The sequence below is a fragment of the Staurois parvus genome, unplaced genomic scaffold, assembly GCF_062004578.1.
Source record: "Staurois parvus isolate SC_StPar_1 unplaced genomic scaffold, SC_StPar_1.0 ptg001133l, whole genome shotgun sequence".
Taxonomy (NCBI): Eukaryota; Metazoa; Chordata; class Amphibia; order Anura; family Ranidae; genus Staurois; species Staurois parvus.
In genome coordinates, this window is record NW_028318929.1 from 3897623 (window position 1) to 3969711 (window position 72089).

The following is a 72089-nucleotide window of genomic DNA, read 5'->3' on the forward strand; positions in this document are numbered from 1 at the left end:
CAAGATGGCCACAGCCAGAAATTCCAGGGGGGTGTTTTTCAAAGTAATTTCTCAACAAAAGAAAGCATGGATAAATGGTGGAGCTTGCTTTGAGTATTAAAAGTGAATTATTATTATTATACAGGATTTATGTAGCACCAACAGTTTGCGCAGCGCTTTACAAATTTAAATGAATTGTGTTTTCGGTTTCTGGTGCTCAGACTCAGTGCAACATTTTTGCCAATCAGGACAAAGTGGCTGCGTCTGGTAGCACATCCCCCCCAGCAAGGTATAATCACTAAACCATGCTCCCTTACCATCATTGGAGCTTTTATTCTGTTGAAATTGAGGGGGCTTCTTGTATGGAGATGGCCAAGTGATCTCTCATCTGACAGTGCTTGGACCTGATTGGCCAAAACCAAGGCTGGACCATTGTCATGGTGCAGGGAAGTGACGTGATCTTCCCATGTAAGCACTGTGATTATACGGTTAGCCTGACCCTGCCAGAGATTTCACAGCTCGTGTGACAACAGTCTAGGCACCAGCATGCTGAGGGGGCTCATTGCTGAGGCAGGTTAACTGAGCAGTTACCCTTTACACCCACACACTGTAGCCACCACCACGTTTTAACAAAAACAAGCACTGTTCATATCTGCTGGTGCAACTCTGACCTTTAAAAAGTGTCTAAGAAAAACTGCAGGAAATATTTGCAGTAATTATATTACAGAACAGATATACGCAATGGTAAAATTAAAGGGTTTGAAAGTAAAAAAATGATGCTTTCTTCTGGTCTTTAGTTCAATTTAGAGTATTTTCACTGGCCCTCAGAAACGTGGCTTTTGGTGTCAGAGCAGAGCTGCTAAGGGTTGGAGGGTTGCTGGAGTTTTTTTTCTTTATTGTACATCAGAGGACCTAGAACATCCTTATAATCATTACGATAGAGTTATGCTGCCACCTTCATGTGGTTGGATCCGTGGTACAATCACTCCCTGTTAAAAAGAGAAGTATGAGAATATTAACAAAAAACAAAACACCTACTCATCTAGGTGGCTGCAGCACTGATTCCAGCTGCAGCTGTCCCCACTGGCTCTACCCCGAGAACTGAGCGATCAAACACCGCTGATTCTCATGCTCAGTTCTCCACTCCACTCTGAGCAGAGTGTGGTGATTTGTCAGTCTCCAGCTCTGGCTTTAGCCCACTGTCGGCTGAAAACGGGTCAAAGGAGTGCAGAATGAACTGCAGTCCTGTGATCCATAGAAGTGTAGCAAAAATAGTTTTGGCTATTCTTCTCCTTTAAGCAAGGCTTCAGTTTTTTTTTTTTTGCTAATGTCTGAAGGTGATGGTCATAAAGGGCATGTTCCACCATTTGGTGATTGTTCTTTTTGCCAGGGGTGTGGGTGCTTCCTGGGTTATTTGACATCAGGCTTCGGTAGCTCATAGTTTGTACAGTTGCTACCTGGTCTTTGGTTCATAAGTTTGCACCATATGAATGTTAGAACTGCTGAGGACGCTACCTTTGGGCGACCTGTTTGCAGGCTGCTGTGTGTGGTTCGGGCCTGGTTTTGGTTTAGTTGTTTGGAGCCAGTGGGGCTTGTTGCCATGTTGCCCTCCCCTCATATTCAGTGCTTTGGGACACCCCATCATAATGATTACATGGATGCTCTGTGTCCAGTTATGTACAATAAAGAAAATGGGATTTCTTCTACATTCATTGACAGATCCAGCGGTTTCCTTAACCTTAATGAAGCAGGGTTTTATAGCCTCACCTACAGGAGTAGGACACTAGGCAGAAAAAAAGACGTGGCACCTCCTATGGGCAGTCCTCTCTGGATATAAAACCCCCTCCCTGCTATAGGTCTCCAGTCTTTCGCTTGGACTTGTGGTCCCACAACTTTTCTTTTTTTGTTCCGGGACTTTTGTGTTTCTGCAGAGATCTTCTATCAAAGAGGCGGGCTGGAAAATCTAGATCCAGTGGTCACCCCAGTCTGACCAGCGAGCGCATGCAGACCATCAGCGCTGTGCTTGGTCGGCCACTACTATGCCCTACGGACTGGGGGTGGCCAACGAGTCAAACGCCTCACTGGGATGCATATGATCAGGCACTTGTAGTCCGTCACAGTGTACCCCTGGCCAACAGCGCCCCCACTTTGGTGTAGAGGAGGATCTGTCATGGGAGCTTCACCCGCACGTTCCGTTGGATTGGTAAGTAGTGCCCCCCTTCCTGTCCAGGATGCGAGGTGCGGGTGTTCCCTGAGGTGGTTGGCACCCAACATATCTCCCCCCTTCTTGCACCAGCGCCCTAGTAAAGGCGTGGGCTTAGCCCATTTACCTCATTCCTGGCTGGAACTTGGTAGTGCGGGTTTCCTCTCCTTCGCTCTGGGGCTGGAGGGGACCTTGTCCTGCTGTGACGGGAGGTTCCCATTTTGTTTTGCAGGCCTGCCTTGATCACGGGGTGCGCTGCATGTGGCTGGGGATGGCTGGCAGCCATGTTATTGTTGTCATAGTGGCCATTTTCTTGGAGCTTTTCGGCCTGCCTCTAGTGCCGGACATGGCAGCCATTTTTCTGGAGATATTTTTTTTGTCTGGCAGCCATTTTTGGGGGGTCTAAGGGGCTATCAAGAGATGAAGGCTGGCTGGTAAAGGTCATTGGTGACCATTGTCCCCATAGCCCATGGTGGGGATTACCTCGGGCTTGTGGAGGCAGGGCTCTTCCCACACGCTGTGTGGGACACATGGGTACCTTGGCAGCTCCTGGTGGTGGTGAGTTTTTCCTGTGGATCTCTCTCCGTTCTCCCTACTGGGGTGGTCTTCTGTACTGGGAGCATCCGGGTCCCCTTGCGGCGGTGTCTAGCTGGGGGGACTGGTCCCATGGAAGCTCAGAAGTATGCTGCACCTCTGTGGCCCCCTCTGGAGTTGTCCCTAGACGCATTATCGGCTGCACAGCCCCAGGTTACTGCCCCCAAAAGTGGTGTGCATGGGGCAATTAGGTGGCTATTTAAGAAAAATAAAGTTGACCCTCTGAACTCCAACCAAGAGGGTCCAACACAGGAGAGAGCAGAACCATCAGCAGAGGACCGCCAACCAGTTGCACAGCCTGAAACTGCTGCCCCTAAAAGGGGTGTGTGTAGGGCAATTAGGTGGGGGGTTAGGTCAGTTACACACAGAATTTGGCCCTTGTATCAATCAAAAACCACGAAAGACGCTGATGGTAAGTATTATAATAAAGAAATATAATGCAAGCACTGTAAGGCAATGTAATGTTTGTCACCCACATATATACTATATGCACTGGGGTCACTGCATAGACTAGGGAAGTGTTAGGACCCCCGTCGGGTCCCCATTAGGGAGACTTACCCTCTCCATGTGTCCTGATCACCAATGTCACTAGGATGGAAAGTGATTGAAGATCAACCCGGACAGGAATAGAGGGGAAATTGTCTGATGGGGACATGGCTTCCGGTGACAACTGTCTAGGAGGGGACTGAGCTCACCTTGGAGAGATTTCTTCCCAAGTCTTGCTGTGTTTACAGAACTGATGATGAAGTGTCAGAACTTAAGCTCTAAGAAAATAATCAGTATATAATTTATGAAAACAGGAGGGGATCTGGAATTAAGGAGATTCTCTACTAATTTTCATAACTCAACCTGTGTGTGTGTAAAATATTCTCAGCCAAATGCAGCAAAGTTGATTGGGCGGTGCTTCACAGTACAGATGGACAATGATCCAAAACACACTGCAAAAGCAACACAGGAGCTTTAGAAGGAAAAGAAGTGGAATATTCTGCAATGGCCGACTCAATCACCTGATCTCAACCCAATTGAGCATGCATTTCACTTGCTGAAGGCAGAAAGTCCCACAAATAACAACTAAAGGCAGCTGCAGTTAGAGCCTGGCAAAGCATGAGAAAGGAAGAAACCCAATCTTTCGTAATGTCCATGGGTTCCGGACTTCAGGCAGTCATTGTCGGTAAATTATTCTTAACAGGATATTAAAAAAGAACATTTTACTTATGATTATATTCATTTGTCCAATTACATTTGAGCCCCTGAAAATGAAGGGACTGTGTATAAAAATGGTTGCAGTTCATAAAATTTGTACTTAATATTTTACGTTCAACCCCTTGAATTAAAGCTGAAAGTCTGCACTTCAAAGTAATTTGGATTGTTTTGTTTTAATTTATTCTGGTGGCATACAGAGCCAAAAGTATGAAAATTGTGCCTGTGTCCAAATATATATGGACCTAACTGTACATCTGACAAAGGTGTTCAATGTCTTTATGGTTGCTGACTATACAATGAAGTTGTTCTTTAACCACTTCAAGTCCGGACACTTTCACCCCCCCCCCCCAGGCCAATTTTCAGCTTTCAGTGCTATCACACTTTGAATGACAATTGCGTGGCCATGCAACACATATTAATTTTTTTTTTTGAGACGGATAAAACATTTTTTGGTGGGATTTTTATTTTTTGCTATATAAATGAAAAAGTAAAAAAAAAGTGTTTTTCTTATAAAATCTTGCAAATAAACAATCTGTCTTCATATATCTTGCCCAAAATTTATTCATCTATCTTTTTAGCAAAAAAAAAAACCCAAATTAGTTTATAACCAAAAATATATAATTTTTCAATTTTTTTTTTTTTACATTTTAATTTTTTTTTTGTTTTTTTTTAACTTACTGTCACCCTAGCAGTATAGTGTCACCATAGTGAGTTAAAAAGTGGAGTTAAAAAACCAGAGTTGGAAACAGGCGTCTACTAACCTGATATTGCCTGTTAATAACAATATTGTATCTGGGATAATGTGTGCTAGCAGAGTTGAAGGTTTTGTGCAGTGCACATGTATGCAACAAATGAAGCAACAGCTCCAGGATGGATACCGCTGCAACAGATGTGAGCGGGCTGCCCTTCTGGGTGCTCACATTAGAGATCTGGAGCAGGTAGCTTATGGGATTGATGTGGAGGGCGGAGGGGCAAGTCAGGATTATCAGGTAGGAAGATGGGTTACTGCAGCGAGGGAGTGGTAGGGACTCACAGAAAAGGAAGTCCAGCCCTGGGTTTGTGCAGTCAAACAGATTTGCCAAGTTGGAAGTGGCAAGCTCAGGGGTGACAGCCCTGCATGTCACTGCTATCCCTAACAGCCAAGAGAGCAGACCATCTGGGAGGGGTGGTGAGGGTAGTGCAGGAAGGCCTAGACAATTGGTGGTAGTATGGGATTCTATAATAAGGACTGATAGCAAACCATTTGGTTGAGGCGATCCTGGCGACAAATTATTCTGTCTCCCTGTCTTCGGCATGTGGTGGACCGGGTTGATAAATTACTGGGAGGGGCAGGGCATGACCCAGCTGTCTTGGTCCATGTTGGAACCAATGACAGAATACATGGAAGGTGGAGGCTCCTTAAGAATCAATTTAAAGAACTAGGCTGCTAGTTGAAGGGAAGGACCTCCAAGGTGATATTCTCTGAAATATTACCTGTGCCATGCGCAACTCAGGAAAGACAGGAAGATTAGAGAACTCAATACATGGCTAAAGACCTGGTGTGAGAGGGAAGGATTTGGGGTTCTAGGGCACTGGGCTGATTTACAACCTATATACTAGAGATGGTTTGCACCTAAATGGAAGGGGGTCTGCTGTCCTGGGGGCGGGGGGAGGCTGGAGGAGTATTTAAACTAGGGTCGAGGGGGGAGGGAGAATTAGATTATAATGGGGTAGACAGGTCAGTCCTTATTGGAGGGTGGAATGGGGAAAGATTGGGGAAGGGCTATGGCAGATGATAAAAAGGTTCCCATATTGCAAACAACCATTGCACAGATCAAAAGGGCTGGGACAATGATAATAATGGGGGATTTTAACTACCCGGAAATTGGAGTAATGGCACTGCAGGAACAGTTAAAGGGCAAACATTTTTAAACCTACTACAGGACAATTTTATGGTACAGTTCATAGAGGCTCCAACTAGGAATGATGCTCTGCTGGACCTGGTAATCTCAAACCATACAGAGCTTATTGCAAATGTCCATATAAAAGAACATCTGGGTAGCAGTGACCATAACATGATTTCATTTATTGTTAGCTGTAAACAGCAAGCACGTATGGGAAAAATAAAAAAGCTCAACTTTAAGAGAGCTAATTTTCCAAGGCTGAGAGCTGCTTTCCAAGACTTAGACTGGGAGGGAATATTGGCATTGATGAACACAACATAGAAATGGGAGTTCTTCAAAAAGACACTATGTGAATACACTGCAAAATATATTCCCATGGGCAACAAGTTTAAAAGGCTAAAAATCAAACCTACGTGGCTTATGGCCAAATTTAAAAAAGCTATAGATAATAAGAAAAGAGCTTTTATTCAGTACAAAAATGAAGGAACGCTATCATCGTTTAAACATTACAAAGAATATAACCGAATATGCAAAAAGGAAATAAAGGCCGCAAAAATTGAAAAACGAATGACAGATTGCAAAAGATAGCAGGACCAAACCCAAAAAATTCTTCAAATATATTAATAGTAAAAAGGTCCGGTCCGAGCATTTAGGCCCTTTACAAAATAATCTACACCGCGTTCCAAATTATTATGCAAATTCTATTTAAGTGTCACAAAGATTAAATATTTTGTTTTTCAGTTTAACTCATGGATGGCATTGTGTGTCAGGGCTCTTTTGATCACTGAAAACAATCTCGGACACCTGTGATAATTAGATTGGCCGGTGAGCCAAATTTAAGGAAAAACTACTAAAGGACGGTGTTCCACATTATTAAGCAGAACACCATTTTCAAGCAATATGGGGAAGAAAAAGGATCTCTCTGCTGCCGAAAAGAGTGAAATAGTTCAATGCCTTGGACGAGGTATGAAAACATTAGATATTTCACGAAAACGTAAGCATGATCATCGCACTATTAAGAGATTTGTGGCTGATTCAGAGCACAGACGGGTTTGTGCAGATAAAGGCACATTGAGGAAGATTTCTGCCAGATCCTTGCATCGGATCAAGAGAGCCAGCTGCTAAAATACCATTACATAGCAGCAAACAGATATTTGAAGCTGCTGGTGCCTCTGGAGTCCCATGGACATCAAGGTGTAGAGTCCTCCAGAGTCTTGCAACTGTGCATAAACCTTCTATTCGGCCACCAATAACCAATGCTCACAAGCAGAAACGGCTGCATTGGGCAGAAAAATACATGAAGACTAATTTTCAAACAGTCCTGTTCACTGAGTGCCGTGCAACCCTGGATGGTCCAGATGGATGGAGTAGTGGATGGTTGGTGGACGGCCACCCTGTTCCAACAAGGCTGCGATGTCAGCAAGGCGGTGCTGGAGTCATGTTTTGGGCCAGAATCATGGGAACAGAGCTGGTCGGCCCCTTTAGGGTCCCTGAAGGTGTAAAGATGACCTTTTGCAATGTATGTGGAGTTTATGACTGACCACTTTCTTCCCTGGTACAGAAGGAAGAACTATGCTTTCCGTAATAAAATCATCTTCATGCATGAAAATGCACCATCTCATGCTGCAAAGAATACCTCTGCATCAATGGCTGTTATGGGGATAAAAGGAGAGAGAGTCATGGTGTGGCCTCCATCCTCCCCTGACCTCAATTCTATTGATAACCTTTGGAGCATCCTCAAGCAAAAGATCTATGAGGGTGGGAGGCAGTTTACATTCAAACAGCAGCTCTGGGAGGCTATTCTGACATCTTGCAAACAAATTCAAGCATGTCCAAAAACTCACAAGTTCAATGGATGCAAGACTTGTGAAGCTGCTATCAAATAAGGGGTCCTATGTTACAATGTAACGTGACCTGTTAAAATGTTTAAAAAGTTAAAATGTTAAAGTTTGATTGAAATAGCTTTTGATTTCAGTAAATATCCTGCAAACACAACAAATGACAATTTTCAGTTCTTTACAACCTATAAAGTGTTTTGAAACTTACTGTGCATAATAATTTGGAACAGTGCATTGTAAGTTTTTTATGTTTAACAAAAATACTGTTATCATTAGGTTTGTTCAATAAAATTTGAATTGTACTCTTAATAGTTGATAACATGAGAATTATGCTGACTGTTTACATAAATTATTTAGGTAAATGAGAAAAATATAATTTGCATAATAATTTTGAACACGGTGTAGAGTGGGTGACTGGGGACAAAGAGAAGGCAAATTTATTAAATACCTTCTTCAGCTCTGTGTATACAAAGGAGCATGGGGGAGCTCTTGTCCATAATGGGCGTGGTATTGACACAGCTCCAGATGATCCACATTGGCTCACAACTGATATGATCCAAAAATATTTAGACAGTATAAAGGTGGATTGGCGTAAGGCCAATGTGGTGCTATTATTTAAAAAGGGGTCAAAATCTTTACCAAGTAATTATAGACCTGTTAGTTTAACTTCTATAGTTAGGAATATACTGGAGAGTTTAATAAAAGATCACATAGATGAGTTCTTGCTGGAAAAAAATATTTTAAGCAAAAGGCAGCATGGATTCATGAAAGACAGAAGTTGTCAAACAAATTGATTTCTTTTTGAGGCGAGCAAAACCTTGGACAGAGGGGTGGCGGTGGACGTGGTATACTTGGACAGAGGGGTGGCGGTGGACGTGGTATACTTGGACAGAGGGGTGGCGGTGGACGTGGTGTACTTGGACAGAGGGGTGGCGGTGGACGTGGTGTACTTGGACAGAGGGGTGGCGGTGGACGTGGTATACTTGGACAGAGGGGTGGCGGTGGACGTGGTATACTTGGATTTTGCAAAAGCGTTTGACACAGTTCCCCATACACGGCTAATGTGTAAGGTAAAGTCTACAGGCTTGGAAAAATCTGTATGTAAATGGATAGAAATCTGGCTAGAAGATCGTATTCAGAGAGTAGTGGTTAATGATTCATACTCATACATGATTTTTAATATATTTATAAACAATATAGGGTCTGAGATTAAATATCCCATTTCAGTCTTTGCAGATGACACCAAGCTGTGCAGTGTAATAACGTCCTTACAGGATGTCTCCAATTTACAAGCCGACCTCAATGCTCTGTGTAATTGGGCAACTATGTGGCAAATGAGGTTTAACCTCTCTAGCGGTCTGATTATGTCCATATTTCTGTGCTCAAAGCGGTATATTTTTTTGCATGGAAATATGTATTTTTTTTTATTGTAGACCTGTAATTTTTAGGAATAACTCACTGAAATCTGTCCGAACAAGAGTCTAGTAAACATCCCAGGTATGTTAAAATTTTAAACACAAAATCATAAATTATAATTTAATAAATAATCATAAAAAATAAATTTAATTAAATGATATCAAACCAAAAACACTGAAATTTGAAATAGAGCGCCAAGTTCGCACATCACTAAGCAAAGTCGCAAAATCGTTTTCAGTGTCTGATGATGAATTTCCCCACGAATCATCACTCAATTCTGCAAGTGGTTCTGATTTACTATTGCTGTTCTCTAGCTGGTCTAAAACCGCTTTTGACCTAAAGGGACGCTTTTTGGACGCCATGGATGTTTCGCAGTTTACAGGCAGAAAGAACAGTAAATATGCAGGCAGGGCACAGGACAAAGTACTCGGGACAAAATGTACGTGAAATGTTTTGATACAGTAATGTTTTACTATGTGATTTTAGTGAATGTCGAACGTCCTGACGTCGCAGGGGACGGAACACAGAAGACAGATGCCGGCATCCGCCGGAGGACATTACAGGGGACACTGCAGGAGGGACATTGCGGGAGCGCAGGACAAGGCAAGTGAAGAACAGATCCCGGAGCAGCGCTGCAAGGTATTCCCAAGTGTAGCTCGGGGTTACCGCTTGTGGTACTGAAACTTTACCCCGAGCTACACTCGGGAATACCGCCAGGGGGGTTAATATTGATAAATGTAAGATGATGCACTTGGGGGCTAAGAATATGCATGCATCTAAAGGAGACCTTTAGAGTTTCTCTCCTAGGCAGTACAGTAGTAATTACACAGGACTGATCTTTCAGCTGCAGCTGCTCATGTCACCGTCTCGGCTTCAGCTGAATGATCGGCACTGGATGGTTGCCATTTGACAATATACGAATATACGACATGGGAGCCCCGGAGGCATTGGGCCAGATCGCAGTGGCGACTCCTGCGACCTATATAGTTACGCCACTGTCTGTCACTGCTTATCGCCCCTAGGTCACCATTTAGCACCCTTATGTCACCGCTCATCGCTCCTATGTATCCCCTCATAGCCCCCATGTCACCTCTCATCATCCCTGTCACTGCTTATCACACCTATGCATCCCCTCATTGTCCCTATGGCACCCCTAATTGCCCCTATGTCACCGCTCATCGGCTTTATGTCACCTCTCATCACACATGTTGCCTCTCATCACCCATATGTCATCAATCATTGCCCCTATGTCACCTCTCATCGCCCCTATCTATCCCCCAATCGCCCCTATGACACCGCTCAACACTCCTATGTCACCTCTGATCACTCCTATGTCACTCTTATTGCCCCTATGTATTCCCTCGTTGCCCCATGTCACCTCTCAACACACCTATGCCACTTCTCATCACCCCTATGTCACCATTCATCACCCCATGTCACCTCTCATCACCTCTTTGCCACTGCTCATCACCCCTATGTCACCGCTCATCGCCCCTTTGAAACCTCTCATCGCCTCAATGTCACCGCTCATCACCCCATATCACCTCTCATCACCTCTGTGTATCCCCTCATCACCTTTGTCACTTCTTATTATTCCTGTCACCTCTCATCACCCCTGTGTCATATCTCATTACCATTATGTCACATCTCATCACCCCTATGTCACCTGTCACGACCCCAATGTATCCCCTCATCACCCCTCTGTTACCTCCCATCACCCCTTTGTCACTGCTCATCTCCCCAATCTATCCCCTCATCACTCCTATGTCACGTCTCATTGCCCCATGTCATCTCTCATCGCCCCTATGTATCCCTCCATCGCACCTATGCCACTTCCTATTGCACCTATGTCACCTCTCATCACCCTTGTCACTTCTCATCACCCCTATGTCACTGCTTCTCGCCTTATGTATCCTCTCGGTCATATGCAGTGCAATCATCTTCCATTCCTGCTGCTGGTACAGCCAGATCCACACGGTGCTATCTCTGCTCCCACTGACAAAGGGCATTCTGCAGAACAAACACAGGGGGCCAATAATAGCAATCAGAAGGAGAAGGGCAGTCAAGGATAGAGAGAGGAATAAGGGTCTCCGAGAACAGAAAGGGGCAGAGGAATGTTGCATCTCATCACCTTTCACCTCTCATCCCCCCAATGTAACAGCTCTTCACCCTAATGTCATCTCTCATCACTCCAATGTCACCTCTCATTGCTCCTATGTAGCCTTTCATCACCCCTAAATCACCACTCCTTACCTCTGTCACCTCTCATCACTTCTGTCACTCTTATCGCCCCTATGTATCCCCTCATTGCCCCTATGTCACCTCTCATCACCCCTATGCCACTGCTTTTCGCCCCTATGTAACCCCTCATCGCTTCTATGCCACCAGTCATCACCCCTATATGTAACCCCTCATCACCTCAATGCCACTTCTCATTACTCCTACGTCTCCTCTCATTTTCTCTATGCCACCACTCAACACTCCTATGTCACCCCTCATCACCCCTACATCATCGCTTATCACCCCTATGCCACTGCTCATCTCATGTCACCTCTTATCAGCTCTATGCCACCGCCAATCACCCCTGTGTCACAGCCTATTGCCCCTATGTAACCTTTTATCACCCCTATGTCATTGCCTATCGTCTCTATGCAACTTCTCATCACCCCTATGTCACCGCTTATCACCCCTACCTGTTCCTTTTGGTATGCACAAGCCTTTCGGGCTGCTAAGGTTTTCCCTTCCCCAAAGTATTTTTGTTTATGAGTATTGGAGTAGGCCAAAGCGTCTGTTTGTGTTTCCAAAACCCTTCACACTGTGCTATCCCTTTGAGGAGGCCCTGGTGAATAAGTGGACATCTCCGCCAGTGGTTGATTCAACCATCCCCAGGATTAACAAGACCATGTTGATTCCTGTGTAGGTACCCCCCTCATTTAAGGACCCTGCGGATCGCAGGGCGGGGGCAATGGCCAGTTCAATGTTCACCGTCACCGGATCGGCATTTAGGCCATTGTTGGCTATGGTCTTGGTCTCTATGACAAGGCTTGACTTCTAGTCAGTTGCCCCAAGCCTATGTGGACTTAAGATGCCGCCCTTCAAGCAGCTCCTCTTCTTTCCAAACTGTCCGTCTTGGCAATTGTGCTCCAGAAAGTCCTTTGGCTCAATTGTTGGTCGGCAGACCAGACCTTCAAGAAGGCTCTGGTGGACCTGCCCTTTCTAGGCGACCATATTTTTGGTGGTACCTTGGATGACATCATCAATAACTTTACTGGGAGCAAGTGTATCTTCCTCCCTCAGGCCAAAAAAGGGAAGGCACCTCAGAAGTTGGGGCCAACATTTACAGCACACAAACGCATTTTTGGCCTCTCCGGCTCCACAGACAAGGGCTCCAGGGCCTTTAAGGCCCCCGCAGGAAGCACCAAGCTTCCCTGGCCCCAGAAGTCCTCCAAGCTTACGGATAAGTCTCCCTCAGCATGAAAGTTTGCCCCCATCCGCTTCCAGGGTGGGGGTGCATATTCACATGCTTCCAAGCCCGTGGACCTCCCTCATTCATGACAAGTGGGTTCACAAAATCATTCAATCGGGATATAAGGTAGAGTTTCATTCCCTTCCACTGAACAGATTTTTCCCTTCCAATCTACAGCTTTCGCCAGGTGGGCTGCAAGCCCTGTATGGGGCTGTGCAGAAACTGCTGCTCTGTGCAGTGGTCATCACAGTACCCGATTCGGAGCATTTTCGCAGCTTCTGCTCAAACCTGTTCACTGTTCCAAAGGTGGATGGGATTTGCTCAGTCTTGGACCTCAAGGCCCTGAATGTCTTTGTGCAGTTTTACAAGTTCAAGATGGAATCTATTCGCTCAGTGGTGGCCTCCCTCCACCAGGGAGATTTCCTGGACACTCATGGACATCAGGGACGCTTACCTGCACATCCCTATTTGCGAGGGCATTAGCGCTTCCTTCGTTTTGCCGTCGAGGACACACATTATAAATTTGTGACATTGCCGTTTGGTCTGGCCTCTGCACCTTGGGTGTTTACCAAAGTCCTAGCCCCAGTCAGGTCCTAGACAACAGGGCATCAGTGATCGGCTACCTGGGTGATTTGCTCCTGCGTGCAAAAACTCACTCCTCAATATTAGACAGTGTGGAGATCACCATGCATTCTCTAAGTGACTTTGGGTGGATCCTGAACCTCAGGAAGTCAGTGCTGACTCCGTCCAGGCACCAGGAGTATCTGGGGATGATTCTCAATTCGGAGCAGGCCAAGGTGTTCCTTTCATCGTAGAAATTGTTGGAGCCACTGTCGGAGGTTTGGCAACTCTTGGCTTACAGGCAGCTCTCTCTGTGTCTTTGCATGCGGGTGTTAGGCTTGATGCTGGCTACCTTTGAAGTGGTTCTGTATGCCCTATTTCATAAGAGAACACTACATTGGGAAATCCTATTATAATGGAACAGGGATTCTGCCTCCTTGGACCTTCAGATTCACCTGGAATGGTCAATGAGGGCCTCCCTTCTTTGGTGGATCTGTATGCCAGCCTGTTGGGCTGGGAAGGAGTCCTGGGAGCAGATTCTGCTCAGGGTCAATGGACTCTGGGGGAAACTCTTACCCATCAATATCCTGGAGCTTTGGGCAATCAGGTTGTCACTTCACTGACGCATTAGATGGACTGTCTGTCGGGTCTGCCAATCAGAATTCAGGTGGACAACGCCACTGCGGTAGCATATTTCAATCATCAGAGAGGCACAAGAAGTGCAGCAGCAGTGCTGGAGGCATCTCACATTCTGCAATGGGCGGAGATGGATCAGGGCGAGTGGTCCCTACAACCGCAAGTGTTCCATAAGCTCTGCATTCGCACACGTGGATCTTCTGGCTTCTCACCTCGATTGGAAGGTTCCAGTTTGTGGCACGATCGTTGGTTCCCCTGACAGATGTGCTGGTGGCGCTATGGGATCAGTACACTCTCATCTACGCCTTCCCACCCTTTTGACTGATTCCTCATCTACTAAGCAGGATAGAGGCCGAAGGGATCCCAGTCATCCTCATTGCTCTGAACTGACCTCATCGTCCGTGGTACACCAACGTTGTGCGATTGGTAGTGGATACTCCCTGGAGGCTGCCTCTTCAGAAGGACCTTCTGTATCAAGAGCAGGTCTTCCACCCTGCTTTGCCATCGCTAGTGGCTTTTGACAACGTGGCTATTGAGAAGGACAGGGTTGTCTGGCTCAGATTCCGACTATGTTGAAGGCCCATAAGTCTACCTCCTGGAAGATTTATCATCACACCTGGAGAGCCTATATTAGTTGGTGTGAAACTTTGGGGTTCCATCCACATTCCTTTGTTGTGGTTTGGGTGTTGGCCTTCCTCCAACGTGGTGTGGATCAAAGGCTGGCATTGAGTACAAATCAAGGGTCAAGTCTCTGCTCTGGCTGTTTTCTTTCAGTGGCCCTTAGCTACGCATTCTTTAGTTCATACTATCATTCAGGGGGTTTGTCACGTGGTCCCTCCTGTGTGCTCCCCTTTGTCACCATGGGATTTGAATTTGGTGCTGTCAGCTCTTCAGAGGCCTACATCTGAGGCCATACGGGAAATCCCCTTGCTTATGCTTTCGAAAAGGTTGCTTTCCTTGTCGCTATCACTTCAACTCGGAGGGTGACGGAGTTGGCAGCTTTGTCCTGTAAGCTGCCTTATATGGTTTTACACAAGGACAAGGTGGTACTTTGGCCTTCCCTTTCCTTTCTGCTGAAGGTGGTGTCAGAATTTAATTTAAATGAGGATATTGTTCTTCCCTCACTGTGTCCTCGCCCGACGCACCCTAAAGAGGTGGCTCTGCATTCCCTGGAAGTGGTCTGCGTGATTCTTGTGTACTTGTCTATAAATGCTGCCTTTCGGAGGCCAGACTCTCTCTTCGTCCTCACAGATGGTCCAAAGAAGGGCCTGCCGGCATCTTCAGCCACTATTTCTCATTGGATTTGGCAGATGATTGTTCAGGCGTATGCTGTTAAAGGGCAGAAGCCTCCTTTCCTGGTTATGGCACACTCCACTAGGGTGGTTAGCGCCTTCTAGGTGCTCCGACATCAAGTGTCTGTTTCTCAGGTCTGCAAGGTGGCAACCTGGTCGTCTGTGCACACGTTTACAAAGTTGTATAATGTTGATGTGTTGGCATCCTCAGATGCTGTTTTTCGCCACAAAGTGTTGGAGGCAGCTGTTCAGGGCTCCTGGGCCTCCCCTTTTGGGGTCATTCGGAGTGTTGGTTTGTTGCCCTGGGGGTTCTTTTTACATTGTATGATTGCCCTCCCCTCATTGTGGCACTGCTTTTGGACATACCTGCTTCGTTAAGGTTAAAGAAGCTGCTGTGTCCGTCAATGAACGTAACAGAAATGTTTTGCTACTCACCGTAAAATCCATTTCTCTGAGTTCATTGACGGACACAGCGCCCACCCCTCTAGGGAGATCTCTCCTTTGAAACTGCTTATGCCGGACAGCATGTGATGCACAGAGGCTACAGAATTTCATGGACAGGAGCCGAACACCTGTGGACAATTATTACAGAGTGGGGATACTTCATGCTGACTTCTACTGGAGGTGAGTGTAGCCCAATCTATGCTTATATCTGCTAACAGAGCTGGAAAAGGGGGGGGGGGGGGGGGTAAGGCCTGAGCGATGCCCATGATCCATTCTGTGTTGGGGGTTCACTGGACCCGGATTTGAACATGGCATTTATTTCAGTGATCCCTAAGCTGGGTATGGACCCTGGAGCCACAGAAAATTGTAGACCGATTTCCCTGATCAATAACGTTCAGAAATTGCTAAGATCTTAGAAAACAGATTGGCTGCTTTCATTAACATATCCATAAGGATCAGGTGGGCTTTATTCCGGGCAGACAAAGCCCTGACCAGGTCCGACAGACTGTCAATTTAATCTCTCTGCTGCAGTCGAGCTGGGATGGGGGAGGAGACCTCAACAGGGTATGCTACTCTCTACTGATCTCCAAAAAGCCTTCGACTCAGTGTCATGGGACTCCCTCTTCTGGCTGTTGGAGGCCTGGAGATTTGCAACTCGCTTTCTTACTATCCTCCACGCCCTCTATACGACCCCTATAGCTAGGATCCTCTTGCAAGGCTATCATTCTGATCCTATTCAGATCAGAAGGGGTACCAGACAAGGGTGCCCTCTTTCCCCCCTTATATTTTCTCTTACGATCAAAACCTTGGTGAGTCCAATTAGATCTGACCCCACTATTCACGGGGTGGAGTGTGGTGGGAGCTCTCACAAATGTGCGCTATTTGCAGATGATTTATTGCTGTTCATTACCTCACCTTGATCTTCCTGCCTAATCTTACTAAGATCATCCAGGCCTCTGGAGTTGGGACAAATCTCAGATCTACAGGTTAATATAAAAAAAAAATGTGCAGCAATGAATATTAACCTGCGTTTACCTCTAGTGGCCAGACTGCAGGAGGCATGCCACTTTTCCTGGGAAGCGGACTTTGTCCCTTACCTGGGAATTCATCTGGCTCCCTCCCTATCTTCCCTGTGTAAGCTCAACTATCCTCCATTATTTAAAAAACTAGATTTGCAGGTTTGGGAGATTCATGATCTCTCCTGGTTGGGTAGGATCCACTGTATTTCCGCTCAATGTCAATATCTATAATCCCTTTCGGAATTGGCTAAATTCCAAGCCAAACTCATTCGCTCCTTCTAGAATGGTAAAGGAGACAGGCTGTCCAAACAGGTTCTCTTTGCTAATAAAAAGGCTGGGGGGCTGGGTCTCCTCGACTTGCTGCACTATTATCAAGCTGCGCAGGTAGCTGAACTTTCAGGGGTATGCTCCTGCTCTGAAAAACCAGACTGGATAGCTATGGAACGAAGTGCAACTAAATTGATTCTCCTGGATTTTCTTAAATGGCAGCCACAACAGCTACAGATGCCGATTTTAGCACCTACCCTGTCCAACTCCTTGTGTGTCTGTGACAGAGTGCGGAATAGTCCAAATTTGATTTCTCCCTTTAAACCATTATCCCATCTTTTCAATAATCCTACTTTTCCCCCAGGTCTTGAATCAGAAGCCTTCCAGAAGTGGCTAAATAAGGGCCTTTACCGAAATGTTCTCACTCCTAGGGGCCCTTTTACCTTACAACAGTGTTTTTCTAGATTAAAAATGCCTCCTTCTGAGACATTTCCCTTTTTTTCATATTGCTAATTTTTTGCGCTTTCTAGGCTCTACGGCTACTAATAATCTAGCAGTTACCGCCTATGAATCTTCGGGCACAGGAGAACATAGAGGAGGGATATCTACAATCTACAGGCTGCTGCTTGCTTCCACTGACCTAAATGAAGACCTGGGACTCGGATCTCGCCTCTGAGAAAGATACAGAGCATCGGCATTTTCCACCTAGCTTATAAAGGCATTCCTAATATCTCCCTTGTGGAAGCAAATATAAAAGGTAATGACTAGATGGTATACGGTACTTGCTTGGCTTTCGAGGCTATATCTGACTTCCTCACCTCTTTGCTTTAGGGGCTGTCAGTTGCTGGGTTTGATGTGTCACATTTGGTGGGAGTGTCCGAAACTGCGGGGCTTCTGGAATAGAGTATTTGCTCTGATCCATAAGGTCACTGGGATCCCGGTCCCACAGTCGCCCCATATTGCACTGTTGAATGAGCCAGTGGAAGACCTACCTTGACCAACGAGAAAGCCAATTTTTTTTATGTTCCTAGCATCTAAGCTCACGATAGCCCACTCTTCGAAAAAACCTTCAGTCTTTGTCATTGTAAGATCTCCTGGGAGGGCGGCACAGTGGCTTAGTGGTTAGCACTTCTGCCTTGCAGTAATTGGGTCATGGGTTCAATTCCCAACCATGGCACCTCCTACATGGAGTTTGCACGTTCTCCCTGTGTTCATGTGGGTTTCCTCCCATACTCCAAAGACATGCTGGTAGGTTAATTGGCTCCTGTCTAAATTGTCTTAGTTTCATCCCTCGGGATTTCCTGCATGGTAGGGGTTGGGGAAAGACCTGGCAACCTACCATGTAAAATAATTGTTAAGAGAATTCATGGAAAAAGTCACTTACGAGTGACGGTCAACTGGATAGATAGGTCTCCTGGATAATGTTGAAATAACTTTCGAGTGTGATAACTGATACTGTTAAATGATTTGAGGCAACATGGGAACCTTGGGCAAAATATGTTCATGTAGATCTAGAATGATTCCTTTTTGGAGTGTCAGCCAGGAGCCATACTCCTCCCCTTCCTCTGGCAATCCACCCCTTTCCTTTCATCTTCTCTCCTTTTCTTTTTTTTCTGTTTTCTCTCTTTTCTGTTAGGGCCTATTTAGGCTTAATGTTAGCTCTCTGGGGCCGAGCACTACTATGTTTTGGAGCTGCGACCTGGACTTTCAAGTCTTGATCGTAGCCAGACCCTTTCAGGTAATACTCCTCACATTGGGGGTTCCTGCCATGGTAATGTACAGTTTCTTTGACCCTCCAGCCAATGCTTTTTGTTATTGTGATCTTCTTTGTGAATGTGAGCCAGGGCCTCGACCCTGCACTTATTGTTATTCTTTTATTGCTTTTTGTTCTTACGAAACGATCAATTTCTTACCTTTATATTTGTGAAACCAATAAAAAGATTGAAAGTAAAACAAAAACTGTGTCTGTCTTCATTTCAGGCTGGAAAGCAACAACGTGATTATTTTAAAGCTGGTGATACTTTTCTATATCTCCTGTACATGACTGAGGGGCCTATTCTAAAGTCACTTACGTATATTAGAACTGTTCGTAGTCTGCATTGGGGGGATTGCAGGAGCACATTTGGGAGACAGTTATCACCCCAGAACAGGAAGTATTTGACCAAGGAAACAAGGACCTTTGTGGCATGATTCAAAAAACCGAAAACCATTTTTAAAAATGACATTAACATGTTAACGTTTATGTGAGATTTTAGTGATGTGGGTTTAGATCTACTTTAATAGACACTTACAAAACATTTTTACTGAAACAGCAAATATTTGACAATGTGTTCATTTGTATGCATACAGCACTCATTGGATCAGTTTCCAAATGTCTGCAAAAGCAAAGTGACTTTCCTTTCACCTGCTTCTCCACATTGTGGTCAAGAAACAAGAACACTATTAAAACACTGGCTGGTGGGGTGGGGGGGGATTTGACAGATGAACGTTGTCAAGCAGCAGTTTGATTCTGCAGCGTGCTGCTTGCACAGGCTATTTTAAACCTTGCTACAGCAAACGGGCAAGTTAAAACAAGAAACCCTCTATTATTATTGCTTATGGAGCCTGACTACACTACAAAAATAGTTGAAAAAGCTTCAACTGAGCTTTAACCACTTGCCCTCCTGAGGATTTACCCCCCTTCCTGACCAGGCAATTTTTTGAGTTACGGCGGTGCATTACTTTAACGGACAATTGCGCGGTCATGCAACACTGCACCCACGTGAAATTTACGTCCTTTTTTTTCCCCCACGAATAGAGCTATCGGTGGTATTTGATCGCCTGTGGTTTTTATTTTTTGCATTATAAAAAAAAAAAAGGACTGACACTTTTGAGAAAAAAAAAAACCCAAGATTTTGGACTGTTTGCTATTAAACCTGTCCAGTAAAAAAATTTTAAAAATTAAATTTCATCATACATGTATGCCAATGTATTCTGTGACATGTCTTTGCTAGAAAAAAATCCCAATTTGTGTAAATAAATTGGTTTATGTGAAAGTTATAGCGTTTACAAATGGCAGTATAGATACTGGAATTCTTTTTTCTACTAGTAATGGCGGCGATCAGCGACTTATAGCGGGACTGCGGCGGACATTCTGACACTGGGGTGAACTGACTTGGTGTCACTGACACCAATACAGTGATTAGTGCTAAAAAAAAAAAAAAAAGCACTGACACTGTACTAATGGCACTGGGCAGGAAGGGGTTAACAATGAGGGGCGATCAAAGGGTTAAATGTGTGCAGGGACTGTTTTACAAGGGAGCAGTATGTTGGTGTTTCACTGTAAAGCACACTACTCTGGACGGCTGTGCTGTTTACAGACATCCAGAACAGTGTGCCAGAGCCAACAGGGAGGAGGACTGTTTGTAAACAAACCAGTCCTCCTCCCATCGGAGATGCTCGGTAATCACGGGCCGGGACCCGGTGATTGACAGCCGCAGCCGCGAATGGCAGCGCAGGTAGGGCAGGATATATACCTGATTTTGCGCACCCCTGCCGCCCTGTAGAAGTATATCTGCTATAGGGCGACAGGGATGTGGTTAAAATAAAAACTAATAAAATAATTAAACACTAATACAGATAGTGCAAGCAACTGGATTTGGCTTTATGTAATCCCTTGTACAGTACACCTGATCTTGAAAGAGGAAGGGCCAGCTAGGTAAGCCAACCAGCTGTGTGACCACGCTTTAGCTTTAAAGGATAAGTTCACCTTTTGGAAAAAAAATAAATAAATACACATTTTTGCAGGAAAAATGTGCACTTATTTTTTTTTTCTAAGAAGCCTGCAGAGCATTGCCCCCGTATTCAGCAGATCGAAGGTGCAATCTCGAGCACCTGCAGACTGTCAGGATAGCGGTCTGCCCGTACCATTTAAGGGCAGGCAGTTGCCTGAGAGCAGGAAGATCAATGGACTACAAGAGCACTCACCAGCACCCTAGCAATTCATTGTGAACTACAAGCCGTCAGCCGCAACGGGTGACAGTACTTCTAGGCATTCATTCACGGAAACTGTGAATAAAGGTTGCGGCCAAGTGGGCGGAGCCCTGCATAGCTGCACTGGTTTCAAATTGTGACAGCGGGTGTGGGGAGAAGATCCCACAGTCACAGGAAGTGGGGAGAGGCTGCAGATGCTAGAACATGGTTTATGGTGCAAAGTGTAATATGTTCCAAAGGTGAACGTATGCTTTAATTGAACTTTTCATCAGGAAAAATAGGTTGACATCTCTATTACAAGTTTGCACCGTCCATCATGTGAAATGTTCAGGACAACAAAAAAATTCAATTGGTTTATCATTTTTTAAAAAAACTGCCTACTATTCACTATCCTACTCTACATGCACAAAATTGATTTTTTTAACCAGAAAAATGAATGCAACGGTCTTGCCTACCAGAGTCCTGCCCATACACTGTGCATAGGTGGATGCAGTTTTGGGGAGCACGACATCTATTGGAAGTAACCTGTCAGCTGCTGCAAGACTTTTGCAAGCCTACTAATAACATCACAGGAAACAATAAAAGCTGTTTAGCACATCAGGAACAAGGTTAAAGGAAAACAAAAATTGCTGTGACATGTTCTTGGCGGAGGTTTGAGGGTGCATTTGGGTAATGCCTGGATATAACTTTTAGTACTTCAGCACACCCCCTGCAACACGCAATGCAAAGATCATACCTCTGTGGTATGAGGGTGCACTGAGTGATACAGGGGTTATGCAAAAGGGTTCTGCTTTGGAATTAGTATATGGCACAGCTCGGGGGTGCAGGTTTTGAAGGTATGGATACTTTGTCAGTTTCACTCTAAATGTAAAGACCGGCCTCTTTTAGTTTTCAGAAATTAAAACTTGCAAAGCTGCTTAGAAGACACAGTGTACATTAGGATGCGCACAGTGACTGAAGTGCTGGCATGTACCGACAGCTTGCTGAATGCCTCCAAGGCGGATCTTTTATAAAATCATATATTCTGACTTCTCTCTCTGGTTGTCACAATGAGCGTACACTTTCAGGCTGTGCATTCACCAGTCAGGTACAGATGTTTGTTCTCAGTAGAAGGCCTGGCCCTGTCTTCTTGCCCCTTTGTCATCAGGCTACTTGATGCCGTTCCAGCACCAAGTCGACAGCGCAAGTTTATTGTGAAAGTGCCTGCACATACCAGTCTGGTAGAACAGGATCAGATGGATTCGATTCAATAGTGAATGTAATGTCTGAACCTGGCTCCCAAGAGAACACATAGACAACCCTGTGGAAAACATGGATCTAATTAGAAACCAGGAAAGAGAGACTGCTAAAAACATATCCGTTGCAGTGGCTCTTACCTTGGGTCATCCCTGGTGGCCACTTTCTTAATATGAGACAAGAAGGCATTGCAGAAGTTCATGCACACCGCAGGGTCCCAGCTCTGATTGTCACCCTGGCAAAAGACAAATCTATCATTTACACACAGAAAATCATATCAAGGGCATGTAAAGGGAACCAAGTTCTATCTTCCAATTACCCGCACTAGATGAGGGATGTCTGCCGTTCGATAATTCTGTAAGGATACAATTCTTCCCTGCGGATTTCGGAAACCAGCAACGATTAGGGGAATCCCAAGAAGAAAGGACTGACACCACCATTTCAGGAGCTTGTATCTAGTGGGTGGAAATTAGCACCTTTATCCATTGGATGACAACTTTAATCTGAACTCAAGGCAGATTTAAAAAGACACCAATGCAGATGTGTAACCATAAATATGTTATTTACAGTGGAACTTTAGTCAGAAAATGAAGTCCTGCTACATAACTTCAGGCTGGCCCCTTTTGCAGGTATAGCTTTGTAAAACATTAAAAATAAGTGCCTATACTGTTTAAAATCCAGGAATTCACTGTCTCGCCCTGCTCTGCACATGCTCAGTTGATCTCTATTTTTAGGCACTGCCATATTTGTAGAGGGTGATCTGCTAAGAGCCTAACGTTTACTGCTGTTCAGGGTCTCTGGTCTTCAGCAAAATGGCCGCCTCCAGCAAGAAGAAACAGGAGTAATGCTGGAGGCAATTTATAGCACACACTCATTTTGGTACCATAACTAATTATGTGGAATAAATGTTCCTTCCTAAAGAACATTATTTTTTATCAAGTTGTTATGGGTAAAGTTCTACTTTAACCACTTCCCATCTGGATCAATTTTTTTTTTTTTGCACAAATGTTAAAATGTGAATTGTTTGGCTAGTACACTACTTATAAGATTACGTTTTTTCTGAAGGTAGAAGCACTGTAGAATAAAAAGATGGCAGTTGCAATTTTTTATCTTGCATGATAGGGCAGCACAATGGCTAAATGGTTAGCACTTCTGCCTGGCAGCACTAGGGTCGTTGGTTCGAATCCCAGCCACGGCACCACCTGCCTGGAGTTTGCATGTTCTCCCTGTGTCTGCGTAGGTTTCCTCCTACACTCCAAAGACATGCTAGTAGGTTAATTGGATCCTGTCTAAAAATTGGCCCTAGTATGTGTACGTATGACTGTGAGAGTTAGGGACCTTCGATTGCACGCCCCTTGAAGGTTAGGGGCTGATGTGAATGTACAAGCACTGCGCAAATTGATGGCGCTATATAAGCACCTGAAATAAAATAATAATGAAGTACATAAATAAATATTTGAACAACTGTTTATCAAATCTGTATTTTAGGAACAAAAATACACTAAAAATAATTACTTTTAATTTAGTTTTCATTTTTATACAAAATAAGGATGAGGTTTTTCCTAGTAAATAGACTGCAAATATGTCAAACATTAAAAACTATGTGCGCTTGTGTAATGGCAAAAAATGATGGTACCCAAATCATCAAAACTTTAAATGTTTACAGCCCAAGTATAGACATCTTTTCTTTTACATGGTATATATGGTAGAATCGGCTTAGATTGGTAGTGAGAGTAGATTTAGGCTTAGTTAGGGTTTGAGTGGAATGCCATTTTAATGTATTTTTTAAATGCAAGGCCACCAGTTCAGACAGACACTTGCCTCAGAGAGATTAAAGTGTTAATAAAAAACCCAGGACCCTGAATTCACTGTATCTGGTCTCCCACAGTACACACAACATGGAAATGCAATTATTTTAGTAAATATAAACTGCTAAATACCTTTTCTCGTCAACAGTATATAGAAGTCTTGTGACTTCTATCAGTGTCTGGCAAAGCACTGGTTAAAGCTTGTAGGAGGCATTTTCATTCTGCTCTGGCTGTCCCATGAGGCTGCATGACTCCTGACCCTCTGCAGATCACATGCATCCTCCCAAAATAAAAAAATCTCTAGCAATGCTCACCAAACTGAGTATATGCAGAGTGCCTCCTAGGTCTCTGTACTATTAGCAGATGGATTGGGGACTGTGGAAGAAAGTAGCCTTTTCACACAGTGCGGATGAACCCCTTATGAGTAGAACAAGCATGCTTTACTGCATATACAGACTGATTTTACCGTTGTGGGTTTAGTAACACTTCAAGGTTACTAGGAAAACCTCTTTGTGGTTGAGCATACAGAGAGAAATATCTCTAAATGGGTTCAAAAGGCAGTTTCTGAGGAGCAGAGAAAAAAAGATTCAAATCCCACAGAATCGCTGGGAAAAGAACGAAGGATATCACATGGACAGCACAGTGGCTAAATGGTTAGCACTTCTGCCTGGCAGTACTAAGGTCGTTGGTTCGAATCCCAGCCATGGCACCTCCTGCCTGGAGTTTGCATGTTCTCCCTGTGCCTGCGTGGGTTTCCTCCCACACTCCAAAGACATGCTGGTAGGTTAATTGGCTCCTGTCTAAATTGGCCCTAGTATGTGTATATATGAATGTGAGTTAGGGATCGTAGATTGCACTCCCCTTGAGGGTTAGGGACTGATGTGAATGTACAATATATATGTAAAGCGCTGTGTAAATTGATGGCGCTATATAAGTATCTGTAATAAATAAATAATGAGAGACTCCCTGTACAAAGGACTTAATCAAAGCGCAGATGTCCATCTGTCTCTGAAGCAGAAGGCAGAAACTTGACCCCTATGGGAGGGGTATCCTGGGTTGGTCTACAGTTTTTTTTTGTTTGCCAGCGTCCAATCGTGTACCTAGTTTTTTTTTGCCAGTGTCCAAACGTATCAGTGGCAGCATAACACAAATGTTTGAGATTTCTTGTGTCACTCAATGGATTCCAATAAATTGATTTTATGAGTATAAAAATATTTCCCTTGTATTCTCTCCCTGTCTGAGCAAAACGGTCTGCCTGAGTATCAGGCTGTAAAGCCCCCATTGAAGCGGTCCTTACTACAGCCTGAAATCAGTGCTGAAAACAGACGCTCATACAACAGTCACAACAAAGAACAGTATTGATAACCAAGAGCTTTTTGTTTTTTTATCCTCTCACAACAGCCTGGGCACCAGATCGGTTAACAGCCTGATCTCATGCAGAAAAACAGGTGAGTCTCCATGGGTGGCTGGCTGGATGACTGGTAATGAGAAAAAATGTATGCTCTGACTGGGAAATAATAGGGTTCTTTAACACAGGCGATCTGATAAGGTCCGCCTCTCTTTTAAAAGAGGACTGTGTCCTCTTCCATTTGAGCGGACAGAATTGGAGGCAGCCGGGTGTAAATGGACAATGGACTTTTGGCCACCCATAGAGCACAGCGGAGACAATCCATGTCCGCTCTACTGAAACTGAGTGGACACAGATCTGCCATCCGTCCCGCTCGGCTCAGATCAGCAGCCAGCTCCCCTGCTGATCAGAACAAAAAGGTGCCTGTGTGAAAGGGCCCATACAGCTAAATATGAGCATATACCTGAGTGATAAAGCTGGAGTGATACAACTTAGAGTAAAAATTCAGATTCCCAAAAAAATGCCCTTTCCTGGCTGGATCATTAACTTACAATTAAACCCTAAAATGAATACTTTCTGCAGATTTACAACAGCTTCTCACTTACCTGTTAAAGCTGCGCTGTTGGTGTGGGTTCCTTATTTGTGCGCTTGTCTTCAGCTCCACATAACAAGAAGGAGGTGATGGGTTGGCAGCAGAAGCATCAGTGCAGTCTACCTCTCCTGACAGCAGCAGAGAATGGGAGGCCAGACGACCCAAAAGAACACTGCAGAATGCCTCGTTGGTGTTCACAACCTCAGAAGGGCAGGGATCGCTGTTGGGTGTGTCTGGAGATGGAGGGCAACGCATGTTAGTACAGTTTATGGCAAAAACTGGGGAGACAACACAGTAGAGAAAACAATTTGGATTTTTTAAAATTAAATTTGGCTCCAAATTAGGATGTCCAGTCAGCTTCTTGAAGTGAACCTGTGGTCAAAGCATGGAAATTCCAGTATTTACATATACCGAACAAGCAGGATATTAGATTAAAAAATCCCTCTCTGGCCCCTGCAGCTATAGGAACTATGGTAAAATTAATCTTCAAATTTCACAGAAGTAGCACTGAGGACATTCATGTTCTATCAGCAGCAAAGCTCCTACTCAGAAACTTAGCTTGCCCTGCAGTGTCTCAGACCTCCACCCTCCACTAGCATCTCAAATTCCACTACTCCTCCCTCCCAGAAGTAATTCAGCATCTCAGTTTCCCCTGTTATCCTCTACCTGAGCAGCTTCTCAGTATGCGCATTAGAGATTGGAAGGCTGCTGAGTGACTGATGGGTTTAAGGCACATTGTAATTAGAATTCAAAATCCTGGCTCACTGCAAATATAAACCTTAGAACTCTCATGTGTGTCACAGAAAATGTGTTGTGGCTCTGCATAACGTTGGTGCCTGCGACAGATTCATGTATCTGTTGGAAACATGATGGGTAGGAGGCACCTCTTCCTCAGAGTATGTTTAGCCCCTGGGCCACACAGCATCGCTGATTACTAGGATGCTGAAAGTTGTGTAGCTGACAGCATCCTAGAAACACAGCAACACTGTGTAGCCGACAGCATCTTAGCAACTGGGGGGGGGGGGGGGGACATGTATACATCATGCAGTCTGACTATCTGTATATAACATAGAGTTGTTATTATTATTATTATACAGGAGTTATATAGCGCCAACGGTTTGCTCAGCACTTTACAATATAAAGGGAGACAATACAGCAACAATAAATTTCCAAACAAGAGGGTTGGAAGGGCCTAATCCTGGGAGCTTACAATCTAGGAGGGAGGGGCAATTGATATAAATTACCTAATTTCCTTATTTATGAACTAGTGGAAATTCTTTTTGAATCTGTCGCAGCCCTAGCGACTCAATGTGAAAGCGGCTCAAAAAAGAACTACTTGAATGTGTTGTACATGTTGGGCCTCTTTACGTGACTGTCATAAGGCTTTCATGAATTAAAGGCAAGTCTTTTTAAAAATGACCATACTGCCAGAAAAGTTTTGCAAATGCTTTACTGATTCGCCCCCAATCCACGGACACAAATGAAGAATATTTATGCTAACTTACAAAATATACATTTAAAGAAAGTAAGACTATATATTCCTTTGACAAGTCATTAGAACAAGACCCACAGGAAACAAACTCAATGCACAAGCAAAAGTTGCAATTCAGATTTGCACTTTAGGCCCCATGCATTTTTTTTTTTTTACTCCCTCCAAATGCCCCTGCACGTTAGTCTGTGTCCATGCCAACATAGGCCTTTAGAGGTAGAAAAAAAAAAAACATTCACTGCCAGTGCATCCAGGAACAACAGCGTTTTGGCAGAAAGACGCCTGTGAACACGTGTTTACACTAGTCATGTTTACCACTTGAGTGTTAATTCATTTCTGTGGCCAGAATAAATTATTATTCTAGTCAATGAAATAAATTAACGCCCAAGCACCTGGCACACCTAAATGCGCGATACGCATTAACAAGCGTCAAGCCTTTTTCTGCCAAAATGCTGCTGCCAGGGGGACAGGCAAAATGTCCAGTGTGCACGAGGCATTGAAACAAAAGCCAATGCAAAGGATTTCTAAAAGGATGGATTAGTTTGCAGAAACCCTGTAAGAGCTTGAAATATAGGAGAATTGAGAATATAAAACAGCCTCACTTACAAGCACATAAGAAGCTCTCAAACTTGTAACCAGAGTACATGAGCTTCTCCTGATCCACGGTTCTCCCCTTCCTCTTTTTATGCGCAGCTTCCGTCTCCCTCTCGCTAATGTACAGAGTACCTCGGAAGAGTGTGACAGCCAGGAGCCAGCCTTCTTGTGTCTCATACGGTGTACAGAGCATCTTAGTGAGATGGCCCCGCCAGGTGACAAAGTCTCGATCCACAGGTCTGAAGAAAAGGAAAATTAATCTTTTGATAAACACTAGCAGATGATGTATGTGTCCACCAGTGGTTCTCAATGCACACCTATGTTTGCTGCATTTCCCTTGTTACACTTCATTAGCACCCATGGGAGTATGTTCTGAACTTCAGGGCCCCCTTATCACTTTAAACATAAGAATCCTAAACCACACTGCCTGAATTATCTCAGCGCCAAGCAGTGCTCTTTGGGTTGTGACTTTGACCCTTCCAAAAAAAAATAAAAATGCACAAGCACATTACGCATCCATAGAAATCAAGGACCTACTCAAATATGTGTACAGTTGTACTTCCCAAATGATGTGCAGGAGTGCCATTTGGAGTACAGTGTTGAAGTACTAAAGTTAATAAAGCTGAAGCCTGAGCAAGAAAAGCACAGCCCATGCATGGGCAAAGCTGAGCAGGGTTAGGTTAGTATGCTAAAAGTTAGGAGAGGGTCTGGGGTAGGGAGGCACTTCCCATATAAGTGTTCATACCCAAAGTAAAGAGAGTGCATTATAAAAAAATAAAAAAAAAACATTGGCAGAAGTTACTTTCAGTCAAACCTCAGGTCCGAGTGGTATAGGCAGGTGAAGGTATATAGAAATGCCAGCTTTAATTTGAAGTTGAGCACGGTCCTATCCTCCAACCTCTGGACTGGACCATAAAAGTGACTGGTAATCTTGAGGACAAAAAAATGGGAGATTCAGCTGCCTGAATCTGCTAATGATCCTAAACAGTAGTTTTCATGGAAGGTGTTCTTTAATCAGGGTGGATAAAAATCAATGATTTTTTTAAAAAAAAAACAAAAAAAAAAAAAACAAAAAACGATTTTTTTTTTATTTAAATTGGATTTTTTTTAAATAAAATCCTTTTTGAGGAAAATATATTACCATCCAAAGGTTATTCCATTATGAAATAAAGATAAGTTTTTTTTAATTATGTAGAATAAGGCTGTATATGTTTAATTGTTTTGGTAAATAAATTCCATGAATCCATTCACAATGTCATGCTCAATGTAATTAGTTAACAAACATGGATGTTTGTTTAGGCAAATCACATATGCTGGAATGTTATTGTTTCAGATGAATAAATCTATTTAAATTGTTATTATTAAGGTAATGATTATTTTTCTCCTTCCTAAGTACATCAGAAAAGTTGTCCAAATATGAATGATTAACCTATTAAACTGGGGGTAAAAAAAACTAATATGAAAAGTTGTTATTCTAAAAATCTTCATCTACTTGCATATTAAAGTTATACCAGCAAGAATTAGTCTTTATGTAGAAAACTAGGATTTAAATCAAGCCTTACTGACTAGTGATTTAAATCATGATTTAAATCAGTTTGATTTAAAGCAAATCCACCCTGAGATATATATATATATATATATATATATATATATATATATATATATATATATATATATATATATATAGTCAGGTCCATAAATATTGGGACATTGACACAATTCTAACATTTTTGGCTCTATACACCACCACAATGGATTTGAAATGAAACAAACAAGATGTGCTTTAACTGCAGACTGTCAGCTTTAATTTGAGGGTATTTACATCCAAATCAGGTGACCGGTGTAGGAATTACAACAGTTTGCATATGTGCCTCCCACTTGTTAAGGGACCAAAAGTAATGGGACAATTGGCTTCTCAGCTGTTCCATGGCCAGGTGTGTGTTATTCCCTCATTATCCCAATTACAATGACCTGATAAAAGGTCCAGAGTTCATTTCAAGTGTGCTATTTGCATTTGGAATCTGTTGCTGTCAACTCTCAAGATGAGATCCAAAGAGCTGTCACTATCAGTGAAGCAAGCCATCATTAAGCTGAAAAAACAAACCAAACCCATCAGAGAGATAGCAAAAACATTAGGCGTGGCCAAAACAACTGTTTGGAACATTCTTAAAAAGAAGGAACGCACCGGTGAGCTCAGCAACACCAAAAGACCCGGAAGACCACGGAAAACAACTGTGGTGGATGACCGAAGAATTCTTTCCCTGGTGAAGAAAACACCCTTCACAACAGTTGGCCAGATCAAGAACACTCTCCAGGAGGTAGGTGTATGTGTGTCAAAGTCAACAATCAAGAGAAGACTTCACCAGAGTGAATACAGAGGGTTCACCACAAGATGTAAACCATTGGTGAGCCTCAAAAACAGGAAGGCCAGATTAGAGTTTGCCAAACGACATCTAAAAAAGCCTTCACAGTTCTGGAACAACATCCTATGGACAGATGAGACCGAGATCAACTTGTACCAGAGTGATGGGAAAAGAAGAGTATGGAGAAGGAAAGGAACTGCTCATGATCCTAAGCATACCACCTCATCAGTGAAGCATGGTGGTGGTAGTGTCATGGCGTGGGCATGTATGACTGCCAATGGAACTGGTTCTCTTGTATTTATTGATGTGACTGCTGACAAAAGCAGCAGGATGAATTCTGAAGTGTTTCGGGAAATATTATCTGCTCATATTCAGCCAAATGCTTCACAACTCATTGGACGCCACTTCACAGTGCAGATGGACAATGACCCAAAGCATACTGCAAAAGCAACCAAAGAGTTTTTTAAGGGAAAGAAGTGGAATGTTATGCAATGGCCATGTCAATCACCTGACCTGAATCCGATTGAGCATGCATTTCACTTGCTGAAGACAAAACTGAAGGGAAAATGCCCCAAGAACAAGCAGGAACTGAAGACAGTTGCAGTAGAGGCCTGGCAGAGCATCACCAGGGATGAAACCCAGCGTCTGGTGATGTCTATGCGTTCCAGACGTCAGGCTGTAATTGACTGCAAAGAATTTGCAACCAAGTATTAAAAAGTGAAAGTTTGATTTATGATTATTATTTTGTCCCATTACTTTTGGTCCCTTAACAAGTGGGAGGCACATATGCAAACGGTTGTAACTCCTACACCGTTCACCTGATTTGGATGTAAACACCCTCAATTTAAAGCCGACAGTCTGTTGTTAAAGCACATTTTGTTTGTTTTATTTCAAAACCATTGTGGTGGTGTATAGAGCCAAAAATGTTAGAATTGTGTCGATGTCCCAATATTTATGGACCTGACTATATATATATATATTTAGACCACTGGCAGGTCAAGTGAGTAACATTATCGTGTTACAATGGGTGGGATATATTAGGCAGCAAGTGCACAAGTTGTTCCTGACATTTGTGTGTTGAAAAAGTGGGCAAGTATTTGTGCCACTCTGCAAAGTTGTAATGGCTGGATGACTGGATAAGAGCAACTCCAAAACTGCAGCTCTTGTGGAATGTTCCCAGTCTTCAGTGGGCGGGACCTATCAAAACGGACAAGGAAGGAAAACCACTGACAAGGTCATGGGCAGCCAAGGCTTATTGATGCACGTGGGGAGAGAAGACTGGCCCGTGTAGTCTGATCCAATAGAAGACTTACTGTAGCTCAAATTGCTGAAAAAGTTAATGCTGATTCCGATAGAAAGGTGTCAGAACACACAGAGCATCACAGTTTGTTATGTATGGGGCTGCATAGCCGTAGACTTGTCAGGGTGCCCATGCTGACCCGTGCCCACAGTCAAAAGTGCCTACAATTGGTATGTGAGCATCAGAACTGGACCACGGAGAAATGGAAGAAGGTGGCCTGGTCTGATGGGGCTTGTACATAAATAAAGAAGCAGCAGGAGAAATGTAAACAATGCTGGGGGCCTAGCGAGGGGGCAGGAGGTGGTGTTCTACATGTTTAGGGGGTGGAGGCAAAAGAGAAAAGACTTTGGGGGTTTACTAAAACTGTACGAGGCAAAATCTGGTGCAGAGAAACCAATCAGCTTCCAGATTTTATTGTTACTGCTTAACTGAACAAGCAGAAGTTAGAAGCCGATTGGCTACCATGCACAGCTGCACCAGATTCTGAGTGCTCCAGTTTTAGTAATTGTCACCATTTGTATATAGATTTCCTTGCCCTTCATGATGGCTATAACTATGCAAATTATATTTTTTACACCTTGATGATAACTGGCTTGAGACATTACTGTCTTTCAAGGCCAAGAAACTGCTTAGATATTGAATGACCATATAGCCATAAAAGCACATGTATGTGACGTGAACTACTGCCACCTGCAAGATGAAATGCAGCCATGTGATAGGACCAGACATTGCCAAGTAAAACGCAATCTTGGGCATTTCATGTGTTTATAGAGTTTTGGTCTCACCTCTTGCTCTCGCCATGGCCACTTCCTTTAATAATTCCTTTGTTCTCCTTTATCCACGTGAGTATGTGGAGGAGACCCTCCTTCTCATCTTCATTCATCCGAACGTAGTGATCTTCAAATCCTTCCATCAGTTCCCACCCAAGAGAGTCACCATCCTTTTTCCCTTCCTCAGGAGGACGGTAATAGCGTAAGCGTCGACCGTCGGCATGGTAACAACGCTTTTCATCTAGCGAGAAGAATCCCACCTCAGAGGGCAGCCTGTAGAAGGGGAAGGAACTCTGGTATAGGGATGGCTGGGTTTTCAGGGGTGAAGGTGAACTGGAAGGGTACTTGCACGGAGCGACATCAGATGAAGCCTCATCACAGCTTCTCTTCAGAATTCTCACTAAAATAAAAGAACATGAGAGTTTCAAACGCAAAAGCTCAACATTTGATGCCACTGCACAAAACATTTTTTGTATACTTTTTGATTAACCTTTCCTTCTTTATTATATGAATTTCTAATCAATATATGGTTGATCCAGTCATTTTCTTGGCCTGAGTGGCAACACTCTTACAGCTGATCTTCTGTCTCCTGCGTTGCCACTCCCAGTGCATATGCTCAGGTTATTCCCTTTGCATCACATATAGACAAAAAGGTATTAAAGGATTTAGAGAAACTTTAAAGGATGACTGTACTAAAAGTACAGTTTTCCTTTAACTCAATGGTGATTGATTTTCTTGATAGATATGGAGGGCCTCACATTGTGGACATGAAGCAGGAGATGGTCAGAGACTGGGGACATGAAGCAGGAGATGGTCAGAGACTGGGGACATGAAGCAGGAGATGGTCAGAGACTGGGGACATGAAGCAGGAGATGGTCAGAGACTGGGGACATGAAGCAGGAGATGGTCAGAGACTGGGGACAGGAAACAGGAGATGGTCAGAGACTGGGGACAGGAAACAGGAGATGGTCAGAGACTGGGGACAGGAAACAGGAGATGGTCAGAGACTGGGGACAGGAAACAGGAGATGGTCAGAGACTGGGGACAGGAAACAGGAGATGGTCAGAGACTGGGGACAGGAAACAGGAGATGGTCAGAGACTGGGGACAGGAAACAGGAGATGGTCAGAGACTGGGGACATGAAACAGGAGATGGTCAGAGACTGGGGACATGAAACAGGAGATGGTCAGAGACTGGGGACATGAAACAGGAGATGGTCAGAGACTGGGGACATGAAACAGGAGATGGTCAGAGACTGGGGACAGGAAACAAGAGATGGTCAGAGACTGGGGACAGGAAACAAGAGATGGTCAGAGACTGGGGACAGGAAACAGGAGATGGTCAGAGACTGGGGACAGGAAACAGGAGATGGTCAGAGACTGGGGACAGGAAACAGGAGATGGTCAGAGACTGGGGACAGGAAACAGGAGATGGTCAGAGACTGGGGACAGGAAACAGGAGATGGTCAGAGACTGGGGACAGGAAACAGGAGATGGTCAGAGACTGGGGACAGGAAACAGGAGATGGTCAGAGACTGGGGACAGGAAACAGGAGATGGTCAGAGACTGGGGACAGGAAACAGGAGATGGTCAGAGACTGGGGACAGGAAACAGGAGATGGTCAGAGACTGGGGACAGGAAACAGGAGATGGTCAGAGACTGGGGACAGGAAACAGGAGATGGTCAGAGACTGGGGACAGGAAACAGGAGATGGTCAGAGACTGGGGACAGGAAACAGGAGATGGTCAGAGACTGGGGACAGGAAACAGGAGATGGTCAGAGACTGGGGACAGGAAACAGGAGAAGGTCAGAGACTGGGGACATGAAACAGGAGATGGTCAGAGACTGGGGACAGGAAACAGGAGAAGGTCAGAGACTGGGGACATGAAACAGGAGATGGTCAGAGACTGGGGACATGAAGCAGGAGATGGTCAGAGACTGGGGACATGAAGCAGGAGATGGTCAGAGACTGGGGACATGAAGCAGGAGATGGTCAGAGACTGGGGACATGAAGCAAGAGATGGTCAGAGACTGGGGACATGAAGCAAGAGATGGTCAGAGACTGGGGACATGAAGCAGGAGATGGTCAGAGACTGGGGACATGAAGCAAGAGATGGTCAGAGACTGGGGACATGAAGCAAGAGATGGTCAGAGACTGGGGACATGAAGCAAGAGATGGTCAGAGACTGGGGACATGAAGCAGGAGATGGTCAGAGACTGGGGACATGAAGCAAGAGATGGTCAGAGACTGGGGACATGAAGCAAGAGATGGTCAGAGACTGGGGACAGGAAACAAGAGATGGTCAGAGACTGGGGACAGGAAACAAGAGATGGTCAGAGACTGGGGACAGGAAACAAGAGATGGTCAGAGACTGGGGACAGGAAACAAGAGATGGACAGAGAATGCAGGCAAGGTACAAGAGATGGTCAGAGACTGCGGACATGCTGCAGGAAACAATCATAAACTGGAGACATATTATATGAGACTGCTAGAAATCATTGCTATAAAAAGGCAATAAGGAAACACAAAGAAGTGGCTGCATTGGCCCTGGGAACTGCACAATAAAGTGCCCAAGGGCTGCATGTAGCCCCCCCCCCCCACTAGGAACCAGGGCTTTAACATTTTTGTTGGCAGACATCCATTTATCATGCAATTAAAAAAATACACATTTTTGGCCAGCAAAATTGCTTCTAACCTTCAAAACTATATTCTTTTCCCTGAAAGCAAGGCTGTAAAATAAAAAGATGGTAGTTGCAACTTTGATGACACCAGACATTTGCGTGAATCAAACCTATACTTTTATTTTAAAATTTACATTGAACTCAGTGCATCTCCAGGAAATGCTTTGGATAGAGTAGGGAAAAGTTAGACCCCCTCCATCAAGTTTTTATTGCTGTGTCCCCCGTTGGAGAGATTCACTCTCTCTCTTTGTACTGGTGACTACCTTCATCTAGAAAGAAAGAGGAAATCCAAGATTTTAGACTTGACCTCAAAGCACGAGCTAAGAGAAAATCTTCTCTGTCCTGTCTGAGGCTAGGCTCACTCCTGTGCACATGATTGTTACTGCAGGACTGCACCTGATCCTGTAGACGCAACCACCCATGCAGAAAAACACGCTGCCGATCAGGAGATGCGTGGGGCTGCCGTCAATCCTAAACCGCAGCGCGGCATCCCGCACTGGGAACTGCACTGCCCTTGTGGACAGCAATTTCAAAGCTGATGCAGGAACCTTTTCCCTGTGGTTTCAGGAAGGAAAGCAGACCATTTAAATGAATAGGCAGCCATGCCCACACAAACCGCAGCGTGCAGAGCCCCACAACTTATTAACATATTCTTGTGGGGGGGATTCCCCGAAATTTGGGAAATTTTCTTATAACGTCCTGTTGCATGTCTGGGACAGGAAGCGAAGAAATATTTCCCCAATGGTACACAGACAGCAAAGCAATAGCCTGTCAGGGGCTACAACCATTATCCACTCTATCCAAAAACACCAAATACACTGCATACTTATCCGCCACAGTGAACGTGCTGAAAACAAAGCACAGCCAGGCAAACTGTATTTATCAGAAGGAAATCAGCAACAGCAGCCAGCACACATACACCTATTACAGTGACAGGTTCTCTTTGTCCTCTATAATGGCTGGACCGGGCAGTAAGTCATACTGGATCCTGTAGCTGCCCAGTCACTGGCCTCATCTCCTACCCCCCATCAGTTCTATGATCCGTGCCAGAGCCCACCTCCTCCATTGTCCTCCATCCTTCTTCTGTTTATGTTTCACTTCACTTTCACTATCATGACGTCCAATAAGAGGCGCCGGAAGTTCCCCCCAACACTAGAGGTCCACTTCCTGCTCTCCGCCGCACACTCCATTTTGCCGTCTACTATGCCATAGTTTTCTATTATGTCGTGGTCTCCAAAGACATGGCCGGACATACTGGGGAAGAGGAGGATTTAGGAGACATCTCCCACTGCAGAGTCGGGGAGTCGGTGGAAGAGGTAGTGTTGGCTGGGGCTCTGGAGTTTGGTTGTCTGTTTTTTTTTTAATTTCTGCTTCCATCTATTGTCAATTGTTACAGGGAGACTTCCTTCCTCTCTCTATATATATATATATTTATATATACACACACTTGTATGTGATGGCATTATGGAGTATATATAGTCATCAGAGTGTAATGTCATAAAATTATATATACACACACACACTTGTATGTAATGGCATTAGGGAGTATATATATAGTCATCAGAGTGTCTGTAATGTCATAAAAAGAAAAAAATTATATATATATACATACACACATACTTGTATATAATTGCATTAGGGAGTGTATATATAGTCATCAGAGTGTAATGTCATAAAAAATGATATATATATACACACAATAATATGTAATGGCATTAGGTATATATAGTCATCAGAGTGTAATGTAAAAATATATATATATATATATATATATAACGTATGTACTGTCTTCAGCCCCAGTTCACACACAAGTGTTGTTTGGATATTATTTGATAGAATTTGCGTGACAAGTAAAATTGTACGTGTTCCTATTGAGGGCCTTCAGATACATGCAGTCCAGTCGCACTGGAGTTTGTTAAAAAGGCCCCTGTGTGATTTGAAATCGCAGTCTGTTGATTTGAATGGGAATGATCATAATACAATGTGTTTTTCATTGCTTTTCCCCAGCCCTGTATTTAGTGCAGTGTTGAGAGAGGATGTAAAATCACATTAAAAACTCAAACTCTCCAAAACTGAGCTTCTCGTCTTCCCCCCAGCCCGCGCCCCCCCCCCCATCCTTTCCATCACTACCAACAACACCACCATCAATCCCGCCCAGCAAGCCAAGGTCCTTGGCGTCATTCTGGACTCAAACCTTTCCTTTCAACCTCATGTCAAATCACTTACAAACACATGCAGGCTCCACCTCCGAAACATCGCCAAGATACGCTCCTTCCTTACCCCAAACACCACTAAACTACTCGTACACTCCCTGATTATCTCACGCCTTGACTACTGCAACTCCCTCCTCACCGGCCTACCCCAGTGCAGGCTCTCCCCGCTTCAGACCGTCCTGAACTCAGCGGCCAGACTCATCCACCTCACCAGCCGCTCCACCTCTGCCACCCCCCTCTGCCTCTCCCTCCACTGGCTCCCCATTGCCCAACGCATTAAATTCAAATTGCTCACCCTGACCTATAAGGCCATTCACAACACTGCCCCTAACTACCTCACCGACCTGATACCCAGGTACCACCCTACCCGTACCCTTCGCTCTTCACAGGACCTCCTTCTATCTTGCTCCCTGGTCTCCTCCTCCCACGCACGACTGCAAGACTTCTCCAGGTCCTCCCCCATCCTCTGGAACTCACTACCCCAATCCATCAGACTGTCACCTTCCCTCCTCACCTTCAGGTGCTCCCTGAAAACCCACCTCTTCAGGGAAGCCTACCCCACCCTCACCTAACAGCCGCTGCCCTTCCCTCCTCCTACCACTCCATCCCCCACAGCCGTTTCCTCCTGTGCCTCTACCCCCTCCCTCCTAGATTGTAAGCTCGAAAGAGTAGGGCCCTCTTACCCCTTGTGTACTGTTTGATGTTACTGTTCTGTTTCATGTATTGTCCCCCTCTATTGTACAGCGCTGAGCAAACCCTTTGGCGCTATATAAACTCGATAAATAAATAAATAATAAATAAATTAAAAACGCATGCAAAAAAATGCATCTCATTCACACTGTTTAATCACACTTTAAAACCATGTATGTGAGGCTAAAGGACTATATACTCATAAAATTGTATATAACATTGTGGTATATATAGTCATTAGGCTGTATGTAATGTCATTAAATAATATATTAGATGAGTTCAGGTATGTTCAGACTAGAACCCCAACCCCACATGTGTTAGCTCACTAAGGAAGCTGTCAGCTGTGCTGCTCAGTCATCACACAACCCTTATATATGTACAGCTGACGGATGAGGAATGTCCCAGACACAGATAATTGACCTGCACAGGTGACTTCTTCCTGGTGGGCTCACACTTGTAGGTTCGTGGTCTTGTTTGAACATGCCTGAGCTTATCTTTAGTGATTAAAGTATATATAATCATTAGATTAAATGCATTGTCAGTTCTAAAAATATATATCATTAAATAATATACATAGTCTTTAAAAAAAAAAATAGTAATTATGGTTTTTGTTAGATTGTATGTGATGTCTATAGGGAATATATGTAGTCATTAGAATGTATGTATTTTCATCATGGAATATATAGTCACTAGATCATATGTATATTGGCATTATGGAATATATAATCATTAGATCATATGTAATGTTAACATGGAATATATAATCATTAGACTATATGTGATGTCATCGTGAAATATATAATCATTGGATCATATGTAATGTCATCATGGAATATATAATCATAGATCATATGTAATGTCATCATGCAATATTTAGTCATTAGATCATATATAATGTCATCATGGAATATATAATCATTGGATCACATGTAATGTTATCATGGAATATATAATCATAGATCATATGTCATTCATGGAATATATAATCATAGATCATATGTAATGTCATCATGGAATATATAATCATAGATCATATGTAATGTCATCATAGAATATATAATCATTGGATCAAATGTAATGTCATCATGGAATATATAATCATAGATCATATGTCATTCATGGAATATGTAATCATAGATCATATGTAATGTCATCATGGATTGTATAATCATTATATCATATGTAATGTCACCATGGAATATATAATCATTATATCATATGTAATGTTATCATGGATTATATAATCATAGATCATATGTAATGTCACCATGGAATCATAGATCACATGTAATGTCATCATGGAATATATAGTCATTAGATCTTATGTATTTTCATTATTGAATATATACAAGGTCTGTCCGGAAAAGTGCAGCCATTGTTAATATAAAGAGAACAGTTTGCACGACATCCATGTAAGCTGTCAACCAAGGAGAGTCGACTTGAATGCACATACGTGAACAATGACAACTTCACTGTACTAGTCAGTGGGGGCACTGACGCCATTGAGTGAGCATGTGTACTGTGAGGCTATCACATTCACAATGACTGAGCGAGTGGAGCAATGAATCTGCATCATATTTTGCATTAAGCTTGAACATTTCTCTGCAGAGACTATTCAGATGATTCTGAAGGCTTTCTGGGATGATGCAAAGATTGCAGCGCAAATAAAAGTCTGGCACAAACCCTTCAAAGATCTGTTGAAAGGTCAAGAATCTGTTGAAAGGCCTGCAACAAGCAGAAAACCTGAGAATGTTGAACGTGTATGTGCTGCAACCAACAAAGATCGTTGACTAACAGTACAAAAACTAGAAGCTCATCTGGGGATTCTAAAAACTACCATGTCCCAAGATTTTGTGTGCAGTCCCTAGGTGCCTACTTTGAGGAGGACTTGAGGCATCATTGTCTGAAGGTACAATGTTTCTTGTATCTTCTTCAATAAATGCCTCTATTTTTCTGATTACGTGGCTGGATACTTTCCAGGCAGACCTTGTAGTCATTAGATCATATGTAATGTCATTATAGAATATATAGTCATTAGATCTTATGTAATGTCATTATAGAATATATAGTCATTAGATCTTATGTAATGTCATTATAGAATATATAGTCATTCGATCATATGTATTGTCATTATGGAATATATAGTCATTAGATCATATGTATTGTCATTATGGAATATATAGTCATTAGATCATATGTATTGTCATTATGGAATATATAGTCATTAGATCTTATGTATTGTCATTATGGAATATTTAGTCATTAGATCTTATGTAATGTCATCATGGAATATACTGTATAGTCAGTAGATTGTATGTATTGTCATCATGGAATATATAGTCATTAGATCTTATGTATTGCCATTATGGATTTATATAGTCATTAGATCATATGTATTGTCATTATGGAATATATAGTCATTAGATTTTATGTAATGTCATTATGGAATATATAGTCAAGGGAGTATTTACCACAAGGCAAACAAGGTACTTGCCTAGGGTGGCAGCACCTCCTCCAGAAGAAGGGATGAAAAAAGACACACGCGCACCATGGGAACCAGGTGGGATCCGAGAGAGGCTGCGGGTTGCTTGATGGTTTATGTAGAGCCTGGCTCTCGTTCCTGGGGATGTCCAGAGCTGTGAAGCTGAGTGTCTGTCTGTCTGTCTGTCTCTGTCTCTCTCTCTCTCTCTCTCTCTCTCTCTCTCTCTCTCTCAAAACCTAAATACACCACTGTATATAGTCATTAGATCTTATGTATTGTCATTATAGACTATATAGTCATTCACAGCTAGGGTTCCTAAAAAAATTAGCAATTTCTACATCTCGGAAAAGTTCCCACTAACTCAGTGATCTTAGCTGCCCATAGGAGGGAATTTTTTCTCACTGACCACCAATGTAAGGAGCATTCTTGCCACTGACCATCACGCTAATGTATCCTGACTTGTAGGTATAGTAATTAGCAGGGATGCCCTGAGACCTGAAAGTTATTTCAAGGATTTCTTCACAATAAAAAGTTCAAGAAAGGCTGGACAGGACTATAGGTAATGACAAACGTTCTTAAATGTCATAAAAACTCTTAAAATACTTCCAGAAACTGAAGAAATGCTTTCCTGAACCCCACAACAGCCAGACACAAGATCTCTGCTGAAGGATCATAAAGTCTAAACTCTAATCCTCTGATTTTTCTCTGTATTTTTATCAGGATTCTTGATCTCTCCCTCCCTTACCCCTCTGCCCTCCCCCCCAATGGACCGTAAGCGGAAGTTAATTAGCGAAACATTCAAAGTGAAGAAAAAGCGAGATGAAGACGGCGCAATCAAAACTGATTCAAGCACGGTGCCATCACCCTATCCAGGTAATGAGCAGGGTAGATGACATCACACCTACTTGGGAAAGACATTATAGGGGCACAGACAGCAATGAAAAGCAGGCTGGTTGTCTGTATCTTCCACACTTTATCCAAAATTAAAGAGAAGAAAAGAAAAGTTTTGACTTTAAATATTTTCATTTTTTTATTTACTAGATTTCACAGATAACCCCCAGGATGCTGTGCCATACCTGTGTGCTCTCTTTCCCCGCAAGCTGTTTAACGACACTTTGCCACCTATGTTTCTGCGCCATCAAATGTACAGCATCATACGAGACCGCACATCTGTAGACCGACTGCTGGTGGGTAACTTCTAGAAGAATTCTAGAAATCAGCTGGTTGCTGTTGGGTAGCTAGAGGTATGCAGATCCTAAAGCTGTACACTCAGAAGAGGACCTCCAGTCCTTTCTAAGCCACTGCAATAAAATTGTTGCAGCAGCACTTTGTGTAGTTTATGACAACCCTATAGCGCAAGCTGGAGCTGCCTTTAAAGCCCAGTTGAACTTTTGCTGTGATGTGCCTGGAATGTAATTAGCTGTTTTTAGGCCTTGTTCACACCATACATGCAGAAAAACGAATGGAAACTGATATTCAGATTTCACTTGCAGAGACATCAGTTTTCATGTACGCTTCAATGAATATTATACACGTTGCACAAAAAATCTGCATGATACTAATGTTGTGCTGTGAATAGGGCACATAGAGAACAATTTATTTTGTGCCCTTGCAGAAAGCATACAAAAAATGGCATCTCTGCACCATGCTGTGAACAAGCCTTAAAAGAGAAAATGAAAATACTTTTTTTTTGTAGTTCCATTTTCAAAAAGTTGCAGCTTACAGATATACATGAAAGCAACATAAATGAGGTAATAGAGTCTTACAGTCGAATCAGAACCATATGATTATGATGAAACAAAATGTGAGGATGATCACATAGAGCACTGCAGACCTGTGTGATACCATACAGCATAATATAAAAGGTACATAGAACAGCATTAGGAGAAACCTCCAACATCCTTCTATGGGTTTACCAGATATAGTAAAAGTACTGAGGTGCACATGACACCCTTGTGGCCAATGTGACCCAGGAAAGGAACACACAGAAAAAAAAAAAATGGAGGTCAGTATGACTGTATGGTAAAATGTCCCAGTACTGGGCCAAATTTATGGGATAAGGTATAAAGAGGGGGGGGGGGGGGAGTATAGGAAGGGAAAGGAAAGCACCCAGAAAGAGGGAATATGGGAGACCCATGTGTATCAGACACATAAGGTACACACATGGGAGAGTGAGAACACAGAAAAAAAGGCAGTAATGCAAAGGGGTGAAACCACTATAAGTATCTAGAAGAGCAGAGTCTCGCACCTAGAGTCCACAGGCCAGAGACCCAGATAGTCAACTAGAAGGTAGGCATCAGTTTATATGAAGTATTGCCAGGGCCTCCAGGTGTCACAAAAGGTCTCCTCCCGGTCGTAGTTGCTGTAAAGTCTTCCATGTCTCTAAGTTCATTCACTTTAGATAGCCAAAGGGACTTCAAAGGCAGGTTCAGAACTAAAAATACCTTAGTCTCAATGATCCAGTCCCCATGAGGTCCCTCCCAAGTATTGGCGTCTTCTCCTTGGCTTCTTGTGGGTGTCAGTATTCTGCTGCCTTGATGGCTGGCGTGGGAAGACGTCACTCCTGCACATGCCCACAAGTGCAGTAATTCCAGCACCCAGGTAGTGTAACGGAATGTAAACTGAGCAGTGCATGTGCAGCTCAGTGTACATTTTACAGGGGATTGCAAACAGGCAGGTACATTTATTTTATTGTATTGCCTGTTCGTGTTTTTTTGTTATTTTTCAACTTAATTCCACTTTAAGCAGAAAGTTCAATTGGACTTTTCTTATCTTTGGTCCAGCTTCAGCTTTTTCCACTAAATGTTTACTGATGACCACCAGGTTTGTCTTAGAAGGTAAACTGCTCCACCCAGGGGGGTACGTAACACTCGTTTTGAGACTGGCAACTGATCAAAGATTTGTACATTTTGATAACTTGTGACAGTCTGTACTCCGCATGCTTTGCTGTATGGGTCTTTTCCTTGTCTATGCAGAGCTCTTTACAGCAGAAGGGTGAGGTGTGCCTAGTTCAGCCAGGGTTTGATCCTGACACCTTTTTAGTGGCGATGAGCGAGGATTTACGTGCAGCAGTGCTCCGAAGCGTTGATGAGAGTTCCAGAACCACCATTGTCCAGAAATTCCTGGACTCCAGCCTGTTTTCCTCTTCTAAGATCAGCTACAACAGAGAGGAAATGATGCAAAAACACCGCTTCAGTGACCGAGAGATCACGTAAGAGAAACAACATTGGTTTAAATATGGAGAGTGACATAAGAATTAACATTTTTTTTTATATTAAAAAGAGTTTTAAAAATCTGAAGAAATTACAGTCATTATAATTCCTCCCTCATATGGGTATCCCCTGTCCACTATTACAAACAAATGGCAACCACCCCAACCAATAACTGGTCTCTGCAGCAAGGAGCACATGAAAAGGGCAATGCATGTCAAAAATTAACAAAGAAAAATTCCCAGCTCACTTACCAGCTAGCCTGCAAAAAATCCAATTGCCCTGTCTAACAGTTCACATTAAAACCAGAAGTTTAGTTTGCACACATTTGCAAGTACACTATATTGCCAAAAGTATTGGGCCCGCCCTCCAGATCATTGAATTCAGGTGTTGCAATCACCTCCATGGACACAGATGTATAAAATCATCACCTAGGCATGCAGACTGCTTCTACAAACATTGGTGAAAGAATGGGTCGCTCTCAGGAGCTCAGTGACTCCAAGCGTGGTACCGTGATAGATTGTCACCTGTGCAATAAGTCCATCTGTGACATTCCTGGCTACTAAATATTCCACGGCCAACTGTTAGTGGTATTATAACAAAGTGGAAGCAACTGGGAACAACAGCAACTCAGCCACCAAGTGGTAGGCCACGTAAAATGATAGAGAGGGTCAGTGCACACTTAAGCGCACAGTGAGCAGAAGTCGCCAACTGTCTGCGGAGTCAATAGCTATAGACCTCCAAACTTAGTGTGGCCTTCAGATTAGCACAACATCAGTGCATAGAGAGCTTAATGGAATGGGTTTTCATGGCCGAACAGCTGCATCCAAGCCTTAGACCACCAAGAGCAATGCAAAGCGTCAGATGCAGTGGTGTAAAGCACGCCGCCACTGGACTCTAGAGCAGTGGAGACGTGTTCTATGGAGAGACAAATCACACTTCTCTCTCTGGCAATCCGATGGACGTGTCTGGGTTTGGTCATGGCCAGAACGGTATTTGCTTAACTGCATTGTGCCAAGTGTAAATTTTGGTGGAGGGGGATTTAGGTGTGGGGTTGTTTTTCAGGGGTTGGGCTCGGCCCTTTAGTTCCAGTGAAGGGAACTCTTAAGGCGTCAGCATACCAAGAGATTTTGGACAATTTCATGGTCCCAACTTTGTGGGAACAGTCTGGGGATGGCCCCTTCCTGTTCCAACATGACTGCGCACCAGTGCACAAAGCAAGGTCCATAAAGACATGGAGCAGCGAGTTTGGGGTGGAGGAACTTGACTGGCCAATCTGACAGAACGCCTTTGGGATAAATTAGAACAGAGACTGTGAGCCAGGCCTTCTCGTCCGACATCAGTGCCTGACCTCACAAATGTACTTCTGGAAGAATGGTCAAACCTTCCCATAGACACCCTCCTAAACCTTGAGAACAGCCTTCCCAGAGGAGTTGAAGTTGTTATATCTGCAAAGGACGGGGCCAACTCAATATTAAACCCTACGGACTAAGACTGGGATGCCTTGTGCATGTTCATGTGCGTGCAAATACTTTTGGCAATATAGTGTATATGTGTAAGCTGCAGAGCCACTTCACGGCACCCTAGTGTACTGCAGTCCTAACTCTATAAATTTTGAGAGTCTCCAAAGTTGGAGCACATATATGATAATGGATAGACTAAAGGCAGGTATGCCTGGAGCGTGCCCGCCCCTCCTAAAGGTATAGGGATGCACTGAACACCTAGCAATAGCATAGTGGCAGCAAAGGTATCTAGTGCATCCCCATAACAATTAAACCCTCACAATACAAACAGATGGCAACCACCCTAACCTATAACTGTCCTCTGCAGCAGGGAGCACATGGAAGGGCAACGCATGTCCTAAAACTACAAACAAAAATTCCCAGCTCACTTACTTAACATTGGTTTAATAGAGAGAGTGACATAAGAATGCAAAGATTTTTTTCTTGTTGATATTAAAAAGAGTTAAAAATCCCAGAAGAAATTACAGTTATCAAAATTCCTCCCTCATATGGGTATCCCTGTCCAGTATGCCGTAGCATTAGGTACATCAATCTCATAAAATCAGTCCAAACTGAGTTTACATATATACGCTTTTGGACTGAAGATGCAGTGCATAATGGGATCATTATTCCTCTACAAGTTTCTTGGGTATGCTCCGCTTTCTTAGGGCTCATGTACACTGAAGCTCCTAAACTGATTTTCAGGAGCTGTTCAGCATTTTTTTCAGCAGCCCCTGAACTCTCCTTAATGTTTTCCTATGTGTCCATGTACACATCGTCGTTTACAGGCAGTTGAGTTTACAGTCGTTTTTTTTTTGAACGCACCAAACTTGCGTTCAGGAAAAGATTTTACTGGCGTTTCAAACGCTTGTAAACGCGGTTAACGGCATTTATAAACGTTTACATTTGGAAGCGTTTTTTAACTGTTCTATGTCCAGATGCTGTCCAACATCATCATCAGAAATGCATGCAAAGCGTTTTCCATGTATTCAAATGGACCTAGTACACCAGTGCAGTCAGTTCCAGGTTTCTCGTGAAGGAAAAATTGGTAGAACGTGCTGCATTATGCTCATGATGGGATCCATAGTGAATACAACCAGAAAATACAGGTCATCTCAACACATACTGCTCTCTCTGCTTCTGCTCTCTCTATTCCTCTCAAAATGTCTGAAATAGTTAATTTTTTACTATTTTTCAATGCATTCTGGGCATTTGGGAAGGTCTCCTGAGGATATATTTTAAAAACGCTTCTGTGCATAAATGCGGCATGCAAACATGGCTAAACTGATGTTTTTTACCTACGTTTTCCAGCAGTCAGTTTCCATCGTTCAGACATTTTCCAAACGCCCCGTGTACATGAGCCCTTAGGCAGATGAGAAAGGTTAAAACTGTATAAAGTGTAGAAACATTTAAACAAATAGTTCATATAACAATATGTCTATATACACTCACAATTTCACTCCCATGTTTCATGCACTAGTTTATAGTAAGACAACAATTCAATATTAGATTCGAGTTAACATTAGAGCAGGGATCCAAAAGTACAAACGAAACCAGCGCTCAAATCTTCATGCAGACTAGAAGGAACTTTGAATGCCAAACGTTGAGGTGCAGCCCTTCAAAGATCGGGAAATCTTGGTACTGGTAAACGAAAGCAAAGAAGGGCGTACTCTCATCGTGCATTAATGTGGTAAACCACAAATTTATTTAAAAAACATATAGATGTATACTCACAAACCAAAGAGAGCTCTGAAGAAGGGAGACCGTCTCCCGAAATGCGTTAGCCTATCCCTACAAGGGTCTATTATTCCATTGGACTTACATTACAGATTTATCTGCTCTGTTTTTATTCTCTTTGGTTTGTGAGTATACATCTATATGTTTTTTAAATACATTCGTGGTTTAGCACTTTAATGCATGAAGAGAGTGCGCCCTTTTTTTGCTTTTGTTTATTAGAATAGGGATGGCCAACCAACTTCCCATTTTGGCTACTTTTGTCTTAGTGCTGTGAACAGTTTCTTCATAGGCTGTCTATCTGTCTTTTACAGTCCAGTGTATGGGTATGTAGTAAACAAAGATCACAGGGGAGCCGATTCTGTGCTTGGATTTGATGGTATTAAGATTGATTGTGATTTATGACTACAGTCTTGCTTTTCTTACAGGCAGCTGGTCAATGCCGGACTGCTGACAGTGAGGGATGCTGGGAGTTGGTGGTTGTCAGTTCCTGGCGCAGGGAAGTTTATCTCACATTTTATAAAAGGTCAGAATCCTGGTCTGTGTAGTTTTGCATCTGTACTCTTTCTGTCACCTCTCTTCATCAGCAAGATTACGCAGTCAGGCAACACGATGGGTAGTGATGAGAACAAAGACCTTTTAAATGATAACTTATTTTATATTAAAAAAATGGCACAGTAGAAAGTATTTACATTCAATGCAAAGTGCCCATTGTGCTCTTAGCTGATCTCAAATGTCCTTCGCCCCCAACCACCCCATAATCTTTGTGCTGCAGGGGATAATATGAGTGCTGGGACTTATCAGGAGTGTTGCCTAGGTCCTCCGATCTTTCATTCATAGAAGCTGTACTATAGCTTTCAGCATAGAAAGGCATTCTATGAATGAAGGATGGCTGGATGAATGAAAGGTCCTCAACCTTCTGTGAATGGAGGAGGGGGGCAAGAAGGGCAAATATAGGCCATACTCATGAGGAGTTGCTGTGAAAGGTCCAGCAATTGTATTAATCTCTGCAGCACTGGAAGATTACGGCTGCAAGGTATGGCGGTGGGGCAGAGGACTTTGGATTTTTTTTTATTTTTTTTATTTTTTTTAACACGCTGCACCAAAATGCATAGTACTGTTACAATGCTTTTTGGCAGGCTACAACACACACTGCTTACCAAGGTGCATTGGGATACCATGAATTATGAATGGCAGTACAGCTGCAAGAAAGACACACAATTTTGTGTACCGCCAGAATGTGCTCAATTTCTCGTACTTTCCCCCGGTGTACAGATATGAACGGATGATATGCCTATGCCTGTAACCAGCATTCCATGTATTTATTTTGAAGATGAGGGGGAGGAGGAAGGTGCAAATAAGAGAGAGGTTCATGGAATTAAAGTTATCCATGAACAACCAGTCCAAAATTATTTCTAAGGTGGTCTGACTCAAATGGTATCCTATAGGATATTGCACATGACACATTGCCATTGTTCTTTGTACTCTTTTAATGTGTATATAGACCCGGTAACAAAAAATGCAATATATTGCAGCTCAGCAGTGCAGAGATGAAGTGTGTTGTTTTTTTTTTTTTGTTTGTTTTTTTTTAGCCTGGTGATCCTGCCACAAATATGAAGTGACCGTGCTCTGTATATATTGGAGGAACAGCATTGTCATCCTAGGTTGCTCTCTTGAGTTTGAATACAAACCCCTCCATCTCCTCATCTCTCTTACATAGAGGGATGTGTTCTGTGGTCCACAGAGAGAACCGGGAACAATGTAACCGATAAGTATGCAGAACAAGCAGAAAGCACTGGATATGATCAGCTCACTCAATTAAGGGATCAACAGTTATTTCTTTTTGCTCCAATCAAATTAATATAAAAACTTGTTAACTTGTATATAATAGGACCAAAAGGAAGCAAAAAGAAAAGTTGGGTTTACACACACTTTAAAGGATAAGTTCACCTTTTCATAACATGTTACACCCATATTCAGGGTGTAACATGTTATGAATACACCGTGGTAGTTACATATAGTTACATGGTTAGTCTGGCTGAAAAAAGACAAGTCCATCCAGTTCAACCATAGAAAACAAAAAAAAGTTATAGTCCTATACCCACAGTTGATCCAGAGGAAGGCAAAAAAACCCAGCAAAGCATGATCCAATTTGCTCCTGCTGGGAAAAATATTCCTTCCTGATCCCCGGAGAGGAAATCTGATATTCCCTGGATCAACTTTACCTATAAAAGTTAGTATCCAGTTAGTTCATTGAGTCTTCCTGTCAGTATATCTGCTTGCCTGTACATCCTTTACGAGCAAGCAGGTATACTGACAGATCTGCAGGAGACTTGCACGGCACCAGTGATCTGCTGATTACTGGTGCAATGCTTTTAGAAGCTTCTGCAACAAGAAATAATAAATGCACATTTTTTTTTACCTGAAAAAAAATGTGCATTTTTTATTTTCTCTATAAAGATAAACTTATCCGTTAAATAAAGCATAACCAAGTCTGTATCACCCCCCCCCCCCCCACTGCTCAGCATACTTGCACATTATGGCAAAATCTGGGGGGCCAACAAATGCATTTCTTCCTTCTGTATACTTCGAGTCATGTGCATATTTTTTAAATGTATAATTTCCTTACTATTTCATTTACCAAAAGCTCAGAAATGTCTTTTCTTGTGTCTCTCAGGACGGAAGGCCCTTGTGTCTCAGATCAGCAAATCTCGGTATAAAGAAGTCCTCCTTGTGGACCTCTCCACGCGGAAGCCTCCCTCTTCCCTACGCTTAGGGATGGAATACCACATTCATGACATCATAGGCGCGGGTCTTGTGGACTGGTGGGTGTGACAAGAATACACACAGTACTGATGATGAAGACCGTTAATTGAAGCTAATCTGTCCATTTGATTTATTTGGAGGACAAGAATGGAGAAAACATACTTTTTTTTCTTTACGCTATAGATTTGGTAGCTCGGCTACTCTCTACTGAGAATAAATCTGAGCGTAAATAACATTCAACATTTGTGAGCCCCAAGGTAGACAGTCTCAATTAGAAAATCAAAGCACCAAAAACCAACACATTTTGGCACTTGGGCACTTCTTCCTTTGGGGTTGATCTCTGTTCTAAAACAAACCTTAAAGCCTAAGCCCTAATTTAATATCCTCTAACCCTTTTGCTGCCAGGTCCAGTGGTGTATTTAGGTTTTGTGCTGCCCTAGGCAACACAAAAATTGGCGCCCCCCCCACAGAAAGAGCCTGACATTGACCAAGAGCACCCCTGCCCTCCACTACCACTGCCCCCCCATACACCAGCCACCATCCCCCATGGTGAGAGAGAGAAAGACACTCACCTTCACAGCTACGGACATCCCCAGGAATGAGAATCGGGCTGTGTGTACACCGTCATGAAACCCACAGCATACCCACCAGGCCCCCATGCCGCGTGTGTCCCTTCTTCCAAGGGGAAGTGCGGCCCCCCCCTGAAAAATGCCACCCTAGGCAATTGCCTTGTGGTAAATACACCCCTGGCCAGGTCCATATATCATACAGACCTGACAACGGAGGGATTTTAAATACAATCTATTGTGTATGCATCTGCCAAGCAGAATCCTGCCTGTCAGATGGTAGCATTATGGCAGCTGCACTGCCACCTGATTACTTCCACACACCCCTGGTAACGTGTGTGCCACCACCTGGTATCCTGGGCTCTGCATGCCCATCTGCGAGCCCAGGACCAGAATAGCAGGTGCTGCTGGGTAGAGGGGAGAGAGCAGAATGGACAGACATCCACTCTCCTCCCCTTCTTGTGCTGACCTGGTAAAACGCCACTTCCGAGTCCCCATGTCGGTGTACCTGGCCAGTATGGCCCGGAAAGAATCTAAGGCAGTATAATCTGCACTGCATTAGATTCAGTGTAGCATAAAGGAGACATCCAGGGTCTTTTAGATCCCGGATGTCTCAATAAAGAGAACATGTTTCCCTATGTGATGAAAAAAGAATTAAATAAAAAAATATTTTTAGATTGTAAAAAAAATTTAAGTTAAACTCAAGCACATAAAATCCCCCCAAAAAATGTTTTTGAGCCCCCCACCCCCACATATACACACATAGAAATGTAAGCGCATTCATCAGGGACACCTATACATGAATATGTCAATTGCGATATACAAGTTTACACGTGAACGATACATGCTGGAGTGAGAGCAATGTTTCTAGCACCAGACCTCCTCCATAATCCTCACTGCATTAAATTCAGTGGAGCATAAACTGATGACCTATAAGGGGCTTTTAAAGCGCCACCTATGTAAAATATAGGGTACAGAACTTTGTTGCCATTTCACAGGAACATGCAAATTTTAAAGTTTGACATGTTGGGTATCGATTTACTCAGTACAAAATGTTATTGTGTTTATGTGCCCTAACATTAACTTTAGTGTATTTTTTTACAGAAATTTTGTGTTTCCTAGACTTTTGTGGTAATATTGTGTGACATAAAAAAAATTGCAACTACCGCTTTTTTAATCTCTAGGGTGTCTACTTTCAGAAAATATATAATGTTTTGGGGGTTTACGCAATCTTTAGGCCTAAAGTGATTTGCTAAATGTATGCAAAAGTGGCTCTGGCAAAGAAAGGGTTAAATAGTTTGTTTGGGCCAAACTGGCCCCAACAAATTATTTACTGCACTAACCAGTATGCTTGATGGGGGCGCTTTATAAACCCTATGTAGCATTAGCTACATTCAGTATACAGCTCTGTGTTGCGGAAGTGGGGCAAGCTGCTCAGCCAGAATGCAAGTGTACAATCCAAATGCACACATTCCTGCGTTACAAATGGCTGTGTGTATATAAGTGGGTGCTACAGCGATCGTCGGCTGGAACTGAACAGAATCAGCAAGGGGGAGAAAGTCACCAGAACACTGAGGATCACCAATATGGGTCCCAAATTTTTAATGAACGATCACATAGTTACAGCAAGGCAACGTTTCAGAGTCTCGTAGGACCCCTTCACATACCTGATGAAGGGGTCCTGCAAGACTCCGAAATGTTGCCTTGCTGTAACTATGTGATTGTTCATTAAAACTTTTGGACCCATATTGGTGATCCTCGGTGTGCTGGTGACATTCTTCCAAGCTGCTCAGCTATTCACGGGAAGCTTTGTATTCTATGAAATGAATACAAAGCTTTCTCTGATTGGCTGAAGTGGAGAAGTGGGTGGATGTCACAATCAGAGGAAGCTTTGTATTCATTCATAGAATACAAAGCTTCCCGTGAATGGCTGAACAGTGCTCAGCCTGACTCTTTTTTTTTTTTTTTTTGTGTTCCAGGAGAGAGATGAGAAGTGCCACTCCCAGAACACATGCAGTAAATAGTTTGTTTGGGCCAGCTTGGCCCAGACAAACTATTTTATGGGTCATTTAAATGTGAAGTTTGGCTTTAATCTGTGTGTTTAGAATTATTGGATAATCCATGGCAGCTTTATAGGAGAAGGAAGCTCCTTGTTGTAAGTTACACCTGTCTCAGAAAAGTGATACCTAGACCCGGCCACAAAAAGGTTGCTTCTCTCTGCAAGGTGCGGCAGAATATCCTGTTACTCTAAGACACTTGATTGGAGCAAGAACAGCAATCCACCCTGACGCATCTTCATATGCACTAGTCTGTCAGTCCCTCTGGTTGTACAAGCAGCTGGTGCTGTAGATTTGTTGACCTTGTCCCCTATATCTGTCACCTGGAATCGTGAGACCTGAGCCAGGGTTGCTTTAGCTTCAAGTATTTTATTTTACCTTTTAATGACATAGATACAAGAGACCTGTATGTGTACCAAGTTTGGTGAATCACTTGCATTTTTATGTATGGCCTTCCCTAGGACCTGGCTTGGTAGATATTTTTAAAATCCTTAATTCTTTTAATTAAAATACAAAAAAGGTTTAACCATTTCAGTACCGGGCACTTTTACCCCCTTCTTGCCCAGGCAAGCGCTGTCGAACTTTGAATGACAATTACATGGTCATGCAACACTGTACCCAGTGGTATTTAATCACCACTGAGTTTTTTTATTTTTTGCTAAATTAAAACAAACAAAACCTGAAACTTTTGAAAAAAAACACACTTTTCTTTATTTCGGTTCTAAAAGTTCGCAAATTTTTAACATTTCTTCATAACTTTAGGTCAAAATGTATTCTGCATTTCTTTGGTGAAAATAATAATAATTTTTTTTTTTTTCAAAATTTTCTATTTTTTTTATTTATCTTTTTTTTTTTTTTCAACACACTGGTACCAAAGCAATACAATGTTACCATAGTAACATTGAACTACTCTGGGCAAGTTATTAGGATTTTTTTTTTTCAACACACTTACCAAAGCAATACAATGTTACCATAGTAACAATGAACTACTCTGGGCAAGTTATCAGGATTTTTTTTTTCAACACATTCTGATTGCTAATACCAATGTATTTCATTGATATTTGCAATCATTATTACTGAATAAAACTGATTCAGTCAGTCTTTTGTATGGGCTGTGATTGGCCCTGTCTGTATCATGTGACTGCTTTGACCAGTCACAGGTAACAACATAATTGTATACAATGGATGGCATGACAGGAAGCCATCCATTGTATACAATTGACGTGATCTGCTGTGATTGGTCACAGCAGTCTCATGACATTGGCAATGGGGCAGTGTAGTGATATGTCATCGGCTGTGTCCCGTGGACACAGCAGGTGACAGATTGCGTAGCCGTGTGAGCGGCTCCTTTTGGCAGGACGTCATATGATGCCCAGTTACAACGGCGAGTGTCCCGTCTGGCCATCAATCTGCTATAGGCCAGGCGGGAAGGTGTTAAAATTCAGCACTTTGCAACGATCAGCATAAATGTTCCTTCAAAATGTTACAAAAATTTGACAGGTTACTTTGTTAAAAATGTTAAAGTAGAACTAAATGCAAAACTTTTTTTTTTTCATTTTGGATAGAGCAAGGGAGGGTTATAACTTCTGTCAGACTTTATTCACCATCTGTGTGGATTTCCCTTCACTTCTTGTCTCATAGCCAAACAGGAAGTGAGAGTAAATCTCTGCAAATTAAGGGAATTCCTCGGGGACCCCCAAGTCACTAGAACTAGTGTCCCCATTGGAAGATTTCACCTCTATTACTTTTCTGGGGGACAACCCAAAATGGGATTTTCTTTTATTTTCACTTGCAATAATAATGGTAAACAGGACAAATAGAGAGGGGGAATCTCCCTAATGGGGGCACAGACAGTAATAAAAACTGAAAGGTGATCTAATCCATCTCCCCTCTGTCCAAAACCAAAAAAATTTTATCTTTTGTTATACTTTAAAGATGTCCATAGCATGGATAACTTAGTTCACAAAAGGTCCAGGTAGACTCACCATTTCAACACTGAAGTGGGGCTATAATTTGGCAATGAGCTCTTTTGCTGGGGGTGGGAATGGATGGTGGCAAAGAAGATGTGCATACATGGACAATCCCTGTGTACAGGGTCGGTGTTAGACTATTTTGTACCCTAGGCAAGACCAGCTAATTGCACCCCCCCCCCAAAAAAAAATTAAAAACAGTAGAAAATATTAAATCAACAAAACATGCTAAATTTATTTTAATTTGCAAAAATAAGTGCCATAAGATAGCTCTGACAGATCCCAAGCTGGAATTCCCCAGTGCTGTGATAACAGGCAGCTCAGCCCACACACACACAGAGAACACCTGAACTGAGTGATCCGACACAGTGGCAGATCCAACACAACACACCACCATCAACACTTACAGATCAGCAGGCACTAGAAGAGCAGGCTGTGGGATCGTGATGATGTCATCACTCATGGACACATGGCACATATGATAGCCGGCTGGCCGGGTCACATTCACACAAACACGAGACATCAGAGTCAGACATTACCTTCCTCGGCAGGCGCAGCTCCGCCTCTGCTGATGAATGGGAAGAGAAGGGCTGGGACTGGCTTGCAGTAAGGGACTGAGTCTGAGAGGAACACTGGAAGGGGTGGCAGCTCAGCTGCCACACTGGCCCCAGACACCCGGCATCTTCCTCTGTCCTTTCTTCCTCCCTCTCTGCTGCCCCTCCTCTCAGCTGGAGGATCATTCATGACAAGGCGGCGTCCCACACAGAGTGATTGCCTGTGCTGTGCCCAGACGCCCCTAGCTGGCAGTGCGCCCTAGGCGGCTGCCTATTGCAGGGGTAGGCAACCTGCGGCTCTCCAGCTGTTGCAGGACTACAAGTTCCATCATGCCTCTGTAAGTCATAGCTGTAACTGTCAGTTTGTAATGTTGCAATGCCTCATGGGAAATGTAGTTCCACAACAGCTAGAGAGCAGCAGGTTGTCTACCCCTGGTCTAGTGGAAGCACCGGCCCTGCCTGTGTATCCAACCCACCCAGATCTTATTACATTTTTTCAGACAACTCTGACATGAATAGGTAAGTTTTTTTTTTTTTTTTTTTGTTTATTTTTTTCTAGAGGTCTTACTTAGTTGCCTTGTTTTTGCTAGATGATTAAAAAAGTGATTTGATTGCCATGTGCTGCAGGCTGCCCCTCACAGTGTTATCTGTGTAAAGCTACAAGTGTTCTCCTAAAACGTAAGATTGGTGTCTCAGTTACTGGTCTTTGCGGAAGTAGCCAATCACAAACCAGTGAAAAGAAAAAGCGTTCAAACAACCGTGCCAAGAAAGGAGTCATTGAGGGATAACTTGCATCTGTTGTCAGAGGGAAATCTTGCCTTCTGGGCTGTTAGGCTACGTTCACACTGGACTTTTTTTCTAACTCCTGCCAAATGCCCGTATAGCTGCCAAAATTTGAAGACAGGCTCTAATCGCCAGCATGAATAAGGCCTAAGGCTACGTTCACACTAGGTTTGTCAGCAGGCTTTTCACAGGCATTTGGGAAGCTTTTGTAATGCTCCCCAAACGCCCTATGCACATTTTTGAGGCATCTCCTAGATTGTAAGCTCCAAGGAGCAGGGCCCTCCTATCCCTCTTGTATTGAACTGTATTGTTGCTGTATTGCCTCCCATTATATTAAAGCGCTGAGCAAACTGTTGGCGCTATATAAATCCTGTATAATAATAACAATAATTTGATAGGCGTTTTCAAAGCGTTAAAACCGCACCACAAACACCTATCATGAAGTTTAATGGTATTAAAGCTCCTCAAACGCCTCGCAAACACTCCGCAAATGCCTGCCAGGCGTTTGAGAAGCGTCACCATAGACTTGAATGGGAGGCTTCAACTCCTCCTGACTCGACATTCAGTGTGAACAGCACTGTGTGCTGCCATGTGCAGAATTTTCATAGGCGTTTGAGAAGTGTTAAAAACGCTTCCCAAACGCCTGTCTGACACCTGCTGACAAACCTAGTGTGAACGTAGCCTTAGGCCTTATTCATGCTGGCGATTAGAGCCTGTCTTCAAATTTCTGCAGCGGATTCTTGTAGACAGAATCACCCGTGATGATGTTTAGCTGCGTCTGCTCTTCAGATGTGAATGAATGGCATGCTGTGGCTGCCTGTGGATAAAAGTACATGCAGCTGTTACCTGCGGTTAGGGACAGATCAACGCTGGGCGCAAACAGATGCATGTAGGCTTGGACATCCCTCCCTAATCGCAGGTAACCCCCGCATCTGTGGATACGTGCGAACAACAACAGCTCCTCTTCTTTTCAGTAAATATTGCTAGTAACCAGGGGCGGACTGACCATTTGGGAACTCGGGCACTGCCCGAGGGCCCGGGGTCAGTAGGGGGCCCCATGAGATGCCCCTGGTAGCTTTCGTAGGCTTTTTTGGGTGTGGTTTGAGTTTGGGCAAGGACACAGGGGCCCCATGATCCCTTACTACCTGAGGGGCCCCATGAGTTGTCAGTCCGCCCCTGCTAGGAACAAAGCAAAAGTACAAAGCAACCCACAGCAACCAATCATAATTAATTTTAGCAAACCCAAACTAATTCAAGATGAAATCTGCCTGTTATGAGTTGCTGTGTTTTTATTGAATAAGCCTCTAGATTTCTGTCCTGCCAATGGTTAATGGTTACTTCTATCTTAACGTGTTACTAAACCCACAACAGTAAAATCAGTCTGTGTATGCAGTAAAGCATGCTTGTTATACTCACTGTGGAACTTAAGAGGTTAGTCATCTACATTGTGTAAAAATGCTGTTTGTTCCTGTCTTCTCTGATCCTCCCCTTCTACTGTCCCCAATCCGTCTGCTGATAGTACAGAGCTCTAAGAGTCACTCTGCACATGCTCAGTTTAGTGTTTGACTAGAGTGGGTTTTTTTCTTTTCTTTGGGAGGGTGCATCTGATCATCACAGAGCCAATCAGCACTGTCCAGACGGAGGGTCAGGGGTCATGCAGCCTCATAGGACAGTGAGAGCAGAATGAAAGCTCTTCCTACAAGATTAACCAGTGCTCAGCTGGACACTGATAGACGTCAAAAGACTGCTATTTACTGCTGATGAGAAACGGTATTTAGCAGTTTATATATACTAAACTATTTGCATTTCCATGTAGTGTGCACTGTGTGGGACCAGATATAGTGAATTCAGGGTCCTGGGTTTAGTAACACTTTAAGTATATTATGTAGGTGTTGCTTTGATACAACTTAGCTGCAAAACATGTAAGATTTCAATTATGGGTGAATAAGGAACAATCCGTTTTTTTTCTCATATCTTATTGTTCTCTTTCAGCATTCCTACAGCGTCTGGGATACTTCTTCGCCTATCAGACAATTAGCACCTCCACCCCCACGTGCCTTCAGAATCATATCCATAGTTCTGTTGTGTTCATTCCTGAGCCAAAACCTTGGACCCGTGTACAAGCACTGTAATTCCCGTGCCGCAGATCTCCAAATGAACATGCGCCATTTTTATCTCTATGTCACTTTAATAAATAATTATTTATTTAAGTTATTCAATGTCACTTGTGCAGACTTCTTCTCACATACTGTACATGAAGTTTTGTGGTTGGTGGCTCTTTGGACCCTTCACCATTTTGTGTTTCTCCATGTAGTAGTATATTAAATTGTCCAAATAGAAACCTGTATGTTAGGCTACGTTTACACAATGGCGGCCGAAGCGCAATGAAAACTGGCAGATCTGTGTCTTTACCACTCCCCAGATGTCTGCTTAAAAGTCAGCGTAGCAGCAGGACTATGCTATACACATTTCTACAGCCGTGATGCTTGGCAGCAAAATTGCATTACAGTATGTCACATTTGGCAGGCCGTGCTGTCTGCCACCATTGAGGTGAACAGGGCCGCACTGCAACTACATGCCAAAAACTTGGCACACAGTTGGGGCATGGTAGTTCCATGTAAAATCTCCCTAGGGTAATAAAAAACAGGTCTACAGGAGGTGACAGTATCACGTCCTGAACACCTGGAAATTGCTTCTTTACTGCCCTCTGAAAAATGATCCAACGCAGATTGCTTTTCAGAGGGAAGTCTGCTGCTTTTATGATTGAGTCCTTATGGTGTGCTGCACTTTAGATTTGTTGCCCCCTATGGTAATAGTGCAATGCAGTGCATATGTTACTGTGCATACTGGCAAAGTGCGGCCAAAAGCAGGTTTTACCATGTGATACGGCAATGCCTAAATGTAAATGGACTCTGAAGTATGGAATTTGGAGTGTGCTATGTTGTCCTCTCCTTCTTAAACTGCTAGTTGCCTGGTGTCACACTGTAAGGCAGCCCATAGATGATTCGATTTTCTTTCTTTCCACCACAAGTGGAAGGAAAGAAAATCGTTCGGTTGTCCCATCAACACAGTCAGTGTTGATGGGGGTATGCCTCCCACAATGCTATTGTATTCTGGGGGGAGGACGTGCGGGGAGCCTTCCCGGCTAGCAGAACACAATGATTACCGCTAGCGCCTATAGCCTCCGACAGTAATCGCATGCCAAAAATTCAACAGGCTGGTTGTACTCAAGTCAAATGATGGATCAACTTGGGAACAATTAGCCTGCCCATACATGGATCAACATTCGTCCAGTCCCTGCTGATTTTCGATCCATGTATGGCCGGCCTAATTCTGGTTTCAATACTTTGATTCACTGATCTGGAACAAGTATGCAGACAAATAATAATCTTATTAGATCATAATTAAAGGTTCAGTTTATTGTCCCAAAACCACACAAGAAGTGTGATATACAAATTCTGTCGTATCTCCTTTTCAAACCACGATAAATAATCCACAGGTGAACAGGAAATAAGTGAAATACGCACTCACAAGAAGTGCATTTAAGATATGCATGAAAGCAAATTCCTCTCTCATCAGGTACATCTGGGTCCTTGGATCTCAGGTCAGGCTGCGCTCTCGCTAGACATCCATCATGGCCAAGTTCCCTGGTTCCTCAGACACTTATGCACCTTAGGGGTCCCTCCTTAAGTTTGGTACTCCTCTGCTGCCACTTCCAGCAACGTCTCCTCTATACTTCCTGTCTGTACCTGAACCTGTACGAGCGACAACAGAAAAGACCCAAGACTACATCAAATCTGCCCCCTTTTTTTTTGTTCCTTTTTCGATTTTTTTTTCTTTAAAAAAACTATCACAGATCCACGGCCACCCCAAGCATGCCTGAATCAACCCACTGTTGGGCCAACTTTATTCCCCCCCTTCCCAAGCATCAGACTTCAAGCAGAGGCAGTGAGTCCGCAAACAGCCAGCAGATCCAAACATGCCTGGAATAAACACAGAACCACACTGAGACAAAAAGTCCAAAAAACCTGCACACTAGTGATTACATGCATATCAGTCTTTATCTGCAGACAAGAAGATTTCCCTAGTGTAAAACCTACAGTGGCTGTCACTATTCCATGGTTTCGATATTTTTGAAAGTTCACCATCCAACCTACAAACATTTTTTGCTATCTTTAAATGCTAACACAAACTAACCAAGCAGCCTCTGTATGTCTACAGAACCATCCCGCCCAACATTCCAGCCATACATGATGCAACAGTCAGATGTAAACGTTCACTTTGCCTTTTTTCCTCCAATAAATTTCTGGTTCTCCTAGTTCTATAATCACCAGCAGATCCTCCAGATCTTCTCCTTCTTAGCTTGGGCCAGGAACTGTCTGGTCTCATCAGGAGTTGCAGGATAATGACTAAACCTGGGCATACACTAATAGATTTTTTTTTTAGCCTATGGATTGAATGAAGAAACTGAACAGATTCTTCCATTTATACTAAACAGTGCAGATAGACAATTGTTCTGCTGCAGCTGGTATTGCGCCCACTGTCAGAATTTGTATTCTTTATTTTATTTATTACAGGTACTTATAAAGCCGACAATTTACGCAGCGATTTACATACAGTATGTATTGTACGTTCACATCAGCCCCTGCCCTCAAGGAGGTTACAATCTAAAGCAGCCTATGGAATATGCACTTTGCTTTCCTTCCACCTTTGGTGTTCCAACATGACTGCGCACCAGTGCACAAAGCAAGGTCCATAAAGACATGGATGAGGGAGTTTGGGGTGGAGGAACTTGACTGGCCTGCACAGAGTCCTGACCTCAACCCCATAGAACACCTTTGGGATGAATTAGAGCGGAGACTGCGAGCCCGGCCTCCTCCCCCGACATCAGTGCCTGACCTCACAAATGTACTTCTGGAAGAATGGTCAAACCTTCCCATAGACACACTCCTAAACCTTGTGGACGGCCTTCCCAGAAGAGTTGAAGCTGTTATAGCTGCAAAGGGCGGGGCCAACTCAATATTGAACCCTACGGACTAAGACTGGGATGCCATTAAATTTCATGTGCGTGTAAAGGCCGGCCGATCAATACTTTTGGCAATATAGTGTATGTGGTATCTCTACAATTGTCAGGAGCAGGATAATTTGTTTTGGATTGTTCTATGGTGGTACACTACGGTATTAGCAAGCAATTAAAAATTATTATTTTTTTATTATTTTGGGCCAGTTTTTCTTTGATAAAAAAAAATCAGGAGATATCTCTTACCATTTATCACCAAAAGAATGCCCAATTTGTCCTCCAAAAAACAAGGTATAATCCACCTGGATCCACAAAGTAATTGCAATGATATCTACAGTTTTACTAACTCATGTCAAAGTTGCAAAATTGTAGTTAGGCATTAACATTTGTTTTACGCTCAGTCACATAGGGGTTAAGATTAACACCCCAGTCACACCGGGTGTGACTTACCATGCCATGCGACTTGCAAGTAGCACCCTATTGTCCGCACTTAAACCGGTCATATTGGTGTGATTCCGATTTTGTTGGAGCCACACTGATTTCTAAAGTAGTTCATGCACTACTTCAGGTGCGACTTGCATAGACATCTGTGTCTTGCAAGCCGCAGATGTCTTGCAAGTGGCACCTCAAGTCAGAATGACGTCCGACTTTGAAATTGTGAGACTTCACTGGAAGTCGCATGATTTCAAAGTCGGATCGGTGTGACCAGGCTGTTAACTGCGCTCACAAGACTTCATATCAGTAAATGACCTACTGTGAAATAATACTGTGAAATAAACTGGCGGCTTATTTGCCTTTATTTAGACCAACAATATTAGAATTGTGTTAGCAGCAAAACAGGTTCAACTTGATGGCCAACCAGATTCCTGTTCTGCTGGATGTCTTAGGCTCCTTTCACACCTATGCAGTTTGCTTTTTGTCCGTTTTGCAGTTCATTTTGCGTTTTTCTACACGTGTTTTTACCATGTTTTGCGTTTTGTTTAGCCTAAATGCTCATTGCCCAGTGCAGTCCCAACACTTAGACAATGCAGTTTGCCTTATGTTCTATCGCTTCAGTTCACACCAATGTGCTGCAGAAAATAAAAAAAAAAGGATGTTGCATTTTTTTGTGCAGCATGTTGGGACAGGCTGTGATGCCATGCAAATCTGCTGCACACAGAATTAGAGGTGAACAAAAAGCAAGGTGACATGGTGTTAAATTGCGTGCACACCGCCCTAGGGATTGCGTGGACACCGGATCAGGGATTGGGTGGACACCGCCCTGGGGATTGCGTTCGCACCGGCTCGGGGATTGGGTGGACACCGGCCCAGGGATTGCCTGGACACCGGCCCGGGGATTGCGTGCGCACCGGGCTGGGGATTGCGTGGGCAGCGGCTCGGGGATTGGGTGGACACCGGCCCGGGGATTGTGTGGGCACCGGCTCAGGGATTGGGTGGACACCGACCCGGGGTTTGCGTGCGCACCGGGCTGGGGATTGCGTGGGCAGCGGCTCGGTGATTGGGTGGGCACTGGCTCGGGGATTGCGTGGACACCGGCTCAGGGACTGGGTGGACACCGGCCCGGGGATTGCGTGCGCACCGGCCCGGGGATTGCGTGCGCACCGGCCTGGGGATTGCGTGGGCACCGGCTCGGGGATTGGGTGGACACCGACCCGGGGATTGCGTGCGCACCGGCTCGGGGATTGGGTGGACACCGGCCCAGGGATTGCCTGGACACCGGCCCGGGGATTGCGTGCGCACCGGGCTGGGGATTGCGTGGGCAGCGGCTCGGGGATTGGGTGGACACCGGCCTGGGGATTGTGTGGGCACCGGCTCAGGGATTGGGTGGACACCGATCCGGGGTTTGCGTGCGCACCGGGCTGGGGATTGCGTGGGCAGCGGCTCGGTGATTGGGTGGGCACTGGCTCGGGGATTGCGTGGACACCGGCTCAGGGACTGGGTGGACACCGGCCCGGGGATTGCGTGCGCATCGGCCCGGGGATTGCGTGGGCACCGGCTCGGGGATTGGGTGGGCACCGGCCCGGGGATTGTGTGGGCACCGGCTCGGGGATTGTGTGGACACCGGCTCGGGGATTGTGTGGACACCGGCTTGGGGATTGCCTGGACACCGTCCCGGGTATTGCGTGCTCATCAGCCCGGGGACTGAGTGGACATCGGCCCGGGGATTGAGTGGACATCGGCCCGGGGATTGAGTCGACATCGGCCCAGGGATTGCGTGCACACCGGCCCGGAGATTGAGTGGACATCGGGCCAGGGATTGCATGCACACCGGGGCCGGAGATTGAATGGACATCGGCCCAGGGATTGCTTTGACACCGGCCTGGGAATGCGTGCACACCGCCCCGGGGATTGAGTGGACACCAATCTGATGTGAATGAGCCCTTCGCTGAAAGAAAGACAAAACTCTGGTGTAAGTGACATAGAAGGAACAATAGTATTTCTGTCCCCATCATATACAATGTCATCAATATATATATACACTTTCCGATATAACTCTTCATCAACATACTCCTTCCCAGGGCTTCTGTAGAAACCACGGGGCCCCATACAGCCAGCCTCATAAGACCCCCACTGAAACAAAAACACAGTTTACTATGCTTCAGTTATGAATGAACACAGTGAGTGATTCGTATCATTCAGGAAAGGAAGGGGCTGGTAAATGTGACATGTATACGAGACCCTTCCTCCACTCTCCATCCTGCAGGATCCTATTGAGTGCTTGCAGCTGCTGGTGGGTAAGCGGGGGTGGAGGCACACGGGGGGCCTGAGCTGCAGGGGGAAACGTATGGTGCACAGGGAGGGGGATCAGCGCAGCGGGGCAATTACTGGAATTGATCCCCTGTATGGCTCTCTCTCCAGCCAGTGGGAGGGAGAGGAGAAGAAACCATCTTTCAGCTACCGCAGAGGGATCCATACAGGGGATGTGTTCCTGTAATTGCCCCCTCCATCGTGCCCAATACCTCCCTGTCTATATCTGATTCACCCAGCTACCTGCACCCCCCCCCCTCATGCTTGCCTAGACCCAGTACAGAAGGACTGGTGGTGCCCCCTTATGCACGTCCCGGCTCATCCCAGTTCAGGGACTGGATGAATGGAGTGATGTTACAGCCAGGTCAGTGGTATTTCCTAGAGACTAGTATTGATCTCAGGAGAACTCCTTATATATCATCTTCAGTCATTTATTCTCACCCCCCCCTTTTCTTTTTTCTTTCTTTCCCTCTCCTCTCTCTCTCTCCTCTCTCTCTCTCCTCTCTCTCATCACATGATCACAACTTTTATGGATACAAATAACAAGTAGGCTTCCAGCGCCAGTCAGACAGGGGACACGTGACTCCCAGCGGTCAGCTGATCCGCACAGTCACGTGAGAGCAGGGAGTGAGGATCCCGGAAGAAGAGGCGACCGGGGATGTAGAGTCTTCCTGGTCCTGAGGAGAGGACAGCAATCATGGAGAGCGGGGAGAGGAGAGCCGGGTGCTGGGGGATCATCGTCCTGACACTGCTCGGATCTGTGGACTGTGCGAACTATAAAGAGGTGGGGGGTTGTATGTGTGGTGTTGTTGGGGGGTAGTGTGCGTGGTGTTGTTGGGGGGGTAGTGTGCGTGGTGTCGTTGGGGGGTAGTGTGCGTGGTGTCGTTGGGAGGGTTAGTGCGCGTGTGTCGTTGGGGGGGGTAGTGCGCGTGTGTCGTTGGGGGGGGTAGTGCGCGTGTGTCGTTGGGGTGAGGTAGTGCGCGTGTGTCGTTGGGGTGAGGTAGTGCGCCTGTCGTTGTAGGGGGGGGTAGTGCGCATGTGTCGTTGGGGGGGGGGGGTGGGGTAGTGCGCGTGTGTTGTTGGGGGGGGGTAGTGCGCGTGTGTCTTTGTGGGGGGGGGTAGTGCGCATGTGTCGTTGCGGGGGGGCAGTGCGCGTGTGTCGTGGGGGGGGGGCAGTGCGCGTGTGTCGTTGGGGGGGGCAGTGCGCGTGTGTCGTTGGGGGGGGCAGTGCGCGTGTGTCGTTGGGGGGGGGGGGGGTGGTAGTGCGCGTGTGTCGTTGGGGGGGGGGTGGTAGTGCGCGTGTGCCGTTGTTGGGGGGGTGGGGGGGTGGTAGTGCGCGTGTGTCGTTGTTGGGGGGGGGGGGGGGTGGTAGTGCGCGTGTGTCGTTGTTGGGGGGGGGGTAGTGCGCGTGTGTCGTTGTTGGGGGGGGGGGTAGTGCGCGTGTGTCGTTGGGGGGGGGGGGTGGTAGTGCGCGTGTGTCGTTGGGGGGGGGGGGGGTGGTAGTGCGCGTGTGTCGTTGGGGGGGGGGGGTAGTGCGCGTGTGTCGTTGGGGGGGGTGGTAGTGCGCGTGTGTCCTTGTTGGGGGGGGGGTAGTGCGCGTGTGTCGTTGTTGGGGGGGGTAGTGCGCGTGTGTCGTTGGGGGGGTAGTGCGCGTGTGTCGTTGTTGGGGGGGGGGGTGGTAGTGCGCGTGTGTCGTTGGGGTGAGGTAGTGCGCGTGTCGTTGTAGGGGGGGTAGTGCGCGTGTGTCGTTGGGGGGGGTGGGGTGGGGTAGTGCGCGTGTGTCGTTGGGGTGAGGTAGTGCGCGTGTCGTTGTAGGGGGGGTAGTGCGCATGTGTCGTTGGGGGGGGTGGGGTGGGGTAGTGCGCGTGTGTCGTTGGGGGGGTAGTGCGCGTGTGTCGTTGGGGGGGGGGGGGGGTAGTGCGCGTGTGTCTTTGCGGGGGGAGGGGGGTAGTGCGCGTGTGTCTTTGCGGGGGGGGGTAGTGCGCGTGTGTCGTAGGGGGGGGCAGTGCGCGTGTGTCGTTGGGGGGGGGGGTGGTAGTGCGCGTGTGTCGTTGTTGGGGGGGGGGGTGGTAGTGCGCGTGTGCCGTTGTTGGGGGGGGGGGGGGGGGGTAGTGCGCGTGTGTCGTTGGGGGGGGTGGTAGTGCGCGTGTGTCGTAGGGGGGGGCAGTGCGCGTGTGTCGTTGTTGGGGGGGGGGGGTGGGGGTGGTAGTGCGCGTGTGCCGTTGTTGGGGGGGGGGGGGTAGTGCGCGTGTGTCGTTGGGGGGGGGTGGTAGTGCGCGTGTGTCGTTGTTGGGGGGGGGGGTGGGGGTGGTAGTGCGCGTGTGCCGTTGTTGGGGGGGGGGGGTAGTGCGCGTGTGTCGTTGGGGGGGGGGGGGGGTAGTGCGCGTGTGTCGTTGGGGGGGGGGTGGTAGTGCGCGTGTGTCGTTGGGGGGGGGGGTGGGGTAGTGCGCGTGTGTTGTTGGGGGGGGGTAGTGCGCGTGTGTCGTTGGGGGGGTAGTGCGCGTGTGTCTTTGCGGGGGGGGGGTAGTGCGCGTGTGTCTTTGCGGGGGGGGGGGGGTAGTGGGCGTGTGTCGTTGCGGGGGGGCAGTGCGCGTGTGTCGTAGGGGGGGGGCAGTGCGCGTGTGTCGTTGGGGGGGGGGGGGGGTGGTAGTGCGCGTGTGCCGTTGTTGGGGGGGTAGTGCGCGTGTGTCGTTGGGGGGGGGGGGGGGTGGTAGTGCGCGTGTGTCGTTGCGGGGGGGCAGTGCGCGTGTGTCGTAGGGGGGGGCAGTGCGCGTGTGTCGTTGGGGGGGGGGGGGGTGGTAGAGCGCGTGTGTCGTTGGGGGGGGGGGGGGTGGTAGAGCGCGTGTGTCGTTGTTGGGGGGGGGTGGTAGTGCGCGTGTGCCGTTGTTGGGGGGGGGGGGTAGTGCGCGTGTGCCGTTGGGGGGGGGGGGGTAGTGCGCGTGTGCCGTTGTTGGGGGGGGGGGGGGGTAGTGCGCGTGTGTCGTTGGGGGGGGGGGGGTGGTAGTGCGCGTGTGTCGTTGGGGGGGGGGTGGTAGTGCGCGTGTGTCCTTGTTGGGGGGGGGGGATAGTGCGCGTGTGTCGTTGGGGGGGGGGGGGGATAGTGCGCGTGTGTCGTTGGGGGGGGGGGATAGTGCGCGTGTGTCGTTGGGGGGGGGGGGGGGTAGTGCGCGTGTGTCGTTGTTGGGGGGGGGGGTAGTGCGCGTGTGTCGTTGTTGGGGGGGGGGGGGGTGGTAGTGCGCGTGTGTCGTTGCGGGGGGGGTAGTGCGCGTGTGTCGTTGTTGGGGGGGGGGGGGTGGTAGTGCGCGTGTGTCGTTGCGGGGGGGGTAGTGCGCGTGTGTCGTTGTTGGGGGGGGGGGGGGGTGGTAGTGCGCGTGTGTCGTTGGGGGGGTGGTAGTGCGCGTGTGTCGTTGGGGGGGTGGTAGTGCGCGTGTGTCCTTGTTGGGGGGGGTAGTGCGCGTGTGTCTTTGGGGGGGGGTAGTGCGCGTGTGTCGTTGCGGGGGGGGGGGTAGTGCGCGTGTGTCTTTGGGGGGGGGGGTAGTGCGCGTGTGTCCTTGTTGGGGGGGGGTGGTAGTGCGCGTGTGTCCTTGTTGGGGGGGGGGGGGGGTAGTGCGCGTGTGTGTCGTTGGGGGGGTAGTGCGCATGTGTTTTGGGGGGGGGTAGTGCGCGTGTGTCGTTGGGGGGGGGGGGGGTAGTGCGCGTGTGTCGTTGGGGGGGGGGTAGTGCGCGTGTGTCGTTGGGGGGGGGGGGGTAGTGCGCGTGTGTCGTTGGGGGGGGGGGGTAGTGCGCGTGTGTCGTTGTTGGGGGGGGGGGTAGTGCGCGTGTGTCGTTGTTGGGGGGGGGGGGGTGGTAGTGCGCGTGTGTCGTTGCGGGGGGGGGTAGTGCGCGTGTGTCGTTGTTGGGGGGGGGGGGTGGTAGTGCGCGTGTGTCGTTGGGGGGGTGGTAGTGCGCGTGTGTCCTTGTTGGGGGGGGTAGTGCGCGTGTGTCTTTGGGGGGGGGTAGTGCGCGTGTGTCGTTGCGGGGGGGGGGGGGGTAGTGCGCGTGTGTCTTTGGGGGGGGGGTAGTGCGCGTGTGTCCTTGTTGGGGGGGGGGGGGGTAGTGCGCGTGTGTCCTTGTTGGGGGGGGGGGGGGGGGGTAGTGCGCGTGTGTGTCGTTGGGGGGGTAGTGCGCATGTGTTTTGGGGGGGGGGTAGTGCGCGTGTGTCGTTGGGGGGGGGGGGGGGGTAGTGCGCGTGTGTCGTTGGGGGGGGGGGTAGTGCGCGTGTGTCGTCGGGGGGGGTGGTAGTGCGCGTGTGTCGTCGGGGGGGGTGGTAGTGCGCGTGTGTCGTCGGGGGGGGTGGTAGTGCGCGTGTGTCGTCGGGGGGGTGGTAGTGCGCGTGTGTCCTTGTTGGGGGGGGGGGGTAGTGCGCGTGTGTCTATGGGGGGGGGGGGTAGTGCGCGTGTGTCTTTGGGGGGGGGGTAGTGCGCGTGTGTCCTTGGGGGGGGGGGTAGTGCGCGTGTGTCCTTGCTGGGGGGGGTGGTAGTGCGCGTGTGTCCTTGTTGGGGGGGGGGGGGGTAGTGCGCGTGTGTGTCGTTGGGGGGGTAGTGCGCGTGTGTTTTGGGGGGGGGGGTAGTGTGCGTGTGTCGTTGTTGGGGGGGGTAGTGCGCGTGTGTCGTTGGGGGGGGGGGGGGGGTAGTGCGCGTGTGTCGTTGGGGGGGGGGGGGGGGGGTAGTGCGCGTGTGTTGGGGGGGGGGGGGGTTGTGCGAGTGTGTCGTTGGGGGGGCGGGGGTAGTGTGTGTCGTTGGGGGGGGGGGGGGGTAGTGCGCATGTGTCGGGGGGGGGGGGTAGTACTCACAGAGGTCCCGGAACATCTCCTCCAGACCTGTAAGCACATTTTAACCTGTTTGTTTGCGCATTGCTGCCCTTCATGTCTCTTCGTCTGTCTATAGTGGGATCACACACAAGCGGTAGGGGAACCTGCATGCAATTTGGACAGGAATTACACCAAAAAATGAAAAAAATTACATCTTCAAAAAACTCGCCATGCCTCTTATGAAGTACGTCGGACTGTCTGCTCTGCAAAAAGGGGTCATTTGGGGGATATCTGTACTGTTCTGACATTCTTGGACCTCAAGAAATTAGATTGGCCGTCAGTACTTCAGGATTGATCAATATTCAGATCTATACCATAGTTTGTGAACTCTATAACTTTCCTACAGACTAAATAATACATCCTAATTTGGGTTAACCAAAGACATGTAGCAGAATACATCTCGGCCTAAATTTATGAAGAACAATTATTTATTTGCAAACTTTTACAACAGAAACAAAGAAAAATGTGAGTTTTTTTCAAAATATTTGGTCTTTTTTTGATAATTTAGCAAATAATAACCTCGGCGGTGATTAAATACCACCAAAAGAAAGCTCTAGTTGTGTGAACAAAATGCTAAAATTTTAGTTTGGGTACAATGTTGTATGACTGCGCAATTGTCATTCAAAGTGTGAGAGCGCTGAAACCTGAAAATTGACCCCCCTAAAAAGGCTAGCTACATGTAAAAACGTAGAAACATTTATGGGGATGTAGTAAAAGTAGCCAACTCAGAATCTACTGCAGAAAGATGTGGTGCAGAATTTGCAGAGGTTTCTGTGCAATGTCCACACCGCATCCAAATCACACCTCATTAATGCAAACCGCTGCAGGGGGGGGGGGGGGGGCAAGTTAACAACCCAAACTTGGTTCACAAAATGTCATGCAATATAGTGTCGTTTGGATAGATTTTTCATGCGTGCGAAACGCTTACAATGTTTGTTCAGTCAGCCTCTCTGTATAGTGGGGGAGGGTCTGAAAGGTCAAATATGACATTTCCTGTTATATGGGGTGAACTTTATGACTTGGTTGGCAGATTTTCAAAATCATTGATGTCACCATCAGATTACCGAGCGAACAACATTTTTGATTTTCGGACAAAAAATTGTTCAGAATTTGACCCATGTATGGCCTGCATTAGAAAGATCCCAAGATCTGGAGAAAGCCCAACTGACCTGCTATACAGCTGCTGGGACATATGACACATGTTCCTGGAAAGTTCATATCTTCAACATGGAGAAGTGTAGGACCCTTCTTTATACTTGTGTCCTTCCTCATCTCCTGTTTCAGTTCTGCTTCGAAATCTTTGTGGTGTCTGTACACCCCTTGTGATTACACACGTTCTTCGGAAGCATCAAAGCCAGATCAGATCAGATCTTCGCAGCTTGTAGAGATTACTGATAAACGGTTTTTATGTTCTCCTTTTACTATAGGCTCGGTATGCAGTGAAGGGTCATCTTCTTTTTGGTGAAGAGAGAATCATCATCCCTTAGTAACAGAAAGGTTACAAGGAATAACAAGCACTTCTGACATTCTCTGCTTCTTGGATGTCAGCTACTTCAACTCCGGAAGGTTGTACCCCCTTCATGACCAGGCCATTTTTTACTATACAGCACTGAGCTACTTTAACCACTTGCCTACAGGGCACTTATACCCCCTTCCTGCCCAGGCCAATTTTCAGCTTTCAGCGTTGTCACACTTTGAATGACAATCGCACGGTCATGCAACACTGTACCCATATGACATTTTTATAATTTTTTTGAGATAGAGCTTTATTTTGGTGGTATTTAATCACCTCTGGGTTTTTTTTTTTTGCTAAACCAAAAAGCACTGAAAATTTAAAAAAAAACAAAAACCTTTTTTTCTTAGTTTGTTATAAAATTTTGTAAATAAGTGATTTTTCTCCTTCACTGATGTGCGTTAATGAGGCTGCAGTGATGGGCACTGATGAGGCACTGGTAGGTGGCACTGATGGGCATTGACAGGCATCACTGAAAGGCAGCACTCATATATGGCACTGCTATGCAGCACTGACTGGCACTGATAGGCGGCTCAGATGGGCACTGATAGGCGGCTCAGATGGGCACTGATAGGCGGCTCAGATGGGCACTGATAGGCGGCTCAGATGGGCACTGATAGGCGGCTCAGATGGGCACTGATAGGCGGCTCAGATGGGCACTGATATGTGGCATTGATGTGCACTGATATGTGGCATTGATGGGCAATGACAGGTGGCACTGCTGGGGCTACACTGATCATCAGTGCACATGCCCCCTCTGAGGGATGCCGATTACTGGCTCTCCTCTCAAGCTGTCAGCTCGTGAGGAGAGAAATGCCGATAATTGGCATTTCCCTATTTACATGTGATCAGCTGTGACTGGACACAGCTGATCACATTACCGAGCCAACATCTTCGGCTCTTTCCGTTGATCGGTGATCCGCTGTGGCCACAGACACAGCGCACCACAGATTGCCGCGCTGCACGCTCCCGGAGCCGCTCATGCGCGGTTAGCGGGAGGACGTCATATGGCGTCCTCCCAGAAAGAGAGAACCACCTTGCGCCCATCATTATCTTATATGGCGGGCGGGAGGCGGTTAAAATGGTTCTAAAGGCTCAAGGTTTTTTATTGTCATACATTCTGCAGCCCCCCCCCCCCCCAAATACTCACCTAGGCCTCCTTTTGATCCAGCAGTGTTGCCCTGTAGTCTTGGCTATCCCAGGTCTCCCTCTCCTCATTGGCTGAGACAGAAGCAGGAGCCATTGGCTCCTACTGCTGTCAATCACAGCCAGTGAGCAATTCCTTTGGTAATTAAAAGCAGACCGAGCCTATAGTAAAGGGAGAACATAAAAACCGTTTATCAGTAATCTCTAGAAGCTGCGAAGATCTCATCTGGCTTTGGGGTTTTGATGCTTCCTAAGAACGTGTGTAATCACAAGGGGTGTACAGACACCACAAAGATTTCGAAGCAGAACTGAAACAGGAGATGAGGAAGGACACAAGTATAAAGAAGGGTCCTACACTTCTCCATGTTGAAGATATGAACTTTCCAGAAACATGTGTCATATGTCCCAGCAGCTGTTTAGCAGGTCAGTTGGGCTTTCTCCAGATCTTGGGATCTTTCGAATGCAGGCCATACATGGGTCAAACTCTGAACAATTTTTTGTCCGAAAATCAAAAATGTTGTTCGCTCGGTAATCTGATGGTGCCATCAATGATTTTGAAAATCTGCCAACCAAGTCATAAAGTTCACCCCATATAACAGGAAATGCCATATTTGACCTTTCAGACCCCCCCCCTCCCACTATACAGAGAGGCTGACTGAATGAACATTGTAAGCGTTTCGCACGCATGAAAAATCTGTCCGAATGACACTATATTGCACGACATTTTGTGAACCAAGTTTGGGTTGTTAACTTGACCCCCCCCCCCCCGCAGCGGTTTGCATTAATGAGGTGCGATTTGGATGCGGTGTGAACATTGCACAGAAACCGCTGAAAATTCTGCACCACATCTTTCTGCAATAGATTCTGAGTTGACTACTTTTACTACATCCCCATAAATGTTTCTACGTTTTTACATGTAGCTAGCCTGCCTGAGCAAATGCATGAGCTGTACATTTATTCACACACAGGAAGCCATCTACTAATGTTTTGTGACATTAACCGCTTCCATACCGGGCACTTCTACCCCTTCCTGCCCAGGCCAATTTTCAGGTTTCAGCGCTCTCACACTTTGAATGACAATTGCGCGGTCATACAACACTGTACCCAAACTAAAATTTTAGCATTTTCTTCACACAACTAGAGCTTTCTTTTGGTGGTATTTTATCACCACTGGGGTTATTTTTTGCTAAATTAACAAAAAAAGACCAAAAATTTTGAAAAAAAAAAAAAATTTTTCTTTGTTTCTGTTGTAAAAGTTTGCAAATAAATAATTGTTCTTCATACATTTAGGCCGAGATGTATTCTGCTACATGTCTTTGGTGAAAAGAACCCA

The 72089-nt window shown here is 45.4% G+C and overlaps 3 protein-coding genes across 4 annotated transcripts in view; 2 read left to right on the forward strand and 1 right to left on the reverse strand.

Moving 5' to 3' along the window:
* Positions 1-19033: 19033 nt before the first annotated feature.
* Positions 19034-36084, reverse strand: DXO (decapping exoribonuclease). Its single transcript, XM_089659144.1, has 7 exons — positions 36012-36084; positions 32289-32673; positions 27853-28079; positions 25771-25990; positions 22329-22464; positions 22150-22244; positions 19034-22073 (listed from the first exon to the last, which is right to left on the reverse strand). Exons 1-7 carry the CDS (start codon positions 36028-36030, stop codon positions 21962-21964), a joined length of 1194 nt encoding a protein of 397 aa, XP_089515270.1. The 5' UTR covers positions 36031-36084; the 3' UTR covers positions 19034-21961.
* Positions 36085-36144: 60 nt separating this feature from the next.
* WHR1 (winged helix repair factor 1) lies at positions 36145-57694 on the forward strand. Of its 2 annotated transcripts, none has more exons than XM_089659145.1 (7): positions 36145-36270; positions 41060-41212; positions 41381-41526; positions 43315-43550; positions 47213-47310; positions 49462-49609; positions 57473-57694. In XM_089659145.1, exons 2-7 carry the CDS (start codon positions 41104-41106, stop codon positions 57516-57518), a joined length of 783 nt encoding a protein of 260 aa, XP_089515271.1. In that variant the 5' UTR covers positions 36145-36270; positions 41060-41103; the 3' UTR covers positions 57519-57694. The 2 variants fall into 2 exon arrangements, with proteins under 2 accessions (XP_089515271.1, XP_089515272.1); XM_089659146.1 differs by lacking the exon at positions 36145-36270 and adding an exon at positions 39617-39766.
* Positions 57695-63853: 6159 nt separating this feature from the next.
* The window catches only part of NEU1 (neuraminidase 1), a 28475-nt gene continuing 20239 nt past the window's right edge, over positions 63854-72089 (forward strand). Inside the window, exon 1 of the mRNA XM_089659147.1 lies at positions 63854-64032. Coding sequence (XP_089515273.1) covers positions 63946-64032 — 87 coding nt within the window. The 5' untranslated portion in view covers positions 63854-63945. The remainder of the gene's footprint in view (positions 64033-72089) is intronic.

Excerpts from the sequence above, each read along its gene's own strand:
- DXO (XM_089659144.1), bottom strand. Across the intron at positions 28,080-32,288 it reads GGCCATGGCGAGAGCAAGAG|ACCTGTGGATCGAGACTTTG; the intron begins GTGAGACCAAAA and ends CCTTTTCTTCAG. Across the intron at positions 22,465-25,770 it reads CAACAGCGCAGCTTTAACAG|ATACAAGCTCCTGAAATGGT; the intron begins GTAAGTGAGAAG and ends TCCACCCACTAG.
- WHR1 (XM_089659145.1), top strand. The coding sequence starts at position 41,104 with ATGGACCGTAAGCGGAAGTTAATTAGCGAAACATTCAAAGTGAAGAAA. Across the intron at positions 41,213-41,380 it reads GGTGCCATCACCCTATCCAG|ATTTCACAGATAACCCCCAG; the intron begins GTAATGAGCAGG and ends TTTATTTACTAG. Across the intron at positions 47,311-49,461 it reads TATCTCACATTTTATAAAAG|GACGGAAGGCCCTTGTGTCT; the intron begins GTCAGAATCCTG and ends TGTGTCTCTCAG.